This window comes from Natrix helvetica (assembly GCF_964273705.1).
Source record: "Natrix helvetica genome assembly, chromosome: 4".
NCBI classification, from domain to species: Eukaryota; Metazoa; Chordata; class Lepidosauria; order Squamata; family Natricidae; genus Natrix; species Natrix helvetica.
The window spans coordinates 3,319,953-3,390,931 of NC_138550.1; the positions used below are offsets into that span (position 1 = coordinate 3,319,953).

At 45.8% G+C, this 70,979-nt stretch overlaps 3 protein-coding genes and 1 long non-coding RNA gene across 9 annotated transcripts in view; 3 read left to right on the forward strand and 1 right to left on the reverse strand.

Moving 5' to 3' along the window:
* Positions 1-14,126: 14,126 nt before the first annotated feature.
* Positions 14,127-52,786, forward strand: MAP6 (microtubule associated protein 6). 3 transcript variants are annotated; one of them, XM_081952882.1, is made up of 5 exons: positions 14,127-15,668; positions 29,909-30,122; positions 37,922-38,121; positions 51,796-51,865; positions 52,614-52,786. In XM_081952882.1, the coding sequence occupies exons 1-4, from the start codon at positions 14,857-14,859 to the stop codon at positions 51,863-51,865; spliced, it is 1,296 nt and encodes a 431-aa protein (XP_081809008.1). In that variant the 5' UTR covers positions 14,127-14,856; the 3' UTR covers positions 52,614-52,786. The 3 variants fall into 3 exon arrangements, with proteins under 3 accessions (XP_081809008.1, XP_081809007.1, XP_081809009.1); XM_081952881.1 differs by lacking the exon at positions 51,796-51,865; XM_081952883.1 differs by lacking the exon at positions 51,796-51,865 and having other exon boundaries at positions 14,128-15,668; positions 37,922-38,084.
* LOC309392019 lies at positions 38,157-39,187 on the reverse strand. The gene is made up of 2 exons (XR_014175373.1): positions 38,368-39,187; positions 38,157-38,313 (listed from the first exon to the last, which is right to left on the reverse strand). It is a non-coding gene; the product is annotated as an uncharacterized lncRNA (long non-coding RNA).
* An 11,544-nt stretch (positions 52,787-64,330) lies between the features above and the next one.
* On the forward strand, positions 64,331-67,391 carry LOC309391580 (uncharacterized protein). 4 transcript variants are annotated; one of them, XM_081952195.1, is made up of 2 exons: positions 64,331-64,450; positions 66,910-67,391. In XM_081952195.1, exon 2 carries the CDS (start codon positions 67,045-67,047, stop codon positions 67,375-67,377), a length of 333 nt encoding a protein of 110 aa, XP_081808321.1. In that variant the 5' UTR covers positions 64,331-64,450; positions 66,910-67,044; the 3' UTR covers positions 67,378-67,391. The 4 variants fall into 4 exon arrangements, with proteins under 4 accessions (XP_081808321.1, XP_081808322.1, XP_081808320.1 ...); XM_081952196.1 differs by having other exon boundaries at positions 64,387-64,540; XM_081952194.1 differs by lacking the exon at positions 64,331-64,450 and adding an exon at positions 64,544-64,676.
* A 3,099-nt stretch (positions 67,392-70,490) lies between these two features.
* The window catches only part of LOC309392012 (uncharacterized protein), a 3,940-nt gene continuing 3,451 nt past the window's right edge, over positions 70,491-70,979 (forward strand). The window contains exon 1 of the mRNA XM_081952900.1: positions 70,491-70,575. The gene's annotated coding sequence lies outside the window, so the exon portion shown is untranslated. The remainder of the gene's footprint in view (positions 70,576-70,979) is intronic.

Below are 70,979 nucleotides of genomic sequence, written 5' to 3' on the forward strand. Positions count from 1 at the left end.
GATTGTAAAATGGAGCAAATTTCCCTTGGCAAGTGTCTCGCTTAGCAACAGAAATTTTGGGTTCTATTGTGGTCGTAAGTCGAGGACTACCTGTACAGGAGACGGAGCAATCAGATCTTCCAGAGGCAACTTCTCTTCCACTGGATTCCTTGCTCCCACTGTGAGGAAGTTTCTCCTTAGTTCTAGGTTGCTTCTCTCCTTGATTAGTTTCCATCCATTGCTGCTTGTCCTGCCCTCAGGTGCTTTGGAGAATAGCTTGACTCCCTCTTCTTTGGGGCAGCCCCCAAATATTGGAAGATGGTCTCATGTGCCCCTTGGTCCTTCTTTTCATTAAACTTGATATACCCAATTTCTACAACCATTCTTCACGTTTTAACCTCCAGTCTAAAACATAACCTCCAATACAATGAATTTGCACTCAATCAATCAATCAGTCAGAATAGATCTGTAAGAGACCTTGGAGGTCCTCTAGTCCAACCCCCTTCTCAAGCAGCAGACCCTACACCATTTCAGACAAATGGCTCTCCAGTGTCCTTTTGAAAACTTCCAGTGATGAAGCACCCACAGCTTCTGGTGGCAAACTGTTCCACTGGTTAATTGTCCTGTTAGGAAATTTCTCCTTAGTTCTAAGTTGCTTCTCTCCATGGTTAGTTTCCATCCATTGTGTCCTGTCCTGTCCTCAGGAGCTTTGGAGAATAGCTTGACCCCCTCATTTTGATCTACCAGATGTTTGCACCTGGCCCAGGTGTCCCAATTAGAAGCCATCACTGCAATGAGGAACAAGCCCTAATCCGATCAGACATGGAAGCCTGCTGGATAATGTCAAAAATCAAAGAGGAAAAGCTGCTGCTGTTTCCTAGGCTACTGCTCCCATCCGGAAAAGGTTCCAGAGCTTTGAGATAAACATTTCAGGATGTTAAGCCTTGATTTATTTTTGCTACAATTCCATCCTGCGCTCATCCACTTGTTCGGTCTGTGCACTTTAATTAAGACATAAATCCTACTTTTAAAAAGTGCAGCGGATGAATTCATATAATAATGCTTGCATAATTAAACAAAACGAGTTAGGGCTTGGATGCAGTCCCAAATCCCAATCTATTCAGACAAGAAGTGGAGTCGGTTTAGTTGCAAACTTAGCAACGGCTTTTCCACAAATAAAAGTAGATTTGTTTTAACTTGAATTAATTTGCATCCTGCGTGTGCATTTTAGCTGCTCCAATGAGGAAGAAGGGGTCAACTTGTTTTCCACCGGAAGGCCGGACAAGAAACAATGGATGCAAATTAATCAGAGAGAGAAGCGACCTAGAAATAAGGAGAAACTTCCTAACGGTGAGGACAGTTAACCAGTGGAAGCAGAAGTTGTAGGTGCTTTATCACGGGAGGTTTTTAAGAAGAAACCGGAGAGCCATTTGTCTAAAATGGTAGAAGGACTCCTGCTTGAGCAGGGGGTGGACTAGAAGACCTCCAAGGTCCCTTGCAGCTCTATTCTGATTGATTGATTGATTAATTGATTGAGAGTGTGCAAATCCATTATATTGGAGTTTATGATTTCGACTAGACTAAAACATGAATGGTTGCAGGAACTGGAAAAGAAGGACTAGGGGAGACATGATAGCAGTCTTCCAATATCTCAGGGGTTGCCACAAAGAAGAGGGAGTCAAACTATTCTCTAAGGCACCTGAGGACAGAACAAGAAGCAATGGGTGGAAACTAATCAAGGATCAACCTGGAATTAGGGAGAAACTGCCTAACAGTGAGAACAATCAACCAGTGGAACAGAAGTTGCCACCAGAAGTTGTAAATGCTCCATCATTTGAGGTTTTCAAGAAGAGACCGGACAACAATTTGTCTGGAATGGTATAGGATCTCCTGCCTGATCAGGGGTTGGACTAGAAGACCTCCAAGGTCCCTTCCAACTCTATTATTCTGCTAATTAGCTAAATCTTTGGTCACTCAATGGTCCCCTAATCATCTTTGCTGCTGTCTGCCCTCTTTCTAGCACAGGGGTGTCAAAACAGGTAGCACGCACAGGCCACACCCACCCCAACTCCACAAAGGCAAAAAAGCATGTCACGTGATGGGAACGTGATGAGTTTGACACACGTGTTCTGGAGTCTGCATCTTTTCTACATCATGGCAACCAGAACTGAATGCTGTATTCCAAGTGTGGCCTTCCCAAGGCCTTATAAAGTGGTATTAACACTTCACGTGATCTTGATTCTCTCCCTCTGTTGATGCAGCCTAGAACTGTGTTGGCTTTTTTGGCAGCTGCTGCACACGGCTGGCTCCTATTTAAATGGTTGTCCACTCGGACTCCAAGATCCCTTTCACAGTTGCTACTGTTGAGCCAGGTGCCACCTATACTGTACCTGCGCATTTATTTATTGGAATGACAGAAATGCATTAATAATCCCCGCAGGTAGAAACGGAGCTCCTTTTTTCCTTGAGTCACAAGCTTTCTACATGGCTCTCCGGGATCCTGCCCCAAAATGACATCAACTTTTTCATCTTCCGGGCATCTTATATAAGGACAGGGTGTCCGATACCTGTCCCAAGAAAGTCGCAAACGTCAGCGCCGCCTTCTGAAGCACCAAGACTCCATCAGGCACAGCATCACCTTGGAAAACACCAGCCCGACGATTAAACCCACCAGGACCCACGCGCCTCTGGATAAGACGAGGAAGAGGGTCTCCCTTATCGCTTGGGGGTCTAGCTTCAGCTTTTCCTGCACCATCTCCAGCAGCAGGGAGGGGCCCTCCCAGCAGCAGGGATCCGTCTCCGAGTCGTCAAAGGTGAAGGGCTCCAACTGCTCTTCCAGGCACAGGATCTCGTTCTCCTGAACATCACAGATCTGCTGGAGGTGATCCAACGTGCTCCTCAGCTCAGCAGACTGCTGCTTCTGGTCTGCGTAGCGCAGCTCGGCTGTTCCGATCACCCCTTCCAACTGTCCGAAGTAGTCCACAATTTGCTCCACCACTTCCCTCATCCTCAACATGTTCTTCTCCCGGCTAGCTCGGTAATCCTGAAACCGGACGAGGTCGTGGGAGACCGCCTGGATTTCGGAGCGGAGAGCCTTGTTGGTCTCGGCCAAGGTCCAGTTTTGGGTCTCCAGGGCTGCCCGGGTGTCTTCTCGTTCTCGGAGCAGCTCCCCAAGTTCTTTCTCTTCCTTCTCCAAGACCTTCACCATGGTGGTCAAGCAATCGATTCTCTCTTCCAAGTTCTTGTTCTCCTCCTTCATGCTCTCAATGTCCTTCAGGATCTTCTGGTTTTCAGCCTCACGGTTGGCCACGCGTTCTTTTAGGTTGCTGATCTCCCTCTTTAAGCTCTCCTGGGTGGACTGGGGAAGGGTCTCTGCAGCTTTCTCCATGGTGTTGGAGAAAGGGCTCCGATTCGTTCCTGTGAATTCTCTGCCGATGAACAAGCAAAGGGAGAGCAGTAAGCCAGCATCAAATAGCAATAACACTTAGACTTATAGACCGCTTCACAGTGCTGTCCAGCCCTCTCTAAGCAGTTTACAGAGTCAGCCTCTTGCCCCCAACAATCTGGGTCCTCATTTGACCCACCTCGGAAGGACGGAAGGCTGAGTCGACCTGGAGCCTGGTGAGAACTGCCAAATTGCAGGCAGTCAGCAGAAGCAGCCTGCAGTACTGCACTCTAACCACTGCGCCACCATGGCTCATATGATGGATGATATATGATGGATGGATGAAGATAGATAGATAGATGATAGATAGATAGATAGATAGATAGATAGATAGATAGATAGATAGATAGATAGATAGATAGTAGCAATAGCACTTAGACTTATATACCGCTTCACAGTGCTTTCCAGCCCTCTCTAAGCGGTTTACAGAGTCAGCCTCTTTCCTCCAACAATCTGGAAGGAGGGAAGGAAGGAAGGAAGGAAGGAAGGAAGGAAGGAAGGAAGGAAGGAAGGAAGGAAGGAGAAAAGGAATAGCAATAGCCCTACTGCCTTATAATGCTTTACCGGCCACTCTAAGCGACTTACAGAGTCAGCCTCTTGCCGCCCAACAATCTGGGTCCTCATTTGACCCACCTCGGAAGGACGGAAGGCTGAGTCAACATTGAGCCAGTCAGGATCGAACTGCTGGCAGTCTGCAGAGTTAGCTTGCAATATTGCATTGTAACTACTGTGCCACCACAGCTCTTGATTAGATAGATGGATGGATGGATGGATGGATGGATGGATGGATGGATGGATAGATAGATGATAGATATAGATAGATAGATCGATAGATGATCGATAGATGATAGATAGATGATAGATAGATAGATAGATAGATAGATAGATAGATAGATAGATATAGAGATGATTAGATAGATAGATAGATAGATAGATAGATAGATAGATAGATAGATAGATATAGAGATGATTAGATAGATAGATAGATAGATAGATAGATAGATAGATAGATAGATAGATATAGAGATAGATGATTAGATAAATAGATAGATAGATAGATAGATAGATAGATAGATAGATAGATAGATGATAGATGGATGGATGGATAGATAGATAGATTGATAGATGATAGGGTAGGTAGGTAGATGATAGATAGATAGATAGATAGATAGATAGATAGATAGATAGATAGATAGATAGATGATAGATAGATAGATAAGGTAGGTAGGTAGGTAGGTAGATGATAGATAGATAGATAGATAGATAGATAGATAGATAGATAGATAGTAGATAGATAGATAGATAGATAGATAGATAGATAGATAGATAGATAGATAGATGATAGATAGATGATAGGGTAGGTAGGTAGATGATAGATAGATAGATAGATAGATAGATAGATAGATAGATAGATAGATAGATAGATAGTAGATAGATAGATAGATAGATAGATAGATAGATAGATAGATAGATAGATGATAGATAGATGATAGGGTAGGTAGGTAGATGATAGATAGATAGATAGATAGATAGATAGATAGATAGATAGATAGATAGATAGATGATAGATAGATAGATAGATAGATAGATAGTTGGTTGATAGATGGATAATAGATAGATGATAGATAGATAGATAGATAGATAGATAGATAGATAGATAGATAGATGATAGATGATAGATAGATAGATAGATAGATTAGACAGACAGACAGACAGACAGGAATAGCACTTAGCACTACCGCTTCCTAGGGCTTTTACAGCCCTCTCTGAGAGGTTTACAGAGTCAGCCCTTTGCCCCCAACAGTCTGGGTCCTCATTTTATCCACCTTGGAAGGATGGAAGGCTGAGTCAACCTGGAGCCTGGTGAGATTCAAACTTTTAAATTGCAGGCAGCAGAGGTAGCCTACAGTACTGCACTCTAACCATTGTGCCATCGTGGTCATGATATCATCATTTGCTCGGCGTATCCCATCTGTTTTTGGATATTTTCATATGGACAATTCATATGGCAGATGACTGCAGTCTGGCCCAGTTTAATTTATCTCCTTAGATTAGGTTGGTACTGGAGTGGGAGACACTAGGAAATGGGATGGGAGACCACTAGGAAAAAACCTCATCCCAATCATATTTAGTTTGTTCAAGGAAAGTTATAACAGAATAACAGAATTGGAAGGGACCTTGGAGGTCTTCTAGCCCAACCCCTACTCAGGAAGGAAACCCTATACCATTTCAGACAGATGGTTGTTCACTCTCTCCTTAAAAACTTCCACTGTTTGAGCACCCACAACTTCTGGAGGCAAGTCTTTCCACGGCTTAGTGGTTCTGACTCTCAGGAAATTACATCATTACATATTAACCAGGAAATCAACTGATTTACTACTAAACATTCAAAATACCAAAATATTAAAACAAAAGCAAAATAGAAAAAATATTTAAAAACACAAGACATTAAAAAGAAAGAACGTGTTGGAAAAAGAAGCTTTGCACACATACGCGCGTGCACACACACACACACACACACACACACAAGCCTATAACTCAGTGTTGCCCAGGTACTTATTTATTTATAGAGGGAAAATGTCTGGACCAAACATAATTTCTAATGTATTTTTCCTCTTACCAGAGGGCGCCCCCTTGTGGAATACTGTGAAGCCGTTACCATGGCAACTCCACTGCACTGCACAGTAGAAGCCATTTTAAGGCAGTACAGTAGAAGCCGTTTTAAGGCACAACAGGCTGTATCTTAACAGAACACCCCCCCCCCCAAGGGGTGTCTTAACCCCCAGAGTCTTTGTTTCCAGAGAGTAAGTCATCTGTGTACCACGTTTGGTTGAAATTGCTCAAGGCATTCCAGAATTGTGCTGGAATACACACACACACACAAAATATCCTCCCCAGCTGAATGCTTATTAATATAAGACTCATCCCAGCAGGAGAAGACAAATCACGGTATGTATGTCTGTGTCACTGCCAAGAAATGCTTGTAGTATGCGAGAGTGACCTTGGGAGTCTGGAGGTAGAACCTCAAACTAGCCAAGAGACGGGTCTGCGGAAGGAATGGGGTTGTTGCAAATCTCCCAGAAGGGACCCTCCCTAGTTTCTTAGGCTGTAAAGCCGAAGTGTGGGTGGGGGAGGGAGGGGAGGAGATGTCCTTTCAGACTTGCAAGATTTTGTGAATGGAACCGTACCGGAAAGTTACAGCGAGCATTTTGGGGTGTGCTGCTTGTGTGAACTACCTCGCAAGGCTGCCACAGATATATCCTGAGATCCCCTGTATCCCAAATTCATTTAGGATTCTCCCCTTCCTCCCTCAGTTGGACACACGAGTCCTTCCTCTAAAGGGGAGACTTTGCTCCGTCATAACATTTTTAAGTTCGAACTCCCCTTTCTAAGGATGCTCCTCACCTTTGATACTAGGTCATGAATATTCATTTCCTGCGCAACTTCAGCTGATTTTTTTAATGCCCTCCGCAGAGGTCTGTCTTTGGTGTCTGCGTTACTTTATTTGAAGGAGTTATTTTTAATTACTTTCTTTTGCAAAAGGACCATCCCTCTCTCAAAGCCATTTGTCACAGTGAACCTGGAGAGGGCCACCTTGAGAAAGAAGGGAGTTTTGTGCACGGTTTGGGAAAGAAAGGCAGGGAAGAATATTTTCAAAGAAAAGATAATGAATGTGGAGAAAGCTATTGGTCATGAAATCCTCCACCACCACCACCTCCTCCTCCTTCCCTTCCTTCTCCTCCCACTTCCTATCTCTGTCCCTCTTCTCCTTCCTCCCTTCCTCCTCCTCCTCCCTGCATATCCTCTCCGTTCTAGCACTAATTGTTCATTACCCACTACTTGGATAATGAAATGTTTTGAAGAAAACTACCCAGTGCAGAGAGCATAATTCTTCTTCTTCTTCTTCTTCTTCTTCTTCTTCTTCTTCTTCTTCTTCTTCTTCTTCTTCTTCTTCTTCTTCTTCTTCTTCTTCTTCTTCTTCTTCTTCTTCTTCTTCTTCTTCTTCTTCTTCTTCTTCTTCTCCTCCTCCTCCTCCTCCTCCTCCTCCTCCTCCTCCTCCTCCTCCTCCTTCTCCTTTTTCTTCTCCTCCTCCTCCTCCTATTACTACTACTACTATGATGATACCTAGTTAGGTACTGAAACATCTGCAAGAAGACCACCAAGCTCAGAGAGCACCACGGACCCTACAGTCTTCCTCCTCCTCTCCAAAAACCCCATCTCCTCCTAGCCCTGATGATGTATCCTAGTTGGGTAATGAAACGTCTGCAAGAAAACCACTACACTCAGCACCAAGGTCCCCACAGTTCAACCCACTTTGGATATCGAGGGAGGCTCACTTAATAAAGAGTCTAATTTATAAAATCAATAAAGGAGCAACTCCCACCAAAGTTCTCCATCTTCCTTTGAACTACAAGACACACCGTTATCCTTGGGTAATGCAGACTAAAAGATGTTAAATCAATACATTCTTCAGAATCGGGTCACCACATCATCCAAGGTTCCCGATGAGATGCTTGTTTATTGGGGAGGAATCAGAAAAACCATCATGTCTGCTTACTCACCGAAGGATCCTCAATTCCCACGAGAGAAATGGCCTCCCCCAAACAGCCCAGCACCAACCACAGCGGAGGCCAAGCCCAACTGTCAGAAGACGTCTCACAGTTGACATCACAATGCAGGCTCCATGACACAAAGGAGACACCCACACTCACACTCCACTGTTGGCCGAGCACTTCAACACAAAGTCAGTACTTGTTGACAGCCACGCGCGAAAGACTACGCTGGGATACAGTGATTAGTTGATTGAAATTTAGGGGAAAAAAGGGGAGAATGCAGATACAGATTAACAGAGTTGGAAGGGACCTTGGAGGTCATCTAGTCCAGCCCTCTGCCCAAGCAGGAGACCCTACGCCATTTCTGACAGATGGCAGTCCAATCTCTTCTTGAAAGCCTCCAGAGATGAAGCTCCCACAACTTCCGAATGCAACTTCTGTTCCATGGGTCGGTGGTTCTCACTGTCAGAAAAGTCCTCCTTATTTCCAGGTTGAATCTCTCCTTGTTCTATTTCCATCCATTATTCCTTCTCTGGCCTTCTTCAGGGGATTTGGAAAATAGCTTGGCCCCCTCCTCTCTGTGGCAGCCCCTCGAATATTGAAAGATGCTCTCCTGTCTCCCCTGGTCCTTCTCTTCACTAGACTAGCCAGGCCCAGTTCCTGAAACCGTCCATTGTATGTTTGAGCCTCCAGTCCCCTCATCACCCTGGTTGCTCTTCTCTGCACTCAACCAAAATTTTGGGCTCAATTGTGGTCATAAGTTCTCTTCCTTTTTCTTTCTTTATCTCTCTCACTTTCTTTTTCTCTCTTTCTCTTTTTCTTTCTCTCTCTCTCTCTCTCTGTATCTGTCTGTCAGTCTCTCTGTGTGTCTGTCTCTCCTCCCTCCCCCATCTCTGTCACTCTGTGTGTGTGTGTTTGTCTCTCACTCACTCTCTGTCTGTCTCTGTCTCTCTCCCTCTCTCTCTCTGTCTCCCCTCCCTTCCTTTCTCTCTGTCACTGTGTGTGTGTTTGTCTGTCTGTCTGTCACTCATTCACCTACTCACTCTGTGTGTCTCTCTCTCTGTCTCTCCCTCCCTCCCCCTCTCTGCCTCTCTCTGTGTGTCTGTCAGTCTCTCTCTGATTCCCTCCCTCCCTCTCTCTCTGTCTCTCTTTGTGCCTCTCTCTGTCTGTATGTCTGTGTCTGTATGTCTGTCACACACACACACACACACACACACACACACACACACACACACATACTGTGATCACCTTGTTCCAATCACATTTGAAATACTCAACAACTGGCCTGCATTTATGGTTTTTTGCAGCATTCTGCAGTTATAGGACCAAAATATATGGTTAAAAGTACCTGGCAGCGGCATTTTTCCCTGGGGGGGCTCCACAGAACATCCCAAGACTTCGGAGGGAAGCTTACAGCCCAGATCAGGACCAAAGCCCCTCTCGCAACTGGCCCTTCCTCCCTCGGAGGGCTTCGGAGGGAAGCTTCTGCAGAAGCCCGGGCGAGTGAGAACAAGTTCCTGCCGTTACGAAGTCTCGCGTCTATGTTTTCCACGGCGTGGAGCAGCGGCAAGGCTCTGCGCAGCTGGCAATGACTCCGGACGTCCCCCTTGTGTTCCTCATTTTCCCGGATGGCCTCCGGAGTCATCGCCGGCTGCGCAGAGCCTCGCCGCTGCTCCACGCCGTGGAAAACATTGGCGCGTTTGCACAGCTCATACAATTACAGAAAGAAAAAGAAAGAGAACTTATGACCACAATTGAGCCCAAAATTTTGGTTGCTAAGCAACAGTGTCGTTAAGTGAGCCTCGCTCTCACAGAGAGGGACTCCTCCAGGTGCCGTCCACTAAGCAATGCCAGAGGGTGGTGCCGAGGGGAAGGGCCTTCTCTGTGATGGGCCCAGCCCTCTGGAATGACCTCCCCCCCCGACTTTAGGACAGTAACCGATCTCCGCTCCTTCCGCACAAAACTTAAGACCCACCTGTTCCAACTAGCTGGCCTGGCTTGAATTACAACTACATTTTCTAATCCCCCCTGGACAATTTTAAATTTAAACTAACTGTTTTTTGGGTATTTTAATTGTTTTAAATTTTATTGTGTTGTTTTTAACTTATGATTATTTATTTATGAATTGTACAATGTTTTGATTACCTCCTCCTTGTCATTTATTTGTATATTGAGTTGTACGCTGCCCTGAGTCCCTTTGTGGAGAGGGTGTGGCCTATAAATTGAATAAATAAATAAATAAATAAATAAATAAATAAATAAATAAATAAATAAATAATAAGTGAGTTTCACCACATTTTCCAAATTGGCCATGCCCACCTGGTCACATGACTGCCGAGCCACTCCTACAAAACAGGCCACACCACCTTTTGGCTCTCAAAAAAAATTTCAATCGTCCTGTTGATATTTGGCTCTGTTGACTAATGAGTTTGCCGACCACTGCCCTAGACAGAGAGAGAGAAGTTGTCTTTTTGTCTAGAAGTCTCGGAGTGTGAATCGCTTGTATTTGTGTGGCAGGATTGCATCCCCCCCTACCCGCCCCCCTGTAATTTATAATAGCTTCTCCTTTGTTAAGATAATAGCATTTTCTCAGTGTGTCTCTTTGTCTGCCCTGAGAAAGAAAGAGATATAAATTTTTAATATGGCTACATTTCCCCATTCAGGGGAAACAGACACCAGTCCCAGCTCTTAAAGTTGGAACGTTTATTTTTAATAACACCAGTATATCAAAAGATGATAATCCCCCTCCCAAGTTTCTAAATGGATATACCGGAAGCATGAATTAATTCATTTATTTTCTCGTTGCTGTTCTTTTGCATTCTGTATCTGTATTTCAGAGTGTTTAGAGCAGTGTTTAAGGCATATTAATTGAATGAAGGAACAAACCAATGAACAAATATACATACAGACATTCATACATAGGTAAAGGTTCCCCTCGCACATATGTGCTAGTCGTTCCCGACTCTAGGGGGCGGTGCTCATCTCCGTTTCAAAGCCGAAGAGCCAGCGCTGTCCGAAGACGTCTCCGTGGTCAGGTGGCTGGCATGACTCAGTGCCAAAGGCGCACGGAACTCTGTTCCCTTCCCACCAAAGGTGGTTCCTATTTTTCTACTTGCATTTTTTAATGTGCTTTCAAACTGCTAGGTTGGCAGAAGCTGGGACAAGTAACAGGAGCTCCCTCCGCTAGGGATTCGAACCACACACCTACCAACCTTTCTGATTGACAAGCTCAGGGTCTTAGCCACTGAGCCACTGCGTCCCATAACATACATACGTACGTACGTACATAAATATTCTCAACCTTGGCTACTTTCATATGTGTGAACTACAACTCCCACAATTCCTCAGCCAGCAGGGATGGCCTTCAACTCCCAGAATTCCCTCACCAGCATGTTGAACTGGGGAATTCTGGGAGTTGAAGTCCACACATCTTAAAGTGGTCGAGGTTGAGAAACAGCAGAATGTCTGGTTGACTTGCCTGGCCTACAAAACTAATTGGAAAGGAGACCACTAAGAAACCTTGAAGACTGTAGAACTGAAAGGAAGACGGCCAGAAAACAACAAATGGATCCCATTGTAAACCCTCAAGTTCTTTTTTTATTTTTATTTTATTTTTTTACTATATCCGTTACTGGGGGATCTGTCCAAAGTTTTCTAGTCCTGAACAGAAAGAGGGAATGGTATCCAGGGTGCTGTCCAGCATTGTTCAGAAAATAATGTACATGACAAGGAATTACAGAAAAATGTAAATTCTGCTTGAAAACGGAAGGTTTAATTCCACGGAACTGACAAATGATGTGTGAATGTGGACTAAACTTGGGAGGAAAAAATCTCAATCCCTCTGCTCTGAAATTGGCCAAAATAGAGGATAGTAGGAAAAATTAATGTCGCTGCCGCAACCGAATTCTTGCATGAAATTTTAATGCCCTTCTAAATGCAGAATGTGGGTTAGAGTCCTCACCCAGCATGCCTTAACCTGATTGTGAGTTCATGCGTTGCCTCTTGGGTCACAGTGAATTCACACACAAAGCCCATGCTGGAAACAAAGACACAAATAAAACCAAAGTTAAAAAAAATAAAGCAACTCAATTTTCTTTTATTTATATTTCACATTTTTCCGTCAAGCTTGGTCTATAGTGTGAATGGGTTATGTTTGTTGTCCGAATTTGGGAGTGGGGGTGGGTTTAATGTCGGAGAATTGCAACTATGACAAGCCTACATTTTGTGCGTGAAAAAAATCCTTCCTTCACCCAGAAGGAAGTGGGAGTTTAAGGTGTGTATTTTGTGAAAACAGACACTTTGGCTTTGGGATTGCATGGTATGGCTTAATGCACAGGTGTCAAACTCAATTTCATTGAAGGCTGCATGTGGTTGACCTTGTGAAGGGGGGGCAGATGGGTGTGTCTGACTGGGTGGGCATGGCCGACTGGGTGGGCGTGGCCATCTTGACACCACTCCCCAAATTGCTGGCATGTTTCCTCTTCACACTGGATAGAATGGGCCGGTCGACAGCAAGGTGGAAAAACCCGAAGTCTAAAGATGTCCTAAGTAAGGGCGATATTAGAGCAATTTCCTGCCCCTTGGGCACTTGGAAGATGGGTGGACTTCAACTCCCAGAATTCCCCAGCCAGCCTGGCATGGACAATTATAACAAAAGAGGGGCATCAATTTCGGAAACTTTTGCATATAACTCCATAGACATATATACAACAAATAGATATGAATAGACATATACAAGTAGAAAGACAGATAATATATAGAAAGATGATAGAGATGGATGGATGGAAGGAAGGAAGCAAGGAAGGATGGATGGATAGAAAGATAGATGATAAACAGATATAGATATATGATAGATAGATGATAAATAGATCGATGATAGATGATTCGATAGATAGATGGCTAGGTAGATGATAAACATGGATGGATGGGTGGGTGGGTGGGTGGGTGGGTGGATGGATGGATGGATGGATAGATAGACAGATAATGATACATAGAAAATGATAGATAGAAAATGGATGGATGGATAGATGATAGAAGATAGCTAGATATAGATGAGAAATAGATAATAGAAAGATAGATTGATAGATAGACAGGCAGCTGATGATAGGAATGTAGAAAGATATAGATCATCATACGAATACAGTAGATATATACTAGTAGAAAGATGATAGAGATATGGATGGGTAGATGGATGCTAAATGGGAATAAGGAGAAAGATATGGATAGATATGAATAGATGAGGAGAGACAGACAGAAAGTGACAGAGGGACAGATAGATTTTACATTTTCTTTTCTTTTTCTTTTTTCTGTCCTGTTCCCTTACATAAAACCAGGGGATGTATGTATCTATATCTATATCTATACCTACAATACAATACAATACAATACAATACAATACACACACACAATCTATCATCTATCTATCTATCATCTATCTATCATCTATCTATTTATCATCTATCATCTATCTATCTATCATCTATATATCTATCAGTGAGGACCAACTTATAGACAATTTCTCGCAGTCCGGCATGTTGTGAGTCTGACTGCGATTTGATGGAAGTTGCCGCCGTGACTCGGCAACCCTGAGACTGCAGAACGAGCCGCCGAGAGCCAAGTGACGCCCAACTGAGGGCTCCATATACTAAGCCCCCACCCCCTCCCATCTAGCCTCCTCTATTTTACCCTCTTCACCGACCAGCCCCGCCCCCCGCCCCAACCCAAAGGGAATCGCGAGCCTCCCTGCACCTCGGACCAGCCGGTTGCATGGAAAGGGCTCTTTCTGTAGCACAAGAGGGACTAGCACCTTGAGTGAGAAGGAAGAGCCGTTCCTCCCTCCCAATCCCCAGCCTTCCAGAATGGTACACTCCATCGTTCTCCCCCCCCCCCCCAGTGCAGATGCAAAGTGTGACGGTCCTCTGCCAGCCTTCCTCCCAGCCACCCACCCCCCTCCAACTAACTGGAATGGTACGACCCGATCTGCACAGACAGCCCCCCCCATCTGTCTCATGAGTGGACCGACCAACCCACCCCTCCCTTTTTTTCCCTCCCGGGGGAAGGGAGGGGAGCCGGTCTCGCCTTGCCCTGCAGAGCCTAGTCTCCCCACTCTGAGGACTGCCGCCTTGCAAAAGCCCAAGCCGGACCATCAGCCAGCCGGGACTACCCGGGACCAGCATCCCCACAGCCGAACGCGGAGAGAACATCCTTCCAACCGGCGGGCAGGGAAGGGTTAAAGCCAGCCGCTTGAAAATCTAGCCCCCTCCATTCCCTCCCTCCCCTCCCCTGTTGCGCGCCTGCGCACTGGCGGCAGCAGGTGCTCGCTCACTCCCCCTCCCCTTCGGCATCCCGGCTGGGTGGGGCCGCTTTCACTGCCGCAGCCCCCACCTCCCGCCGCCGCCGCCGCCGCCCAGACTGGCTTTGGACTCGCTGGGTTGAGCATCGGCGTTATTCTGGGGAGTGGGCTACCTATCTATAGATATAGTGCTTCCCTTGCAGGGTTTAGAGAGGGAAGGGGGCGTCTGACTTGCTTGCCTGCCCCTCCCTCCTCCCTTAACCTGATGCAAGGGGCGTCCTGTTAATTGAGGAGGGGGTCTTTAGCTTATTGCCCCCCCTTTCTTCCTTTCTGCAGCATCCTCCAGGGCTGAATTTGGGGAGGGGGCATTGGAGCTTGGGAAAGAAAAGGGAGGGGCTGTTGGGCTTGCCCAGCTAGGGGTCTTGGGTACCAGCGGAGGAGGAAGAGGAGGAGGAGGAGGAGGGGGTCTTTGGAGGGAAAGTCTCCAGAGAGGGTGGGGAGGGGGCTTCATTGTCTGTCTCCGAAGGGGGTGGGGAGTGAAGGCTTGGACCGTGGCGGGGGAGCGAGGGCAGGACCCCACGGCCGAGATGGCTTGGCCGTGTATCAGCCGGGCGTGTTGCATCGCCCGTTTCTGGAACCAACTGGACAAAGCCGACATCGCGGTGCCTTTGGTGTTCACCAAGTACTCCGAAGCCACCGAGCTGCCCAGCACCCAGGTGGTCTTCCAGCAGCAGCCGCCCCGCCCGTTGCCCACGGCCATCAACACCCAACCGGCGGCAGGCCTCAGCAGCGACTACCATGGCGACCTCGCCAGGGCCGCCTTGGCTGTGGAACATGGGCCGCCCGCCCCGGGTCCCTCGTCCCGAGCGGCGGGGGGCTCCTCCCAGCCCAAAGAAGCCACCGCCGTGGACTCGGTGATGCGAGAAGATTTCAGAGCCTGGAAATTCCAGCGGCCGGAGCCGAGCTGCAAGCCCAAGAGCGAGTACCAGCCCTCGGACCAACCGTTTGAGAAGCAGAGCCAGTACCAGAAGGACTTCCGTCCTTGGCCCATCCCCAAGCGTGGGGACCACCCTTGGATCCCCAAACAGATGGCCATCCCGGCCGTAGAGCAAGACAAAGGGACCAAGGAACGATCCAGCAGCTGGGAGAGAAGAGGCCGGTCCCACATAGGCCTGGACCTGTTGGAGCAAATGAAGGAGGAGGCCAAGCCTGCCCCAGAAGAAAGGTCCACCAAGTCCAAAAAGAAAGCCCAGCGACCTGAAGACCAGGCGCGGCCTCCCCCCCAGCAGCCGGGACCTTCGGGGACCCAGGAAGGCGGGAAAGGACGAGCGGTGGTCGATGCCCTCAACCGGCAGATCAAGGAGGAGGTTACAGCCAGGGTGAACACCTCCTCTTACAGGTGAGGCCTCCAGAATTGCATGGTGGGGGGGGAGGGGAGGTCAAGGGATGGCTTGGGTTTCACCCCCCCCAAGGGAGAAGTCTGTCTCCCTCTCTGTCTCCCTCTCTCTCCCCCCCTCTCCCTATCTCCCTATCTCTCTCCCCCCCTCTCTCTCCCTCCCTCCCTCTCTCTCCCCCTCTATCTCTCCCTCTATCTCTCCCTCCCTCCCTCTCTCTATCCCTCTCTCTCCCTATCTCCCTCTCTCTCCCTCCCTCTCTCTCTCCCTCTCTCTCCCTCTCTCCCTATCTCTCTCCCCCCCCTCTCCCTCCCTCCCTCTCTCTCCCCCTCTCTTTCCCTCTATCTCTCCCTCTATCTCTCCCTCCCTCCCTCTCTCTCTCCCTCTCTCCCTCTCTCTCCCTCCCTCTCTCTCTCCCTCTCTCTCTCTATATCTCTCTCTCTTCCTCTCTCTCTCCCCCATATCTCCCTCTCTCTCTTTTTCTCCCTCCCCCCTTCCATACACACACACCCACACCCACACAAATATATATACACCCACACATATACATATGCATACACACACACACACACACACACACACACACACACACACAATCCTGGACTTACAACCACTGGTTTATCCCAAAGTGTTTTTTTCAAGAGGCAACTGGACTTGTTTTTTCTTTTGAAGACGTTTCTCTTCTCATCCCAGAAGCTTCTTCAGCTCCGACTGGATGGCGGGGAAGGGAAGGACTTATATTCCTTGCAGACAGCTGGTCATTTGCATCCTTTTTAGAGGGTCTTTGAGGCCACTTGGAGGTTTTATCTGTGTCCTTGTGTTGTGGAGCTCCAAGTGGCCTCAACGACCCTCTAAAAAAGATGCAAACGACCAGCTGTCTGCAAGGAGTATCAATCTTTCCATCCTTCAACATCCAGTCAGAGCTGACGAAGCTTCTTGGATGAGAAGCAAAATGTCTTCAAAGAAAAAAACCAGAAAGTCCAGGCGCCTCTTGAACAAAAAACGGCATCTTTGGGACAACCGTGTCCTGGACGACGGAGAATCTCCATAGAAACACTTTGTTGAGTGGCCATTCGAACTTGCAACCGCACTGAAAATATAGTTATGTCCACGTGATTGTTGCAACAGCCCCATGGCCACGTGATCAAAATTGAGACACTTGGCAACTAACTCGTATTTATGACGACCGTCTGATGAAGCCAAGTCCGCAGGGAAATCAGATTCACTTAACGACGGTGAGAAAGGTGGTGGTGCAATGGGGCCGGATTCATTTCACAAATATCCCGCTTAGTTAGCGACAGAAGCACTGGGCTCGATTTGGGTCGTAAGTCGAGGACTAACTGAACCTTCATCTGATTGTCCGGGGGTGATAGGCAGGTGTCACCTCAACTTCAAATGCTAAAGCAGCCACAGTCGTTTAGCTACTTGGGCTGGAGAGCTCTGGATTTCCAGAAGACGGAAAACTGTTAGGAATTTGATGCAAATTTAGTTTACTTGGGATAGGGCAGGGGTGTCCAAACTTGGGAAGCTTAAGACTTGTGGACTTCTGGGAATTGAAGTCCACAAGTCTTAAAGTTCCCAAGTTTGGACACCCCTGGGATAGGGGGGAAAATTGTAGATATGGGTTGAAAAAGGAGATTGGAGTGCAGGCTTTTTTGACCACTGTAATACAATAACAACTTGAAAGCTTTTGCAGAATTGCAAGATTTCTTAATAGATATGAAAACGTGCATCCCTTTCCCTTTTTTCTTTTTACGCTGGCTGTTTTGATTTGATTTGGAGCATATTCAGCAAACACAGAAGATAATCTCAAATGTGTAGGTGCACCTGACTCCTCCCCCCCAAAAAACCCCACCAAACTTTCTGATTTTAACCATGTCAGAGTGACTTGTAAAACTTTTTAAAGTTGCCCTGTTGAAAAAGGTTTTTCATTAGATTTAGACTTAGAATAACTTTATTGTCACTTTAAATGTACACTAATTGGCAAGGTGGCTCAGTGACACTGAGCTTGTCGATCGGAAAAGTCAGCAGTTCGAATCCCTAGCGCCGCGTAACGGAGTGAGCTCCCGTGACTTGTCCCAGCTTCTGCCAACCTAGCAGTTCGAAAGCACGTAAAAAATGCAAGTAGAAAAATAGGAACCACCTTTGGTGGGAAGGGAACAGCGTTCCGTGCGCCTTCGGCATTAAGCCATGCCGGCCACATGACCACGGAGACGTCTTCGGACAGCGCTGGCTCTCTGGCTGTGAAACGGAGATGAGCACCGCCCCCTAGAGTCGGGAACGAATAGGACATATGTGCGAGGGGAACCTTTACCTTTACCTTTAATTGACATACATTAAAATGAAATTTCCCTGCATGCAGCTTTGAAAGAGTCGCCATGTCCAATATATACACTACATAAACATGGCAAAAAATACATACATATATACATGCATGCATGCATGCATGCATGCATGCATAAATATGCATATACCCACATAGGATGACCATGCAAGCAAACTTTCCATAAAAATGTAGTTGAGTTTTCCAAATTCAGCCATTAGAAATCTTCACCTTTTTGCAAGCGCTGAATATGAATTTTTCAAATTGTTATATGTTCATCCCAGATTCTTCCTACCTTTTTATTCTGCTACTGAGTTCCATTCACAATAAAAACAAAAAAAAGCCTAATTAAACTCAATCAATTAACTATATATTTTTTATTTTTGGTTGGTTTTCGAATCCCATCATACGACCCCAGCCCACTTAGACCTCAGGTAAAGTACAATATAAGCAAGAATTAAACCAACCCATTTTCCAAAGGTGGTTTGTAAGTTCTTCCATTAGCTTCAGCTTTGTAAATCGGTGGCTATGGAATCTGTGGGATTGTTGTGAGCATGAATGTTAACTTAGAATGCCTATGTTGTGGCCCGCCAGCAGCCAGTGGAGCTCTCAGGAGATTCGGACAGTGAGGAGGTTGGGGAGGAAGATGGGCCAGTCCTGGAGTCTGGGGAAGGCTCTGATGAGGGCTCTGTGTTGGAGGCAGAGATGGGACCAGGGCCGTATGCCAGTTATCAGCTGCCTTCAGAGTCAGACATCAGTGAGGCAGAGGAATAACTGGAGCCTGTTCCCAATGTGCGCATGTGCAGAGTTGCCAGACGAAGGGAAGAGCTAAAGAACAGGGGTCGACTTGGGAGGAAGGCCACAGGTGGACAATGAATGGCCCCTTCCAGAGGAAATAAAAGAGGGAGCATCAGGGGAGTGGAGTTTGCAGGAGGCCATTAGTTCGCTTCATTGGTTCGTAACTCTCCGAGACTCCTTGCCAAATTCTGCAGATCTCGGCCTGGCAGCTCTCCAAGCCAGAGAAGGTCTGTGACTGTAAATCCTCCCTTGAAAGATTTTGCTGGAGGTGAAGGAGCAGAATTCACAGCAAATTAATAAAAGGGTTTTTGTCGGGACAACAGGGAGTTGGCTTCAGGCTCTTGGGAAGCTTCGGTCAGAACAGCCTAAAACCAATAATTCAACCCAACCCCAAGATGTCTGGATGCTACTTTTTAGGAAAAGGTGAGAATTAGATTTCCGTGAAATTCCATCATGCAATATTTGCTTTTCCAGGCAGTGAGCTCTGCAGAGTAAGCAGATGAATGGGCTAGAGCTGTGTAAGGAGATCCATCCAGAACGTGTCATTGTAATTGGGCTCTAATTTCAGAATTATTTCCTATACCGGCTGGAGGAAGCTGCTAGTTTGCACATCGAGACAGTGAAAAGGCCTTCGGTTTAACTCGCAAAGCTGCGTGAAAACCAGGAGTGAAGTTAAAAAGTTCACTTGGGAACTTTAATTTTGATGTCGGACTTCGGGCAGGAAATGCTGGAGTTGGAACACAAGCCCACTGGGGTCTTGGGCGGCTTGACATTCACATCCGGAAATTGAAATGGAGACCATTTGGATAAAATTTGCAAAGGTGAGGAAATTGGCCTTTTGCTGGCTGTGTTTGGGCCAGTCGCGCTCTCTCTCAGTCCAATCCACCTCACAGGGTTATTGTTGCTATGGGGAAAATAGGAGGAGGGAATTGGGTTGGATAGGTCTGCCTTTATTATTTGTAAAGATAATAAAGGAGAGATACAAATGAGAGATAGAGATGCTGGCTGGGGAATTCTGGGAATTGAAGTCCACAAGTCTTAAAGTTCTCAAGTTTGGACACCCCTGTTATAATATAATAAGACATTGACTTAGTCAGAAAAAAAACTGTAGAAAGAAGAGAATTCTCCTATGCCTCATATTACAGAATAAAGGTATCTTTGACCTGTAACCACAATTTCCATTGCTAAGCAAGATGGTTGTTAAGCGAGCTGCGCCTGATTTTAGGACCTTTTGGCCAATGTTGTTACACAAATCATTTGCAGTTGTTAAATGAATCACAAGGTGGTTAAGTGAATCCGGCTCCCCCTTATGGCTTTGCCTGTTAGAAGGTCACAAAGGGGATCACCGGACATTTGAAACTCATAAATTCATGAGGGAGCAGATGGACAGATATAGATGGATAGATATAGATCGATTACACACACACAAACACACGTATACATGTATGTATAAATATCTATGTATGTATCAGGGACGTGCGGGCAGGGGAGGCAGGGGAGGCAGAGCCTCACCTCTCTTCATGAAATAATAGTATATAATATTATATACTATATATATATATATACATATATAATATTATAATATTATATACATCCATCCGGCCGCGCCCGGGAGCTGCGGAGACAGAAATGTTGTCGGCGCTCCCGGATGACGAAGGCACGAAAGCGACAGTCGCGCCCGGACGGAGGTAGCCAGAATGGCGCCGAGGCAGTCCGGCAGGCGAGCGACCGAGGATCAGGATGCCTCGCTCGCTCTTTCGTCCGCCCGGACTGCCTCAGCGTTGCTGTGGCTACATCCGGCCGGCCGTGCTCGGGAGCTCCGGAGGGCAGAGGCAGAAATGTTGTTGGCGCTGCCGGATGCGAAGGGACGAAAGCGACTGGGGAACGACGAGAACCTTCCTGCCTCTGCTGGATTTCGCGTGCTCCTCGCGACTGCAATATGCAGTCACGAGCTGCGCGCAAAGTCCAGCAGAGGCAGGAAGGTTCTCATCGTTCCCCAGTCGCTTTCGAGGACTGCGGAGCGCGAGCCGGTGGAGCACGCTCAGGAAGGCGGGGAATGGGATCACGTGTGCTGGAGGCTGAGGCAGCCTGAGCCTCCAGCACATGTCCCATTCCCCGCCTTCCTGATGACGTCACCAGCCTCACCAGCCATAAACCTCACCGCACGTCACTGGTATGTATGACAAAGAGATACACAGACAGATGGATAGACAGATATAGGTAGATACATATATAGATAGATGATAAAGAGAAGGATAGATAGATATAGTAGATAGATACAAACAGTAACATCGACAGCATAGATTGATGATAGGTAGATAGTTAGATACAGACATAATAGATAGATGATAGATAGATGATAGATAGATAGATAGATAGATAGATAGATAGATAGATGATAGATAGATAGATAGATAGATAGATAGATAGATAGATAGATAGATAGATGATAGATAGATACAGATAGATAGACAGACAGACAGACAGATAAGAGATGATGAATAGACAGACAGCGATATAGACAGACATAGATTGATGATAGGTAGATAGAGTTAGACAGATAGACGTAATAGATAGATGATATACGATAGATAGATAGATAGATAGATAGATGATAGATAGATAGATAGATAGATAGATAGATGATAGATACATAGGAGATGATACATAGACAGACCTAGTAGATAGAGAAGTAGATAGAGAGGTATATAGTTAGACGGACATGATAGATGGATAGATAGATAGATAGATAGATAGATAGATAGATAGATAGATAGATAGATAGATAGATGATAGATAGATAGATAGAAACAGTTATAGATGGATGGATAGATTATATATATAGAGAGAAAGGATAGATGATCGATAAAATAAATATATAGATGGATGGATTTTAGATGGATGGATAGATGGATGTTAAATGGATGGATGTTAGATGGATGTTAGATGGATGGATGTTGGATGGATGGATGGATCCATTGATTGATAGTTTCTGTAACCAGATATGGATCAATGTGGAATCCAACAATCCTGATGTATATTTGTGACACCTTCAAACAGGGCTAGACATTTTGATTCAGAGCTGACCTTTACAGTCTTGTGGCTCTCCAAAAAGGAAAGGGAAAGAGAACAACTCCAAAAGTTGATTTTATTTTATGTAATCGGAACTGGAGAAGCATTACGGGATTTTATGTAAGTGGCAAGAAGTCCCGCTAAGCCGGGTGTGCTTGTCCTTAACACTTGGGGTCATGTGAATCTCAGCTTCATAGCTTAGTGGAATGGCGCTTCCCCATTTAACTCTTCCATCCGCCTGGCTCTATTTCTCAACTTTGGCGACTTTGAAGGCCTGTGGACTTCAACTCCCAGAATTCCCCAGCCCATGCATGCATGGGCTGGGGAATTCTGGGAATTGAAGTCCACATATCTTAAAATTCCCACGGTTGAAAAACACAATTATAGCTTGTTCTTCGCACGTGAAAAAAAAAGTTGCAACTCATAAAACATATGCCCAGTGGTGGGATTCAAACAATTTAACAACCGGTTCCATGACTGGCTGGGTAGGTGTGGCCGGGTGGTCATGTGACTGGGTGGGTGTGGCCAACTCAACATCACTCATCACAATCAGCCCCGCCTCCCGGCCACTGGCCTCAAAGGCTTCAACAAGGTTCAATTTACCTGTCTATTTATTTTCTACTACTGAACCTCCAAAAACAGTTTGAAAAAGGCCAGAAAAATGGCTGAAAATGGGCCGAAAAACAGGCAGGGGGCAGGGCCAGCCAGTGGTGGGATTAGTCAGTTTGCTGAACTAGACAGAATTTTAACAACTGGTTTGCAGAAACCGGTTCGAACCGGCTGAATTCCACCTCTGCATATGCCTTAGAACAGTGATGGCTAACCTTTTCCAGACCGAGCGTCCACAGCCTGCGTCCGAACCCCCAAAATGCAATGCGTGTATGCGCCCTGCACATGCATGCACCCCATCACATGTACCACGGGCCATGCCCCTGCACATGCGTGTGTGCCCCCCCGCACACAGCATGCACCCCGCCCCGTGTGCATGCATGGCAGAGATCCAAAGACCAGCTGGCTGGTGAGAAGCGCATGCGCATGGATGGTGGAGCTGAACTGGGGCCACGGCTTGCCATAGGTTCACCCTCACGGCCTTAGAGCACAGATTTCCAAATGTTGGTTCCATGGACCGGCAGCAGGGTGGCAACGGTGGCGGTGGGAGGATGTGGGTGGTTTCACGCACACAACTTCATTCCACGCGTGTGCAAACGGAGATTCCCACACTCGCCAGGCGCTTGTGCTGCCCAGTTCCCAACAGGTTTGCAGACCAGTAGTGGACCGAGGGTTGGGGATCCCTGCCGTAGATTAAACAATTATTACTCTGGAAAAAAATACGACCAAGTTCCTGATTTTTGGTCAAGGTTAACCCAACGCTCCTCCTCTAATTTGGGTGGAATTGCACACTTTTTGTCTGTGTGTTCACTTCCTTCTTTGTTTTGCATTAAGAGGTTTTGTGCAATGAGAAAAAAAGTAGCACAGCTGCCAGAAACAGTTGGAATCGATTCAGTATTTGGGCTGCAGCTTTGTATCTGTACAGGAAGTCCTCGTTTAGTGACCGGTGGCTTAGCGATGTCTCTGATTTTGAAGTTACGACGGCTGCAGACACTTCCACACGATCTCATTTTCGGTGCTTGGCAACTGGCTCAAGTTTCTGGCTGTTTGTTGCATCCTGCAATCGTGACCGTGATTTTGAAGGTTCTTTTTGCTGGTTTTCGGCATTTATTTCCAGTTTCCAGCAAAAAAGAGCCAGTTTGATCGAGTGGTTAAGGCATCAGGCTAGAAAGTGTGAAATCTTGAGTTCAAGTCCTGCTCTAGGTATAAAAGCCAGCTGGGCGACTTTGGGCCAATCACCAGGGGACGGTGAGTTCTAGTCCTGCCTTAGGCATGAAAGCCGGCTGGGTGACTTTGGGCCAATCACCAGGAGACTGTGAGTTCTAGTCCCGCCTTAGGCATGAAAGCAGCTGGGTGACTTTGGGCCAATCACCAGGAGACTGTGAGTTCTAGTCCCGCCTTAGGCATGAAAGCAGCTGGGTGACTTTGGGCCAATCACCAGGAGACGGGGAGTTCTAGTCCCGCCTTAGGCATGAAAGCAGCTGGGTGACTTTGGGCCAGTCATTTTCTCTCAGCTCAACCCACCTCCCAGGATTGTTCTTGTGAGGAAAATAGGAGGAGAGAGATCTGCTTGGAAATGTTTGCCACCTTGAATCATTTGTAAAAATAATGAAGGGAGGACACAAACAAACAAGCAAGCAAATAAAACCACCTGTTGGGTATAAGAGGAAATAAATGAATTAATGAATGAATTTAAATAAATGAATGAATTTAAATAAATAAATAAATTTAAGTAAATAAATAAAAAGCACCTGTTGAGTATAAGAATGAAAGAATAAATGAATGAATAAACAAGCAAGCAAACAAACCCCTTGGGCATAATGGATTCATTTAAGGGCCACCCTATTTTCTTAACGACCGTCATCTTCGCTTAACGCCCTCTGCCAAAAGGTCATAAAATCAGGCGTGGTCCCTTGGTGACACACTTAAGGACAGCCACCCCTTAACGCCCTTCATCCCAAGCTCAATGACGGTGCTACATCACCATGTAGAACAGGGGTGTCCAAACTTGGGAACTTTAAGACTGCTGGCTGGGGAATTCTGGGAGTTGAAGTCCACAAGTCTTAAAGTTCCCAAGTTTGGACACCCCTGCTGTAGAAGAAGGACTCCTAAAGAGACATGTTCATGCTATAAATTGGAGTCTATCCGGGGAGGGGGGGGAAATGAGGAGAAAAATATGTTTGAAGCACAATGCAACACGCCCCCCCCCTCCCGGGGGAATTGTCGCCTGATGCAACGGAGCTGCAAAATTAACGCTGGTAAATGGGAGGAGAATTATGGAGACGAGACTCGGTCAGATGTAAAACCAAGATTAAAATACAAATACAACATTTCTTTTTAATTTTTTATTATAAACAATTATACACATTGACAAAAACATACACAACACTTACAAGCAACATCGGAACTTCCCTTTCCTCCTTACAACAGATATCTATCGGTGCATCTTTGCAAACATTTCCCCCCCCCCTCAATCCATCTCTATATATTTTTACGCTTATCATCCTATTATTTCTTACGCTTTTTGCTTATCAGTCTCTATTTGGTTATTTGTATCAGACAGTCTTTATTGCTCTTCTACTAATAAGTAACTTTTTCTACTTCTGCAAATCCTACTTTTCCTACCTTCTTATCACTAATTCCTACTTCTTCTATAATACAAACTATATATTTTTTAGATTCTTATTCCCTGTTTCCATCATCTAGCCATTTGTACCATTTTCCCCAAATTAAATAGTGCTCAGTTTCCTCCTTTCCTTGAATTTCCTTGGTCAATTTGTCCATCTCTGCGCATTCTAAGATCTTCCGTATTATCCCATCCTCGTTCGGTATTGTGTTATTCATTCCATTTCTGCGCATATGCTATTCTAGCCGCTGTGATGATATGTAGAATTAGGTATAGAGTCTTGTTGTTGTATTTTGTTGTGGTTAGGACAAAGGCTGCTTCTAAAGTGGAAGAAACTTTCAAGATCAGTCGCAAGGCTCTCTTCTCTGGTTGGGGAAAGAATAAAAAACACCGAACTTAGAACATTTTTTAGGCGCCTGTGATTTCAAGTTAGCTATCTCTTATTTGGGGGTAGTATCAAATCGAATGGTGATTTTAATATAGATCTTATCTGTCACGTAGTTATTTCATTACCCAACTAGGTAACGTCATCAGTGCTACAAGGGCTTGCTCTCTGTTTATATACAAGTAGCTTATTTGAAGAATGCAAACATCTCTCCCTTCTAGCACTGATGATGTTCTCTAGCTGGGCCATGAAACGTCTGCAAGAAAACGTTTGAGCTATGTGATTATTATTTTTTTTGCCCTAAGTAAAATAATTAGCATTTGTATCAGCCCCATGTAATTAATTTAAGAACTTCAGTGATTCACGTAACAAATGTGGCAAGAAAGGGTGTAAAACTCATGTGACAAATTTCTCGCTGGACTCAATTGGGGTTGTAAATCAAGGACTACCTATGTAAGCATCCATATCAGACCGAGCTGTTTAAATATAGGAACAGCATTTTCTGGTGATTGGACATTTGGACACCCAGTTAAATAGGAGCCAGCCGTGTGCGGCAACAGCCAAAAAAGCCAATGCAATCCTAAATTGCATTAAGAGAGGGATGCAATCAAGATTATGGGAGGTACTAATACCACTCTATAAAGCCCTAGTAAGACCACACCTAGAGTACTGCATCCAGTTTTGGTCACCACACTATAGAAAAGATGTTGAGACTCTAGAAAGAGTGCAGAGAAGAGCAACCAGGATGATGAGGGGACTGGAGGCCAAAACATATCACGAATGGTTGCAGGAACTGGGCATGGCTAGTTTAGTGAAGAGAAGGACCAGGAGAGACAGGAGATCAGCCTTGCAATGTTTGAGGGGCTGCCACAAAGAAGAGGGGGTCAAGCTATTCTCCAAAGCACCTGAAGGCCAGAGAAGGAACAATGGATGGAAACTGATCAAGGAGAGATTCAACCTGGAAATAAGGAGGAATTTCCTGACAGTGAGAACCATCAACCCATGGAACAGAAGTTTTCTTCAGAAGTTGTAGGAGCTTCATCTCTGGAAGTTTTCAAGTAGAGACTGGACTGCCATCTGTCAGAAATGGTGCAGGGTCTCCTGCTTGGGCGGGGGTGGGGTTGGACTAGATGACCTACAAGATCCCTTCCAACTCTGTTAATCTGTAATATGAAGAACGGTTGCAGGAACTGGGCCTGGCTAGTCTAGTGAAGAGAAGGACCAGGGGAGACAGGATAGCATCTTCCAATATTTGAGGGGCTACCACAGAGAGGAGGGGATCAAGCTATTCTCCAAAGCATCTGAAGGCCAGACAAGGAATAATGGATAGAAACTGACCAGGGAGAGATTCAACCTGGAAATAAGGAGGAATTTCCTGACAGTGAGAACAATCAACCCATGGAAGAGAAGTTTCCTTCAGAAGTTGTGGGAGCTTCATCTCTGGAGGCTTTTAAGAAGAGAAATGGTATAGGGTTTCCTGCTTGGGCGGAGGGCTGGACTAGATGGCCTACGAGGTCTCTTCCAACTCTGTTAATCTGTTCATTTTATTTATTTTTTGCTTTTCTGCAAGATGCTTTCCAATCAGTAGAGCTTTTTACTCTACTGGGCCAGCATAATTAAACCATTCATTTCTTCCAGTTCAGAGACATAGCAAATTCTCCCTCAGAGAAGACCTTCTGTATTTCTGAATTAGTTCTCACTCTCCTCTCATTGAACAGGCCTGCTCGGATTACTTACGCATGCGAAGACAGAGGCGACTGTCTCCCATTGGATGAATAGGCATATTTTAAACAGAATAGAAGAGGTGGCAGGAATTGTTGAGAGGTCTTCTAGTCCAACCCCCTGCTCAGGCAGGAAACCCTATGCCGTTGAAATTTTTAAAAGTTATTTATTACATTTATCTGCTGCCTATCTCATAGAATAATATAAATATCAAGCTGAAGGGAACTTGGAGGTCTTCTAGTCCAACCGTCTGCTCAGGCAGGAAACCCTACACCCCTTCAGACAAATGGTTATCCAATCTCTTCTTGAAAACCTCCAGTGTTGGAGCATCCACAACTTCTGGTGGCAAGCAGTTCCACTGGTTAATTGTTCTCACTGTCGGGAACCTTCTCCTTCGTTCCAGGTTGCTTCTCTCCTTGATTAGTTTCCACCTGTTGCTTCTTCTCCTGCCCTCAGGTGCTTTGGAGAATAGGTTAGAATATAGAATAGAATGGCAGAGTTGGAAGGGACCTTAGAGGTCTTCTAGTCCACCCCCCCTGCTCAGGCAGGAGACCCTGCCCCTAACTTCTGAAGGCAAGCTGTTCCACTGGTCATAAGTCACTTTTGAGCAGTCACTAAATGAACTGTCGGAAGTCGAGAACCACCTATAAATAGCCGAAAGGGTTAGATCACGGGAGCTCACTGCCCTAGTGCATCTTCAAAAGTCAAATTGGTTGGGTACCACCAAGAGATCACAAAGTTGAGGAAACTATCTGGAAGCTGATCAGGGAAAATTGGGTTTTGTTTTTTGGCCACGAAAAGAAAGCACAGATGCCAACAAATCTCCTTTAACTTTGAAACACAATTTAACTGCAGCAATTCCTGACATTATAGGTAGTCCTCAACCTATGGCGCCAAGGGAGCAAAAAAATTACCATTGCTAAGCAGGAGAGCTGTTAAGTGAGGTTTGCCCCGTGTTATGACCAATTTTTTTTGCTACCGTTGTTAAGCAAATCGCCACAGTTGTTAAGTGAGTCATGAGGCCATTAAACAAACCAGGCTTCCCCCATGGACTTTGCTTGTCGGAAGGCCAGCTGGGAAGGTTGCAAAAGGGGATCCCCGGGACTCTGCAACCGTCATAAGTACATGACAGTGGCCAGTGTTGATCATATGACCATGGGAATGCTGCCATAAGTGTGAAAACTCTTCATCCGTGACTTTTTTCAGTTCTGCTGTAACTTCGGTCACTAAAGAAATGGTTGTTAAGTCAAACATAGTTGTTTTTTCCCCAAGAAGCAACTGGACTTTCTTGTTTTTTCTTTGAAGACGTTTCTCTTCTCATCCAAGAAGCTTCTTCAGCTCCGACTGGATGGTGGGAAAGGGAAAGATTGATACTCCTTGCAGAGAAAGCTGGTCATTTGCATCCTTTTAGAGGGTCCCTGAGGCCACTTGGAGGTTTCTCTGTGTCCTCGGGGTCCCCTGAGTGGTGCAAATGGTTTCTGTAGTCTGCAATTTTTCCCTCTGGAAATCCATTCCTGCTCCCACCCCATTCCAAGGGCCTTCACCCCAAATTTTATAGCTAAAAAGTCTGTAGAGATTCTCCATCATCCAGGTCACGGTTGTCCCAAAGATGCTTTTTTTATCAGGAGACAACTGGACTTTCTGGTTTTTCTTTGAAGACATTTTGCTTCTCATCCAAGAAGCTTCTTCAGCTCTGACTGGATAGCGAGGAATAGAAGGATTGATATTCCTTGCAGACAGCTGGTCATTTGCATCCATTGAGTGGGTCCTTGAGGCCACTTGGAGCTTTACCTGTGTCCTTAAGGTCCCCCAAGTGGTGCAAATGGTTCCTGCAGTCTGCAATTTTTCCCTCTGGAAATCCATTCCTACTCCCACTCCATTCCAAGGGTCTTCACCCCAAATTGTATAGCTAAAAGTCTGTATAAATTCAGACTACAGGAACCATTTGCCCCACTCAGGGGACCCTGAGGACACAGAGAAACCTCCAAGTGGCCTCAAGGACCCTCTAAAAAGATGCAAAGAACCAGCTGTCTGCAAGGAGAATCAATCCTTCCCTTGCCCCCCATCCAAGTCAGAGCTGAAGAAGCTTCTCGGATAAGAAGCGAAACATCTTCAAAAGAAAAAAAACCCAGAAAGTCCAGTTGCTTCCTGAAAAATCACCTTTGGGACAACCCTCACCTGGATGACTGAGAATCTCTACAGACTTTTTAGCTATAAAATTTGGGATGAAAACCCTTGGAATGGTTGTGGGAGAAGGAATGGATTTTTAAAGGGGAAAAAATTGCAGACTACAGGAATCATTTGCACCACTCAGGGGATCCTGAGGACACAGATAAAGCCTCCAAGTGGCCTCAACGACCCTCTAAGAGGATGCAAATGACCAGCTTTCTCTGCAAGGAGTATCAATCCTTCCATTCCCTCACCATCCAGTCAGAGCTGAAGAAGCTTCTGGGATGAGTAGCAAAACATCTTCAAAAGAAAACAAACAAACAAGAAAGTCCAGTTGCCTCCTGAAAAAAAAGCTCCTTTGGGGCTAACAGGTAGAGTTTCTCATGGACTTGAAAAGATCTGAAACTTAATCCTCAACTTGCGACTTTAGCCCAACTGTGACCTGGAGGACGGAGAATCTCTACAGAACTCAAGGACTCCCTTATGTGGTGCTGGAGGTTATGCTTTTCCCCCTTCTCTTTCTACTTTTCTGCTCCCCCAGAAATGAATTTCGACCATGGACGGACATCCGGCCGGTGAGAGCTATCAAAGCCAAGTCCCAATACGAACCACCGGATGAGAAAATAAGTCACCAGACAAGCTACAGTACCCAGTTCACGGCTGAAGGTGCGAAGCCCGGCCCGCAAGATAACAAACACATGGAACGCCGAAGGATACGCACCCTCTATAAGGAGCCACTGAAAGAATCTCCAAAGGTAAGGATAAGGATGGGGGGGCACGGGCACCATCATCGGCACTCAACCGTCCGCAGGAGACTATAGCTTGCTTTCAGAGCCATGTGCCGGGGCTGCTCCTTTGGGCACATGGCATCACAGCACGCATGCCAAAGAAGCAAAGCAAGCATTGCGCCACAGTGAAGTAGGGGTTGTTTTCTCTCCCCTCCTGTCTGCCCCCCTTCTCTCCCCCCCCCCAGTGGCCCACAGAGGAGAATTACAAAGCTGATCCAGCTAGTGGTGAAATTCAATTTTTTTTACTACCGGTTCTATGGGCATGGCTTGGGGGGTGTGGCAGGGGAAGCAGTAGTGGGTTGCAGGCGGTACGCCCCGGTATGGGTGTACCGGAGCCTCCCCGGAGCACTGGATGCCGTTCCGGTACAATGCTTCAGAGGGCCCACCCGCCCACCCGAGCTTTAAGCCTTTGGCGTGTCCGTGCACACGCATGATGCATATAGAGCGCCTGCGCGACGCTCCGCCAAGCAGCCGGAGCATCACGGAGGCTTGCGGAAGCATCTCGGGCAAGTATGATACATGCACGCACTGCACGCATCCATGTAGGTGACGCCGGCGCCATTCCAACCGTACTGGTTGGAACGGAATACGGAATCCATCACTGAGGGGAAGGATACTGCAAAATCTCCACTACCTTCCCACTCAGGGGCCAGTCAGAGGTGGTATTTGCCAGTTCTCCGAACTACTCAAAATTTGCACTTCCAGTTCTCCGAACTACTCAAAATTTCCGCTTCCGGTTCTTCGAACTACTCAAGATTTCCTCTTCCAGTTCTCTAAACTACTCAAAATTTCCACTTCCGGTTCTCTGAACTACTCAAAATTTCCTCTTCCAGTTCTCTGAACTACTCAAAATTTCCGCTTCCGGTTCTTCGAAGTACTCAAAATTTCCACTTCCGGTTCTCCGAACTACTCAAGATTTCCGCTACTGGTTCTCTGAACTACTCAAAATTTCCGCTTCCGGTTCTTCGAACTACTCAAAATTTCCGCTACTGGTTCTTCAAACTACTCACAATTTCTGCTACCGGAGGATGAGAGCCAGACGTCGCGACGGCACAACGTGCAGTCTCGACAGTCTGAGACCGCCGTTGATTCTTTTACCTGCTGCACAGTCCATATGGACCTAAACCGTCCCGAAGAGATGGTGACAGGGAGACAAATCCTTGCTGGTCTCAGGGACACCGCAAAGTCCCTGATCGACCCAAGGGAAGTTTTCCAAGCCAGCGGTAAACAGACAGCCCCCAGGCTGACAAAGTCAGAGACGGCTGCGGAAAGAAGGCAGTGAAAGTGAGTCCAGCTGGTGAGATTTTTTCTTTGAGAATGATTGCCCAAAGAATTTTTTTTAAAAAAAGATAAATTAGTCCTTTAAGCAAAAGAATAAAACGGCGAAATTTATCTTTATTGGACTGCCTTAGAAAGTTTTTTTTTCCTTTTCTATGTAACATCATTTTGTGGATTGAAGTGATTGGAACGCTTCCCGTTTCTCCTCTTAAGTGAATGAATTGATTTTTCCCCCCTATTCTTTGCTACTTTATTTTTTGGTTGATCTAAAACTTTTTCTTTACTTTAATAATCCTTCCTCTTACTGTTTATTAAATTTTTATTAAAGACACTTAGAGATTTTTGCTTTCCTTAAGTCTGATACGAATAAGAGAAAGTTGAATCTGCCATTCGGAAGCCAGAACTTGGTCTTTTTTTTTAAACAATGTATCCTTTGCTCTATTTTCTTTGATTCTGTTGACGTTGTAACAAGGGGGTTTGCAGTTTATCTGTAGAGACTGATAATGACTCAAGGACACGGACTGTTCCCTTGCAGGTGTCTTTGTGGAATATTTTGAACAAGGGAAGGGAAAGAAAAGAAAAGATAGAACCCTCACTTTGTTTGAAAAAATTAAAAGAATCTTATGTTTAAGCAAATTCAAAACAAAAATATTTTTATACATAAAAGAGACATTGAAGGCGAGAGTGGCAGTGGATTTTAATTTTTTTTCTTCTCTTCTGGGAAATATGTATTCATATACAGATGAAAAAATCCTAAGTTACCAGGATTTTTTGGATGGAATTCTAAATATATTGGAAGGATTTGAGAGATTTGATAAGAAGTTGGATAGACTATTGTCTGGCACAATAAAAGATGAAGGGACTGGAGCCTCAAAAATTAAAGAAGAGAGTGAAGACATAGAAGATAAAGATAACAGATGAACATAATAATGGAGCACCTATGAGTGAAAGTGGAAAGAAGGGAACATGGAAAAATGAACCTGATTATTATTATATACTTGATGATCTGGAACTCTATCCCTGCTGTCAAGATATGGATTTGATGATGGAATTAAGAAGAGAAACAGCTTTAGAAAGACATCTGATAATGAAAGACATGTTAATTTTAATACCAGTTCAAGGGCAACGAGACTATATGAGAGATCTTTCAAGCAAAAAAGTGCAGAGAGAAGTTTTTAAAAACTTTATAAAGAAGTTTATAAGAGAATTGACGCAACAACTGGCTAAAGAGATACGATTATTTTGTTACTGGAAAGACACAGGTTGATAATGAAGGTTGATAATCCAAAATGTAGTTAACCTTTGGTGACTAATAAGTAGGATTTTATAGACACTTTTAGAATGTTTTCTTTAAAATGTTTATTCGTTAATTAATAACTCATTATGATAATAATAATAATGAAATAATAATCTTAATTAGTAAAAACAATTTGGATATAAACTGTAAATCGGGACCTGGGAAAAAGATTTATCAATTTCACCAATACATTTTTGCTTAGATTTTGTTATAAAGATGTAATTTCTCTTGGGTACTTATAAACTTACTAACAAACTTTTGTTTAGATTTTATTATAAAGATGTAATTTCTCTTGGGTCGGAGGAGAGGAGATGTGATATAAATGGTATTTTTTTTTCTTTAGATAACTACAATAATAATAAGGAAATGTTAATGGATAATATTTAATGATATTTACGTGTGTTGGCATTGGTAAAAGCAATCAGATATAAGCCTTAAATAGTGAGTTGGGGGAGAATTATTATTATTATTATTCATATTTATAGACCGCCCCCTCTCCCGAAAGGGACTCGGGGCGGTGTACAGTCACTAAAATACGTTATAAAATACATACAAAACAGTTAAATAATTAAATACGTAGGTGGAGGAGGTTGCAAGACTGTACATAGAATAATAAATATTAAATATAGTATATAGTGTATTAAAAACTTTTTAAAACCCCAAACCCAATTAAAATGAATAAATCCCCGGGAGGTAGAACTAAGAAAGTGCCAGGCCAGCTGATTGAAATAGGTGAGTCTTTAACTTTTGCCGGAAGGAACGGAGGTCGGTGGTAGTTCGAATGTCAGGGGGGAGGTCATTCCAGAGGGTTGGGCCCATCACAGAGAAGGATCTACTCCTAGGTGTCGCCCGCTGGCATTGACTAGCAGACGGCACCAGGAGGAGCCCCTCTCTGTGTGAGCGGATAGGTCGCAGGGACGTGTGTGGTAGGATGCGATCCTGCAGGTAACTAGGTCCACTGCCATGGAGCGCTTTAAAGATGGTGATCAATACCTTGAAACGCACCCGAAAGGCCACAGGTAGCCAGTGCAGCTCGCGCAGGAGAGGTGTTACGTGGGAGTAACGTGTACTTCCCATAATAACCCGCGCGGCTGCGTTCTGAACTAGCTGCAGTCTCCGGACGCGTCCCAAGGGAAGCCCCATGTAGAGAGCATTGCAGTAGTCCAGGCGAGACGTCACCAGCGCATGAGTGACCGTGCGCAGGGCACTCCGGTCCAGTAGGGGGCGCAATTGGCGCACCAGGCGAACCTGGTGGAACGCCCCCCTTGCCACGGCTGCCACATGGTCCTCCATTGACAGCCGGGCATCAAGGAGGACGCCCAAATTGCGCGCCCGCTCCACAGGGGACAATTGTTCGCCCCCTATGGCCAGCGATGGAGTCAGCTGGCTGAACCGAGGCGCCGGTAACCACAGCCACTCGGTCTTGGAGGGGTTGAGTTTAAGTCTGTTGTCCCCCATCCAGACCCCGACGGCTTCCAAACACCGGGACATCACTTCGACAGCCTCGTTGGGGTGGTTTGGGGTTGAAATATACAGCTGAGTATCATCAGCGTAAAGATGGTACTCAACCCCAAAACCACGGATGATCTCACCCAGCGGCTTCACATATGCGTTGAACAGGAGAGGCGAGAGGACCGACCCCTGTGGCACCCCACAAGTGAGTGGCCTCAGGGACGATCTCTGCCCCCCTGTCAACACACATTGCTTCCGGTCGGAGAGGTAGGAGCCGAACCACCGCAAAACGGTGCCTCCGACTCCCATCCCCTCCAACCGGCGCAATAGGATACCATGGTCGATGGTATCAAAAGCCGCCGAGAGGTCTAATAGGACCAGGATAGAGGAGCAACCCCTATCTCTGGCCCTCCAGAGATCATCGACCAACGCGACCAAGGCTGTCTCAGTGCTGTGCCCGGGTCGGAAGCCGGACTGGCGTGGGTCTAGATAGTCGGATTCGTCTAGGTGTCGCGGGAGCTGCTGCGCCACCACATTCTCGACAACCTTCGCCAGAAAGGGGAGGTTGGAGACTGGACGATAGTTAGCTAGCTCCATTGGGTCGAGCGCAGGCCTCTTGAGCAAGGGTCTCACCACCGCCTCTTTCAAGGCGGTTGGTAAGTATCCCTCACTCAGTGAGGCGCTCACCAGGCCCAGGAGCCAGCCTCGTGTCACCTCCCAGGCTGCCAGTACCAGCCAGGAGGGGCACGGGTCCGTTAAACAAGTGGTGGGTCGCAGCCGTCCACGCAGCCTGTCCAAATCCTCGGGGGCAACAGAGTCAAACTCCTCCCAGAATGGTCCCTCAAGACTCGCTGTTGGCGGCTCGTCTGGTCCACTGACGGAGGTCCACCCGCTCCGGATCTGATCGATTTTGTCCTGAAGATATTCCCCAAACTCCTCTGCTCTACCCTGTAAGGGTGTCTCCCGCGCCCCCTGCGATAAGAGGGAGCGAGTCACCCTAAACAGGGCGGCAGGGCGGTTATCCGCGGACGCAATAAGAGCAGCACAATGTCTACGTTTGGCCGCTCTTATTGCCACAAGGTAAGTCCGCAAATAGGCTCTTACCTGTGTTCGGTCAGATTCGGAGCGCGAGGATCTCCACCTGCTCTCTAGACGTCTCCTGTGGCGCTTCATCACCCTGAGCTCCTCAGTGAACCAAGGAGCCCGGGTGGGTCGATGCCGCAGGAGAGGTCGCAACGGCGCAACCCGGTCCAAGGCCCCAGTCGTCGCCCTATTCCAGGCAGTCACTAGGTCCTCGGAACGGGAGCGGGACAAGGCTACAGGAATTGGCCCAAGCTCCGTCAGGAATCTATCAGATTCCATCAGGTGCCTGGGGCGGTACCAGTTTATAGAGTCTGGTTCCGCCTCCTCGCGGTGGGGGATAGCGCCAGGGAAGTCCAGCCGGAGGGATGAGTGGTCTGACCATGACAGGGGCGTGATAACTAAATCCCCTATTCCCAGATCACTCGTCCACTGTTCAGATACAAAAATGAGGTCCAGTGTGTGGCCCCCTTCGTGAGTGGGGCCCTGCACTAATTGGGTCAGGTCCATGGCCGTCATGGAAGCCATGAACTCCCGAGCCACCTCGGAAGCCGCTCCCGTTGACGGCAAGTTGAAGTCCCCCATGACCAGAAGTCTGGGAGTCTCAACTGCCGTCGCTGAGATTAGCTCGAGGAGCTCGGGCAGGGCTGCTGATGCATAGCGAGGAGCCAAGTATACAATCAGCAAGCCCCACTGCCTCCCTGGGCCCCAACTCACACCAAGGGACTCACACCCGGGTATCTGAGGAACAGTGAACTCCCTCGGCTCTAAACATTCCCGCATAACCACCGCCACCCCAAAAAGGGAATATGCTATAAAAGGGTAATTATTGGAGGTTTATAGGAATAGCTAATGAATGCCACTAGGTGGTTGTGTCTTTAAATACAAATGATTCCAGATAAAAGCACGTTTAAATAATTATAGCTAAATGAGAATGATGGTACATTGATGGCAAAATACATAAAGATTTTCGATTTAAAATGTAAATCAAAAATATGAAGGATGTATAAAGAATGATTGTGGTAGTAAAGCACGAAATTTATTTGTAACCAATCGACATGCTTTCTACAAGATGTAATGAAGAATGATTCTTTTTTTGTGTGTTTTTGTTTAATTAAAACAAAAAAAAATTCCAAAAAAAAATTCTGCTACCAGTTCTCCGAACTATTCAAAATTTCCGCTACTGATTCTCCAAACTACTCAAAATTTCCATTATCGGTTCTCCAGAACCTGTCAGAACCTGCTGGATTTCACCCCTGGACCCAGCCCTCAAAGAAATCCAGTTTGACACCCCTGGCCTAGGGGGTCTCCTGCTTAAGCAGAAGGTTGGACTAGAAGACCTCCAAAGGCCCTTCCAATACTATTATTCTGATGGTGTAATGGAGCGTTCAGAAGTTAAGCCGAATCGAAATCTAAAACCCGAGCTACACTAGTATTTCATAATTATTCTGGATCTACAGTATGTTTTAGAGCAGGGGTGTCCAAACTTGGGAACTTTAAGACTTGTTGACTTCAACTCCCAGAATTCCTGGCTGGGGAATTCTGGGAGTTGAAGTCCACAAGTCTTAAAGTTCCCAAGTTTGGACACCCCTGTTTTAGAGTATAAGATGCACCTTTTCCCCCCCAAAAAGAGGGTGAAAATCTGGGTGCGTCTTATACACTGAATACAGCATTTTTGGCTTCCCGAAAGCCTGCCCTGCGCGTCCCGTTTTTCGCAAAAACGCGAAAAAGGCTTTGGGAGGCTTGTAGAGTGCTCCTGGGGGCTGGGGAGGCAAAAACGAGTAAAAGGGGCAATTTTTTGCTCGTTTTTGCCCTCCCCAGCCCCCAGGAGCACTCTACAAGCCTCCCAAAGCCTCTGCACACCCTGTTTTTTTGCGAAAAACGGGCCTGTTTTCACAAAAAATGGGCCGTTTTTGTTCAATTTTGCCCTCCCCAGGCCCTAGGAGCACTCTACAAGCCTCCCAAAGCCTCTGCACGCCCTGTTTTTTTTTGCAAAAAGCGGGCCTGTTTCAATGGAAAACTGGCCGTTTTTGCTCGATTTTGCCCTCCCCGGCTCTCAGGAGCACTTTGCAGGCCTCTCAAACTCTCTGCATGCTGCTTTCTCAGTTAAAAACGGCCTTCAGAGAGTTTGGGAGGCTTGCAGGGTGCTCCTAGGGGCCGGGGAGGGCAAAAACTTTTTTTAAAAAAATTTACCTCTGCAAAATCTTGGTGCGTCTTATACTCCGTTGCATCTTACAGCTCGAAAAATATGGTAAATTGAGAAAGGCACTTCCAAGCCCAGGGGGACAAAGTTAACTGTTCTCTGAAGCTCTTTAAAGTAGCTGCATCTCCTTCTAGCGCAGCCAAAGGAGTCAGACGGGGCTGAACCTGGGGAAAAGATGCAGCTGCTTTAAAGAGTTGCAGGCAAGGTGATGTTTTTGTGTTCTCAAAAAAAAAAAAACCGTTTTTGGGCACCGAAGCATTCCAGCATCTTGTTGAGCCTGGGGGTGTAGGCATCATGGGGGTATCTGGATAATGCCCTGGCGTTTCCCGTCTTCTCCGGGCAATTTGGTTGGCTCTTAACATGCAATTCTCTCTCTCTCAATTCCTTTTTTCCCTCCCTTCCCCTGTGTCTGTCTTGTCCGTCCTTCGCCCTGATGGTTTCGTTGGTTCCAACTAGGTGGAGAAGCCAAGCCCGCAGCCTTCTAAGCCAAAAAAGACCACCCCAAGCCATAAATCTGTGAAAAAGCCCAAAGATAAGCAGGTGGCATCCAGCAGGGCATCGAAGAAGAAGAGCACAGAGACTCCCACCAGAACAACCACGGCCGAGGAGAAGGAGAAAAGTAAAGAAATTAACAATAAGTTGGCCGAAGCTAAAGAGTAATTGACTGCAGTTACTTGCTTTTTTTCCCCCTGTGTCTCTGTTTATTTCTCCTTCCTTCCTTCCTTCCTTCCCTTGCCCTCCCTCCCTCCTTCCTTTCTTCCTTCTCCACACTCTTCCTTCCCTTCCTTTCCCCTCCTCTCACTCTTCTTCCTTCCTTCTCTCCCCACACTCTTCATTCCCTTCCTTCCCTCTCCTCTCACTCTTCTACTTTCCTTCTCTCTCCACACTCTTCCTTCCCTGACTTCCTTTCTTTTCCTCTCCTTCCTTCCTTTTCCCTCCCCTTCCTCTCTTCTGCACACTCTCTTCCCTTCTTCCTTCCCCTCCTTCCTTTCCTCTCTCCTTCCTTCATTCTTCCTTCCCTTTCTTCTCCTCTCCTCTCCTTCCTTCCTTCCCCCTTCTCTTCACGTCCCCTCCCTTTCTTCTCCATGCTCTCTTCCCTTCTTCCCTCTCTTCCTTCCCTTCCTTTCTCCCTTCCTTCCCTCCTTCCTTCCTTCCTTCCTTCCTTCCTCCCTTGCCACAAAATTAATTAGAGACTTCTAATCAGCTTATGCTCTGACTGTATTAGAAGCTCATTCCGTGTTGGGTTTTTAAAGAGATTAAAAGTCTCCTTTAGCATGCGATAAGGGTTAGCGCACTTCTCTAAATGCGCAGGAGGATTTTAGCAGAAGGACGGGAGCAGAGCTGGAGGTGTCTTCACCTTAAAATTATGAAACGTGGGTGGCATCTTTGCTTCTAAAACTGGGAAGCTCGTTGGGTTATAGGCAGGAAGGGTTGGGGGGAAGAGGCAGGTGTCTTTCAAATGCAAGCAAAATTGGGGCATTTCCAATTCTCTTAAAAGCAAATCAGAGCCCCCAAGGTTGGGGAAACTTGACCCTACAGGTCCCTGAATGACAATCCTTAGCAATTATTATTATTATTATATACTTAATTCATTAAATATGAAACTTGGCCAACTGAACATTCAAAAACGCATCACAAATACCATTGACTGGTGCTAATGGTTGATACGGGTTGCTGCCAGCATCCTAGGTATCAACCAAAGTACCTTCTTAAAATATACGATGTTCCAAGCAACACGGTTTTTTTGCAGTTCCGCTGGTGTTATTGCAGGAAGCTGCAATTTCTTGATGTATTTTATAAAATTCTTGGACCTGGTGCCAAGTGCCCCGATGACAATGGGTACCACTCTTACATGCTTCATCCATAATTGCATAGTTTCGATGGCCAGGTCGATGATGATGATGATGATGATGATGATGATGACTATTCAGAGACCTGGCCATCGAAACTATTATTATTATTATTATTATTATTATTATTATTATTATTATTATTATTATTATTATTATTATTATTATTATCATCATCATCATCATCATCATCATCATCATCATCATCTCTTTTATTCATTAAACATGAAATTCGGTCAACTGAACATTCAAAAAGGTATCACAAATATTATTAACTGGTGTTAATGGTTGATACGGGTTGCTGCCAGCATCCTAAGAATTAACCAAGTATCTTCTTAAAATACTTAGTATAATTATTATTATTATGGATGAAACATGTCACAGGGATACCCATTGTCATCGGTGCACTTGGTACCATGTCCAAGAATTTTACAAGATACATCAAGAAATTGCAGCTTCCTGCAATAACACCAGCGGAACTGCAAAAAACTGGGCTACTCGGAGCATCTTGTATTTTAAGAAGGTCCTTGGTTGATCCCTAGGACGCTGGCAGCAAACCGTATCAACCATTAGCACCAGTCCATGTTACTTGTGACACATTTTTGAATGTCCAGTTGGCTGAGTTTCATGTTTAATAATAATTATTATTATTTGAAATGGTATGGTGCAGACTCTTTGCTTGACAGTAGCATACCCAATATAATAACCTACCACACAAAATGGGAAATGCAGACAGTCCTTGAGATACGGCTACCATTTCTGTGGCTGAAGTGAGTTTGCTAAGTGAGCCTTGCCCCCTTTTTACGACTTTCGTGCCACCGTTCTTAAGTCAACCCCTGCCGTTGTTCAGAGAGGCCCACGGTTGTTAAGTGAATCGGGCTTCCCCGTTGGCCTGGCTTGTCCGACGGTTGCAAAAGGGGATCACGGAACACCCCGGGACACTGCGGCCGTCTTAAATATGAATCTGTTGACAAGCGTCCCGATATTTTGATCACACAACGGTAGGGAGGCTGCAGCAGCTGTAAGTATGAAAAATAAAGTCCCCGGCGACCTTTCTCGGTGCCGTTGTTACTCTGAACGGTTGCTAAATGAAGTCGAGGGCGACCTCCCTTCACAAAACTGCAAAATTAATAAATAATATCAAAGTCAATCAATCAATAAAAGTATAAGAATGACTGGCCCCTAGCCAGCTCACCATTTCCACCACCCCCCAGTTTAAACAAACCAGATACTCAATTCTTGCTAGGGATTGAACAAACATTTTCAGTCCTGATCTTGCTTGTGCAAATACAATACAATACAATAGCAGAGTTGGAAGGGACCTTGGAGGTCTTCTAGTCCATCCCCCTGCCTAGGCAGGAAACCCTATACCGTTCCAGACAAATGGCTATCCAACATCTTCTTAAAGACTTCCAGTGTTGGGGCATTCACAACTTCTGGAGGCAAGGAGTTCCACTGATTAATTGTCCTAGCTGTCAGGAAATTTCTCCTCAGTTCTAAGTTGCTTCTCTCCTTGATTAGTTTCCACTAAATGCCCCTCACACTCTCCCAACCCCGTGTAACCTCAACCCTTTTCAAATTAAACGCTGGGTCAATTTTGCGAGAACAGATGGAAGCATCGGGTACTTTCCAGATGTGCCGAGACCCGCGTCACAAAAGCTTTTAAGAAGAGATTGGACAGCCCTTTGTCTGAAATGCTAGAGGGTCTCCTGCTTGAGGAGGGGGTTGGACTAGATGACCTCCAAGGTCCCTTCCAACTTCACTATTCTGTTAATTCACCCATGGAGTGACTTGCCTCCAAAAATTGTGGGAGCTCCAGCTCAGGAAGTTTTTAAAGAAAATATTGGACAACCATTTGTCTGAAATGCTAGAGGGTCTCCTGCTTGAGGAGGGGGATGGACCAGAAGACCTCCAAGGTCCCTGCCAAGTCTGCTATTCTGTTATTCCTTTTTTTTTGTCTCATGCGTATGCCTTCGAGATGAATAGATCCATCAAAAGGATCCTTTTAGTTGTTCTGATTGATCCATTTCCCCAATTCAACCAGCTCCCCCCCCCAAAAAGGACATCATATCTGAGGAAATATTCATTTTCCATCCATTTTTTCTGCTCTTGGCATTGTGTAATCCAGTCCAGAGTCTTTTATTGAGAACAAATCAAATAGAAAGCTGACATTAGGCCTCATAACTCTCCGTTCTTGCAAACTAGCCTAGATTGAGTGATACTATCCATCGGGCAGCCATTTTGCCAGTCGGTAACTTTCCCCGGCACCCATTTTGTGGTGGCGCTCACGGGCGGCTTTCAGAAGCCCAGATGGGGCAGGGAGCCACAGGCTGCTTATAGAAAAATTCTTGACCTGAGCAGAAGGTGCTTTAACAGATTAACAGAGTTGCAAGGGGACCTTACAGGTCATCTAGTCCAACCCCCTGCCCAAGCAGGAGGCCTTACACCTGCCTTTACCTAGGATTGAACTCACAACCTCCTGATGGTGAGGCGAGAGCTCCACCTCTAGGCCACCGCAGGAGGTGCATCTCAGACCTATCTGCTCTAAAGCTAAATATTGCAAGTGCCGTATTGCAGGGATTTTAAAAGTCACCCATCCTGGCAGGGCAGAGACTGTTTAAAAAGTCCTGACTTTCACCCCCCCCCCCTTATTATTTGCATCCATGCGTGATAATCTATTATCAGTTATGTGCACATCGTCATTTAACATGCACAGATTTATCGAATCTCTTTTGGAGAGGGGAAAAGTTGTGAAGCCTGCCACCCTGACTTACTAAAAAACGGAGAAAAATTGGACTTTTAAAAATATTAGGCAGTTCATTTCCCTTGCCCGTTTCAATTTTTTTAAAAAAAGATAAATGCAAATAGTACAGAAAAAAGTATTTTCCCCGTTTCCTCCTTTGCAAAGCAAAAGCTGACACATTTTTCTGGTTCTTTTCTGGGGGGTAAAGTTTGAAACGGTTCTTTGGCAGAATAAAACAGCCGTTTCCTTGTTTCTTGGCCCCAAATCGCCAATTAGATTTGGCAATCAGACCCACCCGAGGAAAAAGAAGATTGGGAAGGAAGGAAAGGCTAATGCTCCAGAGATATTATTTCCAGGGGATATTTAAGGAAAGACCCTCGAGTAATTATAAGGATTATTTCTAGAGCATGAGATGATTTGTTTAAAAAAAAAGCACCCATGTGTGAAAAGTAAGTAGAAATATTGGATAGGAACGTTGGGGAAATAAGCAAAAAATAACATTTGCTAGAATGCCAGGCGAGGAGACGTTATTTAAATGGGGAGTGGGAGCACCTGGGATGGGGTGGGGGCTGGCAAGGTAGCGGGGAGGGGGCTGAGTTGTACGATACATGGGTTTTAACCCACATGGTTGGCTTGATTCCTGCAACGGATACGCCAAAAAAATAATAATAATCGTAGCGTCTTTTGTGCGTGATGTCTCTGCTACAGCTTGTGCTGGAATGCTTTCCACTTATAAAGTACGTGTCACGATTTCTCTTAACAATGTTATTTCTACGCCTAGTTGTGCTAGAAATGTAGAGTGTGAAGTGAATTAGCCAAGAATTGTGTGTATGTCCGAAAAAAAAAAGGGGGGGGGGCGTGGGAGGGTGAGGTTTTTTTTGAAACTTTAAAAAGAAAGAAAAATCTCTCCAAAAACCAGTTGGACCTTAAAAATAATAATAATAATAATAATTTTGCCGGTATGATGACGGTTGTTGCATATAAAAGGCAAATAATTATTTTGTGCCCCTGTATATAATCCAGCAATTTCGCATTGGGGACATGGAGGTTGAAATAATATCTACAGGTAGTCCTCGTCGTACGACCACGACAGGGCCCAAAATTTCCGTGGTTAAGCGAGATGGTTGTTAAGTAAGCTTTGCCCCATTTTCACCAGCTTTCTCACCACCGTTGTGAAGTGGATCACCGCCGTTCTTAAGTCAAGAACGCGTTGTTAAGTGAATCCGGCTTCCCAGTGGACTTTGCTTGTCAGACAGTCGCGAAAGGGGATCGCGTGACCCCCTGCGACCGTCATAAGTACGAGTCAGCTGCCTGAATTTCGATCACGTGACCGGTTGTTAAGTGTGAACCACAGTCATAACTCGTGTTTTTCAGTGCCGTTGTAGCTTTAAGCGGTCACTAAATGGAGTGTAACTCGAGGACTGCCTGAATTGATGTGGAAATAATCTTTTCAAATCCTGGAACAAAAAAAGGAAAAAATATTTGTTTGTTTGCTCCATCACACTTATTTGCCATTTGGCCAGGAATGAGGTTGGGAAAATCAGGATGGGAAAAGTGCTTGATTGACACCTTGGAAAAAGTTGGTCCAGAATGTAACTTTCAAACCCAAATATTTTCTTCGGAAAAGTCAGGGATGCAAAGGAATTTGGCAAAAAAAAGGAAAAATGGCTGCAGCAGAAACCGTCGGAAATTGGCACGGGATTCCCACGTACTGGGTCATTTGTACGGAAATAAAGATCTTTACCAAATGGTAGTTGGTAAGGTTTTTGGGTTAGGAGGCAGACATGGGGATTTGGGGGGGGGTTAAATATGTGAGCATTCTCAGATCGCACCCCTTAAAACACTCCGCAAGATTTGTGAGTGCCTTCCATAACTGCAACACAATCCGGAGGAATTTTCCTTGTAGCTGGAGCAGCTGAGGAAATTCCTCTCCGCAAAGACATTTACAGGTTTCAGGAGGGGAAGCAGCTGTCCATCAAGGCAAGACTGTGGAAGGGGGAAATAAATCAATAAATGAATGCCTCTCCACTTGGAGTTATTTGTTAAATGTTATTTGTTCTTGGTGTTCTCTGAGCTTGTTTGTTTTCTTGCAGACGTTTCGTTACCCAGCTAGGTAACATCATCAGTGCTAGAAGGGAATGGGGGTTTGCTCTCCATTTATAAACCTGTTCTGACCTAGGCTTCCTGAGACAGTAAAAAAATCACACGCTTAGTCCCCAAAACCCCCTTTTTATTCAAATGGCTGTGAATTATGTTCATTCATAGTCCATAATGAGTCACAAACGTTTGTGAAGAGTCCAACAGAAGTCTGCCAAAGTCTTTTGGGATAAGGCTGATAAACACCCACCTTTCTCTCCCTTGAAACGCTGCCAAAGACCTAACTGCCAATTAGTTTTGCAAGGCCAAATGGAGCACAGAGTCAAATGGAGCTTCAGAATTAAAACCGACCAGAACGAACAAATGTTGCTTCCTGCAAAGGCTCACGTCCGTTTGCTCCTCTTTTATGTCTTATGGGAGGGGCCAATCATCTCTAAGCCTTACTTCTGAGTTGCCCCTTTTGTCTTAACTGTTCTTGCCTTCTGGCAGCTCTGCACATGCGCACACTGGGAACAGGCTCCAGCTGTTCTTCTGCCTCACTGATGTTTGACTCCGAAGGCAGCTGATAACTGGCATATGGCCCTGGCCCCCTCTCTGCTTCCGACACAGAGGCCTCATCCGAGCCTTCCCCAGACTCCAGGACTGGCCCATCTTCCTCCCCAACCTCCTCAGTGTCCAAATCTGCTGTCAGCTCCGCAGGCTGCCAGCAGACCACAACAAAACCCCACTCCCTTCTAGCACTGATGATGTTACCTAGCTCGGTAAAGAAACGTCTGCAAGAAAACAACCCAAGTTCAGCGAGCATCAAGCACCGCGCCATTCAATCCTAAAAATATTCTGTCAAAATGAGTTAAATGAAATATAAACATTTCTTGATTCCTGAAAAATCTGCACAATAATAAAATAAAAAGGCCGCTTCCCTTTTTGTGGATACAGAAGAAGCAACAGTCATCTACGAGCGTTTTCACTTTGCTGGTTAACACCCAAGTGTCTCTTTTAATTCCGGGCATAAAATGTCTGGATTTTATGTTCTATGCCGCCAATATTATTCTCTTTAGAGCGGTGTTTCTCAAACTTGGTTATTTAAAGACATGTGGACTTCAACTCCCAGAATCCTCCAGCCTGCCTGACTGGCTGGGAGATGCTGTGAATTGAAGTCCACCCATGCTGGCTGGGGAATTCTGGGAGTTGAAGTCCGCATATCTTAAAGTGGCCAAATCTGAAAACTACCGCTTTAAAGCATCCTTTCCAAATTGGTGCCCTGGAGATGTGCCAGTCCCAAAAGTCCATTCATAGTTGCAATGCAAATTTATTCAAGTTAGCTGCTGCTTTTTTTTTTTTTTTTGCAAATCTTGCAAAAGTTCATTTTTGGAAGGAAAAAAAAATTACAAAAAAGAGAAAATGTTCCTCACAATTGCGCTTGCTACCTGTTGCTCCAAATATATATTATATCATGTACCTCAACACATGTTGTGTACATTAATTTCACGAACGTCCGCAATTTTTTCTCGGTCACTACACAGTTTCAACAACGCAACCTATTGAGAACTGCAATATAAAAAAAAGGACGAGTTTTATTTCCCCTCCTGATTGCAAAAAATGTTGAAATGCATTCTTCCCCCATTCTAGTTTTGGCTTGACTGTTTGGGCACCAGTGGGAAACGGTTGCTGTCAATCAACTGGTTTTTCCTTTTTCCTTCTTTCTGTAAAAAGAAGATTCTTGTCTTGTAATTCCTTTGCATTCCTTCTATAAAAATCTGGCTTTTCATGTCCTTTGTTCCGCCTTTCGTTGCTTCCCTGGTTACATCATCGCTGTATTCTGTTCTCGTACTGTATTGAATGTTCCACACACCCCCTCCCCACTTTCGCGAGATGGTGCTAAAAAAAAACCTTCCCACGGCTTTTTTAGATATTCCATACTCTTTGACTCTGTGCAAAGAAAGAGATTGAAATAAATGCCACAATCGCCTGCTTTGCTCACATCTGCAGTATTTGTGTTAAAGAAACGGGGCCGGGGGGGGGCAAGATGGGCACTCCATTAACCATCTGGGGCCATAACACCGGGAGACGGATCCAGAAGGGTCTCTAGCGGTGAAATGGGAAGCTGTATTTATTGATTAGATTTTTTTTATCCTGCCTTTATTACTTTGTAAGTAACCCAAGGTGGAAAACATACACAATGCTCCTTCCTCCTCCCGCCCGATTTCTCCGCACAACAGCCCTGTGAGGTGGGTTTGGATGAGAGAGAGAGAAAGGGAAGGGATTGGCCCAAAGTCACCCAGCTGGCTTTCATGCCCAAGGCAGAACTAGAATTCACAGTCTCCTGGTGGTTGGCCCAAAGTCATCCAGTGGCTTTCATACCCAAGGTAGAACTAGAATTCACCATCTCCTGGTGATTGACCCAGAGTAACTCAGCTGTCTTTCATGCTCAAAACAACTAGAATTCATAGTCTCCTGGTGATTGACCCAGAGTCACCCAGCTGGCTTTCATGCCTAAGGCGGGACTAGAACTCACCACCTCTTGGTTTCTAGCCTGCTGTCTTAACCCCTAGACCAAACTTTTAATTCAGTATTTGCAAAGCTGAAAACAAAAATTCTATGTGTTCAAGATTTCCTACTTGAATTCCCTTTTCAGACAGTCAGTCATGGTGGATTAGAAGGAGCTACTACAACATTACTCACTTCCCGGGCAGTTTTTTCCCCCCTCAACTTTGGTAACTTGGAAGATGGATGGACTTCAACTTTAGAATTGTGAGACACTTGGTTCAGTTGGAAAGCTATAAAAATTGAATGAATGAATGAATGAGTGAGTGAGTGAGTGAGTGAATGAATGAACTCCCAGTCTGCCTGGGGAATTCTGGGAGTTGAAGTCCACCCATCTTCCAAGTTGCCAAGGTTGGAAACACTGATTGACCTGATCAATTTTCAGGCTGCATAAAACGAAAAAGATTGCTGAATGAACAGGTGGTTGATTTTGGACACGCATGGAAGGAAACCAGTCTCATATTCAGAAACATAAACATAAAAATATCCTTCTCTGTGTTGGATTCTTATAATATACACCTTGAAATTCAAAGAAATGTTCGACCGTAGAAACCTTTCCTTCAGCTAGTTTTGAAATGTATGAGCCGGGTTCACACATTTTGTGGTTAAAATTTCTATTAAGGATTTTTTTAAACAGATATATAAAAACTATAAAATAGTCTAGATATATTATTATACAATAATACAATACAATAGTAGAGTTGGAAGGGACCTTGGAGGCCTTCTAGTCCAACCCCCTGCCTAGGCAGGAAACCCTATACCGTTTCAGGCAAATGGCTATCCAACATTATATATTTTATCTAAATACAAAACCTGAAGTGAGAGGAAAAAAGAGGAATCAAAAAGGCAACTAAAAACACAAGAAAGGAAAAATAATAAAAGAACGATAGAAAAGAATAAAAAAATAATTAAAAGTTTCTGATTTTCTTTACACCAATTATAAATAAAGGTATAAATTTAGCTCTTACACTAGGGTTACTACCACCTAACTCTCTTCTTTCTATAATCTACTAGCTGATAACCTGGAGTTGCCCGGGTATTTATTTATAGGGGGAAAATATCCGGGCCAAACGTAATTTCTAATGTTGGAGCTTCCCCCTTACCAGAGGGAGCCCCCTGGTGGAGTACTGCGAAGCCGTTACCATGGCAACTCCACTGCGCTGTATAGCAGAAGCCATTTTACGGAGGTACAGTGGAAGCCATTTTAAGGCACAACAGGCTGTATCTTAACAGAACACATATCCCGAGGCACGTTAGAGATGTCTTACCCTCACAAGTATTTTTTTTTCCAGAGAGTAAGTCATCTGTGTATCAAGTTTGGTTGAAAATGCTCGAGGCGTTTCAGAGTTAGGCTGGGACACACAGACACACACATATAATAGATTCTGTCTAATCATCAATAAACCAGTTGTTTGTAAAAATAATAAAGGCGGGATATGAATAAATAAATACGTTCACACAACATCCTTAGCTGCAAAATCTTCTGGCAACATTCGTGCAACCCGCTAAGCATTTATTTTTGGATTTGATTTGATATGACTTGATTTGACTTTTATAGCTGCCCATGTCAACAAGGGATTTCATCCGTGTACAGCATAAAACGTAAAAGCAACGGAAACATTACAAAATAAACCTATGGCACCAAGAAAATAGCCATGGCACTTACCGATATACCGCTTCACAATGCTTTCCAGCCCTCTCTACGCGGTTTACTGAGTCAGCCTATTCCCCTCCAAACAATCTGGGTCCTCATTTTACCCGCCTCGGAAGGACAGAAGGCTGAGTCAACCTTGAGCCGGTCAGAATCGAACTGCTGGCAGTGGGCAGAGATAACTTGCAACTCTGCATTGTAACAACTGCACCACTATGCCTGCCTTCCTGCTTGCCTTCCTTCCTTTTTTCCTTCCTTCCTTCCTTCCTTCCTTCCTTCCTTCCTTCCTTCCTTCCTTCCTTCCTTCCTTCCTTCCTTCCTTCTCAAGCAATAACCGACATATACCACTTCACAGTGCTTTCCAGCTCTAAGTGGTCTATAGTCAGCATATTTCCTCCCTGCATTGTAACAACTGCACCACTATGCCTTCCTGTCTGTCTTCCTTCCTTCCTTCCTTCCTTCCTTCCTTCCTTCCTTCCTTCCTTCCTTCCTTTCTTCCAAAGCAATAACCAACTTATATACCGCTTCACGGTGCTTTCCAGCTCTCTCTAAGTGGTTTACAGGGTCAGCATATTCCCCCCTAACAATCTGGGTCCTCATTTTACCGACCACGGAAGGATGGAAGGCTGAGTCAACATTGAGCCGGTCAGAATCGAACTGCTGGCAGTGGGCAGAATTAGCCTGTAATACCACATTCTCACCATTGCACCACCACAGCTCTGTTACTATGGATGTTAATGAGGGCCTTAACATACTTGGAACATCAGGGACACATGTCTTCATAATCTAAAGGCCCACAGGTTTGGCAGTCATCATATCTGAAGAAAGATTATTCCAGAAGGCAACGGGCCACTACAGAAAAGGCCTGGTTGCTACCAGCTGACATACTTTGATTGACACACCATATCCAGCATATTTGACTGAACCAAACAAGTAGAAGCAACTAGAAAAAGACGGTCCCTAAGATTAGCTCGAGGGACGTGGTGGCTCAGGGGCTAAGACGCTGAGCTTGTTGATCAGAAAGGTCAGCAGTTTGGCGGTTCGAATCCCGAGCACCGCGTAGGAGGGAGCTCCTGCTCCTTGTCTCAGCTTCTGCCAACCTAGCAGCTCGAAAGCATGTAAAAATGCAAGTAGAAAAATAGGAACCACCTTTGGTGGGAAGGGAACAGCGTTCCGTGCGCCTTCGGCATTGAGTCATGCCGGCCACATGACCATGGAGACGTCTTCGGACAGCGCTGGCTCTTCGGCTTTGAAACGGAGATGAGCACTGCCCCCTAGAGTCGGGAACGACTAGCACATATGTGCGAGGGGAATCTTTACCTTTAAGATTAGCTTATGGTTGGCTTTTTTAGTAAGCATGTAGCACCAACTGAGCCTGTTCAGATCATTCACTAAAAATCAAGAAACAGGTTAACAACATTCCCAAGTTAAGTGAGTTGAGTGGTTGGCTGGGAGTTGAAGTCCAGACATCTACAAATGGTTAAGGCTCAGGACTTCTGACTACAACTGAGCTCAAAACATCCACTGCGAATCAAGATGGTTGCTAGGTGATTTTTTTTAGCCTCATTTTACAACCTTTCTGGCCAGCGCTGTTAAGTGAATCTCTGCCGTTGTTACATTAGTAACATGGTGGTTTAAGCGAATCTGGCTTTCCCATAGAGCTTGCTTGTCAGAAGGTCGCAAAAGGGGATCCCACGACATTGGGACACAGCAACGATCCTAAATATGAGCCAGCTGACTTTTGATCATGGGGCCGCAAGGATGCTACAAGAGTCGTAAGTATTAAAAAAACGGTCATAAGTCACTTTTATCCAGGGCTGCTGTAACTTCAAATGGTCGCTAAATGAATTGTTGTAAATTGAGAACTACCTGTACAGGATTTTTCAACCGGAGCAACGTTTAAGATGTGCGGAGGTTGCTGGCTGGGGAATTCTGGGAGCTGAAGTCCGCACATCTTAAAAGTTACTATGGTTGAGAAACTCCGTATTAGAAGCTGAAGTCCAGCTGTGTAACGCAGAGGTCAGCAGCCTGCAGCTCTGGAGCCCCATGTGGACTCTTTCATCCCTCTGCTGCGGCTCCCTGTCACCGGTTGTCTCCACAATTGATAGAGCTTTCGGTTAGGACAGGTAGAGCAGGGGTGTCCAAAGTTGGCAACTTTAAGACTTGTGGACTTCAACTCCCAGAATTCCCCAGCCAGCAGAGCTGGCTGGGGAATTCTGGGAGTTGAAGTCCACAAGTCTTAAAGTTGCCAACTTTGGACACCCCTGAGGTAGAGGAAAAAGGGCGCCATGCTAGGAGTAGACTCTATGGTGCAGGAACCGGACTTCCAGTTGGCTCTAGAACGGAAGGGGAGGGGTCTTTTGATCAGGATCTTTTTTAAAAAAATAAAGTTTTATTGCTATTTTCTTTTTCCCCATCATACATACTTTTATGGACAGAGTGTTGACTGGGTCACATTTTACACATCTCACTTATAATCATAATTTCTGTATCTTCTAATTTCCCCACTTCCATTAATATTCATCTCTTTTATATAATCTTTTCTTCCCCCCCCCCATTAATTCATTTAAGCTTACGTATCATTACTGATCTTTACAAATTAATCATTTTTAACCATAGTTTTGCCATGCCAACTTCAATCACATTATTCTCTTTACCTATTTATCTTTTCTCATTTAATTTTTATACAGAGTTAACATCACTTTATGTCCTATATTTCAGCTTTTTTTTTTTTTACAATTTTTCCGTATGTTTACCTTATTTCTTCTCCTCCCCCAAAAAATCTCACTAATTCCCCTTTCCCAATCGTTAATATTTTTAAATTCCCAACGTTGTTTAAATTACATTGAAAATTAGTAATATTATCAAATTATCTACTTTCGCATTTCCATCTGCTGATCTAACTCTTTATATATCTATACTAGCATTTACCCTATAATTATACCTTTCTTCTACTAACATTTTCCTTCTTATCCATCGCTTCTTACTCTTTAAGACCTTTCTGGCTCTTTTGAGTGTTTAAGGTTGCCGATTTCTGGTGTAACCGATCAGAATTGCTTTGAAAAGTTGCAAAACGGGATCGCATGACACCACACCCCCTACCCCCCCGGAAGACTGCAACCATCTTAAGTACCTGCCAGTTGCCAAGCTCTTGAACTTTTGATCACCTGACCATGGGGATGCTAGGACGGTCATAAGTGTGAAAAGGGCCATGAGTCCCTTTTTTTGCTGCGCCGTTGTAACTCTGAACGGTCACTAAATGAACCATTGCAGGTCAAGGACTACCTGGAGTTCCACCATATGCTCCAACTCTAATAAGAAAGAACCCAACGCATAAAACTGCAGACAAGAGTTATAGTAACATTACATTTTTATTTTTTTAGAAAAAGCTTGTAGAATAATAATTAACCAAACGCATTTGAATCCTGGTTTTTTTTTTTGGCAGCCAACATGCTAAAGTGGTCCGGTGGCCTGGAGGTGGAGCGCTCGCCTCACAATCAGGAGTTCGATCCTAGGTAGAGGCAAATATTTCTGTCTCTGGGCATGTTGAGAATATATCTCCTGAATATAATTCTGCATTGGCGACAGGAAGGGCATCCGGCCAGTAAATATCCAGCTCCATTCAGTTGTCCAGACTCCACCCCGCGAGGGATTATGGGGTCATTAAAAGAGGGTGTTGGTGATGATGATCCATCCAACATGCTAAATTTAATCCAGGTGGTTGTTTTTCCCCATTAAGGGACTATCATCTTGACTAGGTGGCTCAGTGGCTAAGACCTTGAGCGTGTCGATCAGAAAGGTCGGCAGTTTGGCGGTTCGAATCCCCTAGTACATGAGCAGGGGGTTGGACTAGATGACCTCCAAGGTCCCCTTCCAACTCTGTTACTGTTGACAATCCCAGCTCATTGGATTGCTTGTGCAAATTGTGTTTTTTTTAAAAAAGAACAGCCACAAGCAAAGTGTGTGGTTTGGGGGAATCCAAGCAAACGTAGCCAAGTACCACTGAAAACAGATTTTTGTTCTTATTTCGAGAAAATAAGTGCCCACAACTTGCACAAGTCAACATAATAGTGTTTTTTTTAAATAACTGAATTCCACATTAGGGCAAAAATGGAATTGCACAGTGGCTGTAGCTGATTGCCAAATAACAGGTGTTTTTTTTCTACTCAGCTCCTGGGGGAAGGCAGCCTCTATTGTACTTTTCTATTATTATTATTATTTTTTCTTTCTTCACCTCATTTTTAAAAAATCTCTTACTTTCAGAGTCCCCGATAAAACCATTGGAGATACAGCTAAAGAATCCGAGTACTTTACAACAGGAATATCCTACGGCAACTCAGACCTGAGCAGGGACTAAAAAAAAAAACACCTTCTGGCCTGTTGGCGAAAGATATTTGAATTTTTTTCCCCCCTAAATCAATAAATGGTTGCTGAGATATTTGGTGGTCTTGGTCATCATTCCTGAAGGGAGATTGAGATGCATACGTCAAACTCCTTTCGTCCCGTTTGAATATGAGCCAGCGGTGAGCAGCAGCTGCCAAAAAAGCCAATACAATCCTAGGTTGTATAAACAGAGGCATTGAATCAAAATCAAGTGAAGTATTAGTACCACTTTATAAAGCCTTAGGTGGCTCAGTGGCTAAAACGCTAAGCTTGTCGATCAGAAAGGTCAGCAGTTTGGCAGTTCGAATCCCTAGCGTCGTGTAAGGGAGGGAGCTCCCTGTCACGATGTTAAAAAGTTTGCTAGGCATGAACTGACACTCAAGAGTTAAACTAAGAAAGAGTTATTGCGCAGGTCATAAAAGTTCTTATCTGAAAGTGATTTATTGCGCATGCGTTTACACATTCCAAAAATTCCTTTCTTCTTTGTTCGGCTGCCAACTTGGCAACCGGAGATTTTTATTATCAAAATGTAACCAATTAGTTATTTTCTGTTTCATTTACTTTTATTATTTTCGTATTAAAGTTTGTTTATTAATTAGAATATACTTGTTAAAGACTTATTTCTTTTCTTAATATCTCAAAAGATATGCGGAAGGGAATCAGCCTCGGTCCATTGATCTCAGATTTCCCCAGGGCGTTTTTCCCCTGACAACTTGGTATGCAGAGGTTGGTCGACAACTTACCAGCTGAGATGGCTACAATTTACGGCTGTTTTTTCCCTTCACGCTATCTAAAGATAACCGACTACGCTAATTAGCAATGTCGGAGAAAAAGAAAAAAGAAGAAAAATGGAAAGAGCTTTTTCTGACAAGGAGGCCCCCTCGGACACAGAGAAGCAAGATCAAAATGTGCTTCAGGAACAACAAATTCCTTCAGGTGCCGAGCCAGATGTGGGGGAAGGAGCTACAGGACGCGACATCTACGAAACGAGGTCAGTGGTTCCTCCTTCTAAAATATCTCCAGGAGATTATGAATTTTTGGGGGCCAAGCCAAAACTTCCCACTCTGCCAGAGCCACTCCATTCCCAGACCCTCGCAGATTATCAAACGATTGATGAATGGCAACTGCCGGCAGAAAAAAAATCCTCCCACGCAGAAAGCAGATTTTATGAATTCCCCCCAGATGTTGATGAAGAAATGCAAAGCTATCTTGATCAAATAGAACGTTTCGAAAAATATGCTAGGGACGCGAGAATGTGCTTTGAGGAGATAAAGCGAAGTAGGAGGAGCTCCCCCACTCCCAAAATGTCTGAGGATGCCATCTTGTCTTCAAAACAACAGCCTAAGACACACCCCACAGAGTTCATTGGTCAATTAGAACAAAGAGACATGTACACGTCACCGAGGTCACGTGGTCCCTTTGAGTCAACTGAACTTCCGCATACGTATAGACGACTGCAGCCAAAAAGTGAGGCTGCACTGCCATCTGCTGGCGGAGAAAAATTATTACAGCAAAAGATGATGCAGCTTCGTGACAGTTTTAAAGAATTGGCTATGAGTCCTTTAGAAGCCAAAACTTTGCCTCCAAAGGTTAAGTCTTCAACATCCCCTGGTGGTGTCGAATCCTCCCTAGATGGAAAAAGGCAAAGCCAAAGGCGAATTCGAGGAAGCCAATTTGATGTTGCCACGCAAAGGCCAATGATGCAACCCCAGCATCCCCTGGTTCAACAACCAGCTTTGCAACCAGATCAACAAATTGTTCCAATGCACATTCCTCAGCAGGTATTCATAGTCACCCCCTTGACTGGTGAGTCCAAATTAAAGGAGTCAGGAGAGAATTATAAAGCCTGGGTCAGTGAAATTGCGCTCTTGCTTCGAAGAGAAGGCACACATTCCATGGTTTTTAATCCTCCTCCTCAACCCTGGACACCTGCAATGAGAGACCTCGGAAACAGAGCAATCACGACTTTGCTCATGTCAATGGAAATTGAGATCCAAGGTATCTTTCCACCTGATGCAACTGCCCAAGAAATTTGGGCTATTTTGGAAGATTGCTACAGGCCCGTTTCAATTGAATCTTCATGTTTGCTCATGTCTGAGTTCCATGGTTCGAAGTTGAAACCTGGTGAACGAATTGGTGGACATTTGACCAAACTGAAAAGAATGAGAAGTGAATTGAGACAAAATGGCCATGTAATCGATGATATCCAAATGATTAGCATCATCATTAACTCATTGAATTATGAATGGAAAGATGCTGTTGCAAAGATTAACTACGTGCCTATTGCTCAACGCACAGTTAACCACGTTTGCAGACTTTTAGTGGAAGACGAAGCTATCAGGTTAGCTACACCACATCTGCAACGACCTCCAGCATCAAAGGCTCCAGCCAGATGTCCCTTCCGAGGAAGAGGCTACGCTCCAAGGATGCCAAAATGCTACACCTGCAACCGTGTGGGACATGACACCCGGGATTGTCCCCAACGAGTTCCAGCTCCCGCCATGTACCAGCCCAGAGGAACAGATTCCAGAGGCAGAGGTAGAGGCGGAAGACAAGGCCGTCGTGGTCCAAGGCGTGATTCACAAGCTCCACTTGTGACACTGGCCATAACCAACGTTCCACAACCTGATCCAAAGTTCGACAGACGTCTTTTGTGGACTTTAGATAGTGGAGCAGCTGTGCACGTTACCCACAGAAGGGAACTTTTCACAGAGATGGGCGAACCAGAGCCCGAGTATCGAGAACTGTATTCCTTCACCAACCACACTTGCAAGGTTATGGGAAAAGGAACTGTTTACATTGAAGAGCTCGATACACACATCCCTGATGTTTATTACATACCTTCAGCAACCAGTAATTTGCTTAGTCAAAGTCACTTGTCTAGAGATTTAAAGTTCCAGGTTCATCACCTCGAAAAAGCAAGTTACTTAGTTAAAGATGGAGATATTGTTGCTGAAACCATGCTGATTGGTGGTGTTTATTACTTAAAGCCAAAGCCTAAAGGGCAAGCACAGGCAAGTATGCAAACTCCAAAAGGCACAACGCAGACCCAGAGAGAGTTGACCCAGAGAGAGAAAGCATTACTGTGCCAAAGGCTCCTAAAGCCAACAAACAGAGAAAACAGAAACAGGTTGCTCAAAGCAAGCCTGAGGGTCCTCATGAAACTGTTAATGTTGAGAATTCACTAACTGGTAAACCTTTACATTCCAGGTGTATTCACAAGTGGCACAGAAGATTGGGACATGCCAGTTTCCGTGTTCTTAGAAAGATGCCGGAGTTCGCAAAAGGTTTGGATCTAAAGGGGTGTAAGGTGTTTTTGGATTGTGCGGTTTGCAAAAAGGCTAAATCCAAGGCGGCTGCAATTCCCAAACACGCTATACGCCTGTCAACACGCATTTTTGATTTGGTACACACTGACATAGTGGGTCCTTTCCCACCAACACTTGGTGGCAGAAAGTATTTTTTAACAATTGTAGATAATCATTCTAGATATGGATTTGTATATCCTATGAGAGAGAAATCTGAGACCTTTCAGATCTTTAAAGACTTTGCAGCTTTTGTTTCTACACAATACCAAGTTCGCATCGCCAGAATCCAGAGTGACCGTGGTGCAGAATTCATGTCTCAGCGTTTCCAGGACTGGATGCGTAAGAATGGAATTCTTCATCAGACATCTGCTCCATATACACCGGCTCATAACGGAGTCGTAGAAAGAAGACAAGGGGTTCTACAAACCATGATGCGTTGTCTTCTAGAAGATGCCAATCTCAGTAACGCATACTGGGGTGAAGCAATCAAATATGCAAATTACATTGTCAACCGTACTTGGAGCAGTGTAATCAATCAAACTCCTTTCTACATGCTGTATGGCTACAAGCCTGATCTCAAGAACCTCCATATTTTTGGTTCATATGCTATGGTGAACACTCCCTTAAGTCAAAGAAGAAAGGGAGGTACAGTAGCAAAGAGACTGAGATTTATGGGTATTGATGATAATTCAAAATGGTACAAATTCATTGATACTAAACATGTGATTGTCATTTCACAATCTGCTAATTTTGAGGAAGATATTGACTGGTCCAGGATTCATTCCAATGATCCTGAAGTTTATTTTCCTAGAGATGGTGTTCCAGATGCCACGCAGCCTGATGGCAAGTCGCAGGCAGATATTCCTTCTACCAGTTCTTCACAACCTGATGTTCCGTCTTCGCAAGCCGTGGATGCTGATGCTAGCGACGAACGTGAGGACGAGGATGATGATGAAGAAGAAGAAGAAGACTGGTCTGTTGCTCCTAGACGCTCCAAGAGGGCCACAAAAGGAATCCCTCCACAACGTTATTCATGGCAACTCACAAAATCACCATTACCTTTGATTTGCAACGTTACTCTTCCTCCTGAGACATTCACACAAATCAAACAGCTTCCTGATTCAGAACAAGACAAGTGGTATGATGCAATGCAGGATGAAATGGACAGTTTAAAGAAACTCAATGTATTCACACCTGCAAAACCTCCAGCAAACCAGAAAGTCATTGGCACCCGATGGGTCTACAGAATCAAGAAGAAACCAAATGGTGAGTCTTTATACAAAGCCAGACTTGTAGCTCAGGGTTTCGCTCAACGTTATCCTGAGGACTACACAAACACTTACTCACCAACAGTCAGAACTGAAAGTGTAAAAATTGCCTTAACCACTGCAACTATTCTTGGTTTAGAAGTTTTTCAATTTGATGTGGACACAGCTTATCTACATGCAGACCTAGATGAAGAGATCTACGTGAGAAGCCCTCCAGGATTCCGAAAGCAAGAAGGGGATACCTGGTTCCTGAACAAAAGTCTTTATGGTCTGAAACAGTCAGGTTTAATGTGGTATTTATGTCTTACTGACAAACTAAATTCAATGGGCTTTATTAAGTCCGAAACTGATGAATGCGTGTTCACAAAAAGATCTAACAATGCATATGAGATAATTCTTGTTTATGTTGATGATATTGTTTATATTGGTCCAAATAAGAAAATGAGTGAGATTTTTGCTAAAAGTTTGCAGAGATACTTCACACTAAAATCTTTAGGACACATTAGCACTTATTTAGGTGTTCAAATTGAAAAGACACAGAAGGGGTTTAGTCTTTCACAAGAAGAGAAAATTGACCACATTCTACATCATTGCAACATGAAAGATGCTAGCACAACAAAGACACCCATGCAAACAGATTTTCACAACTTAACACATGAACCAAGTCCTGAGTTCGAGGATCAAACACTTTATCGTTCAGTCATTGGTTCACTATTATATATTAGTAGTTGGACCAGACCTGACATAGCACTTAGTGTTAATCTTTTATCACGACACGTAGGTAAAGCAACACAATTTCATTGGTCATGCATTAAGAAGTTGTTGAAATACCTAAAACACACTAAACACATGAAGTTATTGCTAGAACCAACACACACTGATCAACCAAAGTTGATTTGTTTTTCTGATTCCGACTGGGCGAGCGACAAGAAGTCACGCAAAAGCACTTCTGGTTACATGATGTTCCTAAATGGTTGTCCTGTTTATTGGCAAGTGAGAAAACAGAGTTTTGTTTCATGTTCATCTACTGAAGCTGAATATGCTTGTGTTTCAGATGCTTGTAATTCTCTAACGTGGTTTGATGCTTTGATCACAGATATCTGGACACGTCCGATTCGACCAATCACCGTGATGGAAGATAATGTATTTGTTGTCTATATTTCTGAGTCACATTTTACAGGTTCTAGGTCCAGACACATTGACATTCGTTATCAAAACACAAAGCAATTAGTTAAGCAAGGTTTTGTTAAATTGCAATATGTTTCTACACATGATCAGATCGCAGACATGCTTAACAAACCACTTGCCGCAAATCAACACGAGTATCTGCGAAAGAAGATGTGCCTTAATTGATGATTTGATGACTAGCAAAAGAAGGGGTGTCACGATGTTAAAAAGTTTGCTAGGCCTGAACTGACACTCAAGAGTTAAACTAAGAAAGAGTTATTGCGCAGGTCATAAAAGTTCTTATCTGAAAGTGATTTATTGCGCATGCGTTTACACATTCCAAAAATTCCTTTCTTCTTTGTTCGGCTGCCAACTTGGCAACCGGATATTTTTATTATCAAAATGTAACCAATTAGTTATTTTCTGTTTCATTTACTTTTATTATTTTCGTATTAAAGTTTGTTTATTAATTAGAATATACTTGTTAAAGACTTATTTCTTTTCTTAATATCTCAAAAGATATGCGGAAGGGAATCAGCCTCGGTCCATTGATCTCAGATTTCCCCAGGGCGTTTTTCCCCTGACACTCCCGTGACTTGTCCCAGGTTCTGCCAACTTAGCAGTTTGCAAGCACGTAAAAAATGCAAGTAGAAAAACAGGGACCACCTTTGGTGGGAAGGAAACAATGTTCCGTGCGCCTTCGGCGTTTAGTCCTGCCGGCCACATGACCACGGAGACGTCTTCGGACAGCGCTGGCTCTTTGGCTTTGAAACGGAGATGAGCACCGCCCCCTAGAGTTGGGAATGACTAGCACAGATGTGCGAGGGGAACCTTTACCTTTACCTATAACACCCTAGTAAGGCCACACCTGGAATACTGCAACCAATTTTGGTCACCGCAGTACAAAAAAGATGTTGAGACTTTGGGAAAAAGTTCAGAGAAGAGCAACTAAGAGGCTAAAACATATGAAGAATGGCTGCAGGATTTGGGTTTGGCTAGTCTAAAGAAAAGAAGGACCGGGGGGGGGGGACAGGATAGAGGCCTTCCAATATTTGAGGGGCTGCCACAATGAAGAGGGGGTCAAATTATTCTCCAAAGCACCAGAAGGCAGGACAAGAAACAATGGATGGAAACTAATCAAGGAAGAGAAGCAACCTGGAATTAAGGAGAAACTTCCTGACAGTGTGGGCAATTAACCAAGGGAATAGAAGTTGCCTCCAGAAATTGTGGGCACTCCATCACTGGAGGTTTTTAAGAAGAGTCTAGATAACCACTTATCTGGAATAGTATAGTTTCTCCTACTTGAGCTGGGGGCTGGACTAGAAGACCTCTAAGGTCCCTTCCAGCTCATTCATTCTATTCATTAGGGGAGTGCAATAAAGACAGTGGTGGGTTTCAAAATTTTTTGGAACCTACTCTGTGGGTGTGGCCTGCTTTGTGGGAGTGGCTTGCCTGCCATGTGAGCAGGTGGGAGTGGCTTGCCAGCCATGTGACCGGGTGGGAGTGGCTTGCTGGCCGTGTGACCGGGTGGGAGTGGGATGTTAGAAGATCCCAAATGAAGTTAGAAAGGCTGGGTCCCAAACCCAGCTGGCTTAACTGGGATAGGGTGAATAGGGGGTAGAGGTTCACAAATCACCAAGGACCCTCCTCTCCTTTCCCCCCAAAAGCAGAGGGCGTCAGTATTTAGAGGGAAGTCCCCCAACTTCCCCCCTTGGTGTGTCACTCTTTCTCTCTCTCTCTTCCCCCCCCCCCCGTTTCTCTCCCCCCTTTCCTTCCTCCTCCTTTTCCTCTGTTCCCCCCAGTTTTTCAAGCTGAGCCATTGGGGGAGGTCAGAGGGAGAGAGAGACGGATTGAAGGGTGCAAAGAGATGGGCTTCCCATTTTGAGAAGCCTCCCTTAGCAAAAGATCGCTGACAGGAGGAAAGGGAGGATTCCCCACCCCACTTTTCCCTTCCCTTTCCACCTCTCAGCGATCTTTTGGGAAGGGAAAAGTGGGGTGGGGAATCCTCCCTTTCCTCCTCTCAGCGATCATTTGGGAAGGGAAAAGTGGGGTGGGGAATCCTCAGATCGCTGAGAGGAGGAAAGGGAGGATTCCCCACCCCACTTTTCCCTTCCCAAAAGATCGCTGAGAGGAGGAATGGGAGGATTCCCCACCCCACTTTTCCCTTCCCAAATGATCGCTGAGAGGAGGAAAGGGAGGATTCCCCACCCCACTTTTCCCTTCCCTTTCCACCTCTCAGCGATCTTTTGGGAAGGGAAAAGTGGGGTGGGGAATCCTCCCTTTCCTCCTCTCAGCGATCTGAGGATTCCCCACCCCACTTTTCCCTTCCCAAATGATCGCTGAGAGGAGGAATGGGAGGATTCCCCACCCCACTTTTCCCTTCCCTTTCCACCTCTCAGCGATCTTTTGGGAAGGGAAAAGTGGGGTGGGGAATCCTCCCTTTCCTCCTCTCAGCGATCTTTTGGGAAGGGAAAAGTGGGGTGGGGAATCCTCCCATTCCTCCTCTCAGCCATCTTTTGGGAAGGGAAAAGTGGGGTGGGGAATCCTCAGATCGCTGAGAGGGGGAAAGGGAGGATTCCCCACCCCACTTTTCCCTTCCCAAAAGATCGCTGAGAGGAGGAATGGGAGGATTCCCCACCCCACTTTTCCCTTCCCTTTCCTCCTCTCAGCGATCTTTTGGGAAGGGAAAAGTGGGGTGGGGAATCCTCCCTTTCCTCCTCTCAGCCATCTTTTGGGAAGGGAAAAGTGGGGTGGGGAATCCTCAGATCGCTGAGAGGAGGAAAGGGAGGATTCCCCACCCCACTTTTCCCTTCCCAAAAGATCGCTGAGAGGAGGAATGGGAGGATTCCCCACCCCACTTTTCCCTTCCCTTTCCTCCTCTCAGCGATCTTTTGGGAAGGGAAAAGTGGGGTGGGGAATCCTCCCTTTCCTCCTCTCAGCCATCTTTTGGGAAGGGAAAAGTGGGGTGGGGAATCCTCAGATCGCTGAGAGGGGGAAAGGGAGGATTCCCCACCCCACTTTTCCCTTCCCAAAAGATCGCTGAGAGGAGGAATGGGAGGATTCCCCACCCCACTTTTCCCTTCCCTTTCCTCCTCTCAGCGATCTTTTGGGAAGGGAAAAGTGGGGTGGGGAATCCTCCCTTTCCTCCTCTCAGCGATCATTTGGGAAGGGAAAAGTGGGGTGGGGAATCCTCAGATCGCTGAGAGGAGGAAAGGGAGGATTCCCCACCCCACTTTTCCCTTCCCAAAAGATGGCTGAGAGGAGGAATGGGAGGATTCCCCACCCCACTTTTCCCTTCCCAAAAGATCGCTGAGAGGAGGAAAGGGAGGATTCCCCACCCCACTTTTCCCTTCCCAAAAGATCGCTGAGAGGAGGAAAGGGAAGGGAAAAGGGGGGTGGGGAATCCTCCCATTCCTCCTCTCAGCGATCTTTTGGAAGGGAAAAGTGGGGTGGGGAATCCTCCCATTCCTCCTCTCAGCCATCTTTTGGGAAGGGAAAAGTGGGGTGGGGAATCCTCAGATCGCTGAGAGGGGGAAAGGGAGGATTCCCCACCCCACTTTTCCCTTCCCAAAAGATCACTGAGAGGAGGAAAGGGAGGATTCCCCACCCCACTTTTCCCTTCCCATTCCTCCTCTCAGCCATCTTTTGGGAAGGGAAAAGTGGGGTGGGGAATCCTCCCTTTCCTCCTCTCAGCGATCTTTTGGGAAGGGAAAAGTGGGGTGGGGAATCCTCAGATCGCTGAGAGGAGGAACGGGAGAAAGGGGGGTGAGCGAGCAATGGAGTGGCTTCTGAACCGGCAGGGGTGAGCAAGTGAGTGATAGGGGCGGGGCAGGAACTTACTTCCGGGTTCATTGTCCAACAGGTTCGCCAGAACCGGTGCGAACCGGTAGAAACCCACCACTGATTTAAAGATGACTAGGAAAGTTGTGGGACATCAACCAACCATCACATTAATTTCCCATGCCTGCCGGATTTGGAAAACCTGCAGTCCAGGTTCAAGAACCAAGCACCATGCAACAGGGGTGAGTTCCTGTCCTCGTTGTAGCTTCTGGCTAGCAGTTCGAAAGCATGCAAAATGCGAGTAGGTTAATAGGTACCACTTTGGTGGGAAGGTAACAGCGTCCTGTGATGTCATACTGGCCATCTGACCCCAGAAATGTCTTCAGAAATGACTCAATGGCCTTGAATTGGAGATAAACGCTGCACTCTATAGTTAGCTACAACCCATGGAGTAAAATCCCCGAGGAGTCCTTTACCACACGTAAAAGTCCCATTAGCTGCAATAAAAGGAAATCAAGAATAGATTGCTTTGGCTTCTTTTAATATAAAGGTTTAAGGGCGTATAATAATACTTGGTATTATTGCTCCAGTATAATGTTTCCCAACCTTGGCAACTTGAAGACATATGGCAGGACTAGAACTCCCAGTCTCCTGGCAATTGGTCCAAATCCACCCAAATGAGTTTCACATCTGAGACAGGACTAGAACTCCCAGTCTCCTGGCAATTGGTCCAAAGCCACTCAAATGGCTTTCACATCTGAAGCAGGACTAGAACTCCCAGTCTCCTGGCGATTGGCCCAAATCCACCCAAATAGCTTTCACATCTGAGGCAGGATTAGAACTCCCAGTCTCCTGGCAATTGACCCAGAACCACCCAGAGGCTTTCACATTTGAGGCAGGACTAGAACTCCCAGTCTCCTGGTGATTGGCCCAAAGCCACCCAAATGGCTTTCACATCTGAAGCAGGACTAGAACTCCCAGTCTCCTGGCGATTGGCCCAAAGCCACCCAAATGGCTTTCACATCTGAAGCAGGACTAGAACTCCCAGTCTCCTGGCGATTGGCCCAAAGCCACCCAAATGGCTTTCACATCTGAAGCAGGACTAGAACTCCCAGTCTCCTGGCGATTGGCCCAAATCCACCCAAATAGCTTTCACATCTGAGGCAGGATTAGAACTCCCAGTCTCCTGGCAATTGACCCAGAACCACCCAGAGGCTTTCACATTTGAGGCAGGACTAGAACTCCCAGTCTCCTGGTGATTGGCCCAAAGCCACCCAAATGGCTTTCACATCTGAAGCAGGACTAGAACTCCCAGTCTCCTGGCGATTGGCCCAAAGCCACCCAAATGGCTTTCACATCTGAAGCAGGACTAGAACTCCCAGTCTCCTGGCGATTGGCCCAAAGCCACCCAAATGGCTTTCACATCTGAAGCAGGACTAGAACTCCCAGTCTCCTGGCGATTGGCCCAAATCCACCCAAATAGCTTTCACATCTGAGGCAGGATTAGAACTCCCAGTCTCCTGGCAATTGACCCAGAACCACCCAGAGGCTTTCACATTTGAGGCAGGACTAGAACTCCCAGTCTCCTGGTGATTGGCCCAAAGCCACCCAAATGGCTTTCACATCTGAAGCAGGACTAGAACTCCCAGTCTCCTGGCGATTGGCCCAAAGCCACCCAAATGGCTTTCACATCTGAAGCAGGACTAGAACTCCCAGTCTCCTGGCGATTGGCCCAAAGCCACCCAAATGGCTTTCACATCTGAAGCAGGACTAGAACTCCCAGTCTCCTGGCGATTGGCCCAAAGCCACCCAAATGGCTTTCACATCTGAAGCAGGACTAGAACTCCCAGTCTCCTGGCGATTGGCCCAAAGCCACCCAAATGGCTTTCACATCTGAAGCAGGACTAGAACTCCCAGTCTCCTGGTGATTGGCCCAAAGCCACCCAAATGGCTTTCACATCTGAAGCAGGACTAGAACTCCCAGTCTCCTGGCGATTGGCCCAGAGCCACCCAGATGTCTTTCACTCTCCTAGTGAATTGGCCCGAGGTCACTCAACCAGCTGTCATACCTAGTGCAGGACTAGAACTCACCGTCTCCTGGTCATTGGCCCAAGGACATCCGGCCAGCTTTCCTCCGAAGGCGGGACTAGAACTCACGGTCTCCTGGTTTGAAGGCCAGCACCTTCCCCACCAGGCCAGCCTGGCTCTTTGTGCCTTTGTTGCATCACTCTCCCTCCTGCTCATCCCATTGGCCATTTCCATGGCAAGGGGGATCAGAAAGGATGCAGGTGGCATCTCCCCCTCCTCTATATCTCTCTCTCCTTGCCTGAATGTATCAGCTCTGAGGGGGGGAGAGAACATAATTTAAAATAGCTGCAGAAGAATTGACGGCAGCAACAGACCACAGAGAAGAAAACTAGGTTGGGGGGGTCTCACTTTCCCCTCCCTGAAAGAAGTCTGTATTTGAATTCATGGCGGGGAGGGGGTGCGGGGAGAGGAAGGGAGCAAATAAGGGGTATTTGGGAAGCTTCGAACAGGAGACTCGTTCATTCCGGGGGTGTTAAAGAAGCTAGTGGCTCGTTTTGTTGGACACACCAAGTTTGTGTTTCCATGATAGTTTATGACCAAACCAAGATTAATTGGATTGGATCACAAGCTTGCTTAACTTCCACTTTGGCTTCTTGGTTAGGATGAACAGGTGTCTTCCCAACAGCTGGAGAAGAAGTTTGGGCATTTCTTGACAAGCTTTAAGAACCAGAGGTTGGGGAGGGGAAATAAACATCTCTTGGATTTTTTTCAAGCCAGATGTGGACATGTCAAGAAAAGTCAGAAACATGGTTATAGTACGGGGTAGACGCCATCTTAACTTCCTTTACCTCTTCTGCAGATACTTGTTTCTCCCACAAGCTAAGTTCTGATAGAGGAGGAGGAGGAGGTGGAGGAGGAGGACTGTGAGATCCTTGGTGATCATGGAGAGGAGGAGGAGGAGGAGGAGGAGGAGGAGGAGGAGGAGGAGGAGGAGGAGGAGGAGGAGGAGGAGGAGGAGGAGGAGGAGGAGGAGGAGGAGGAGGAAGGAGGAGGAGGAGGGGGGAGGAGGAGGAGGAGGAGGAGGAGGAGGAGGAGGAGGAGGAGGAGGAGGAGGAGGAGTTTTCTTGCAGACATTTCATGACCCAGCTAGGGAATATCATCAGTGCTAGAAGGGAGGAGTGTTTGTAGAGAGGAGGGGGCGGAGGAAGAAGAAGAAGAAGAAGAGGAAGAGGAGGGGGGGAGGAAGCAGAGGAGGAGAACTGTGCGGTCCTTGATGCTCTTTAAGCCTGGTTGTTTTCTTGCAGACGTTTCATGACCCAACTAGGTAACATCATCAGTGCTAGAAGAGAATAGGGTTTATGGAAGAGGAGGAGGAGGAGGAAGGAGAGGAGGAGGAAGGGGGGTGGAGGAGAAAAGGAAGAGGAGGAGGAAGAGGAGGAGGAAGACTGTGGGGCCCTTGGTGCTCTCTGAGCTGGGTGGTTTTCTTGCAGACGTTTCATGACCCAGCTAGGGAACATCACCAGTGCTAGAAGGGAGAGGGGTTAGCTCCCTCTTTATATACAGTAGTTGCCTTGACAATGTTGATCAGAGTGCAGTTTTCTCCCTGATAGTTCCCCTGATTAGGCTGGACCAGAAGACCTCCTCTGCAGTTTATCTCCTAGATAAGCAGGGATTAACACCAGACAAACAAGCAGAAAACAATACCCTAACCAAAGAATTGGAGAACACCACACTCCATCAACACTGGCAAAGCAAGCTTCTCTATATAAACAGAGAGCTAACCCCACTCCCCTCCAGCACTGATGCTGTTACCTAGCTGGTTCATGAAACGAAACATCTGCAAGAAAACAACCGAGGGCAAAGAGCACCAAGGACCCCACCTGCTAGGCACTGCTGCTTTTAAGCTTGGGGAATATGTTTATCATTGACTGATTTATTGATTTAAATGTAGTGGCTGCCCAACTCCAGTTTTTAAAATTAAACCCCAGAGTTTAGCAGCTTAAGGGTTGGCCCAAACCAAGACAAAATGTCTTGGGTAACCTTAGGAAAAGGGACACGGTGGCTCAGTGGCTGACACCGAGCTTGTCGATCCGAAAGGTGGGCAATTCGGCAGTTCGAATCCCTAGTGCTGCGTAACGGAGTGAGCTCCCGTGACTTGTCCCAGCTTCTGCCAACCTAGTAGTTTGAAAGCAGGTAAAAAATGCAAGTAGGAAAAATAGGAACCACCTTTGGTGGGAAGGGAACAGCGTTCTGCGCGCCTTCGTCGTTGAGTCATGTTGGCCACATGACCAGGGAGACGTCTTCGGACAGCGCTGGCTCTTCGGCTTTGAAACAGAGATGATCACCGCCCCCTAGAGTCGGGAATGACTAGCAGATATGTGCGAGGGGAACCTTTACCTCATTGCTGAAAAGCTTATGTACAGGAATCTTCTCAACTAACAGCACCTGCTTGGATTTAGATAAGGGTGAAAGGAATTGGTCTGCTTGTGACTACGAAGGGATTCTAGACTGATCCCTCTTTTCACTCTGCCCTCAGATTCTGCAGATTTGTGTAGCTCAGTAGCAGTAGATTCCATGTCTGTCTCTGTGTGTGTGTGTCAATGTCCTATTTGTGTCCCCCTGCAGCTTGTCAGCAGCATCTATAAATTGCCTCTCCAAAACCCCTACTGCTCTTAGGAGCTCTCCAGAAGAAGAAGAAAAAAGTAAGATAATTTCTAGCCAAGTTGAGTCCGAAAACGGAGCCCAGACCACATCCCGACCATGAGCCAGAGTTTGCAGGACACGGTCGAAAACTTCAAGAGTGCCATGGAGGAAATGCAAGGCAAAGTCAAAGCGATGCGGGAACGGGCCGAAGAGGCCTACCAGAAGCTCAACCAGTTGGAGGTCCTGAAGTTCGCTTTGATCGACTCCAACAACCAACTCAACAAGGAGTTGCGGAAACTGTCCCAGGAGGTGGCTCTCTTTGAGGACCAGAATGCCTTGGAGAAAGGCCACCAGCCGCGCCCAAAGAAAGCCCCTTCCGCCACCAGGAAAACGGGGAAGAAGAAAGAGGGGGAGGCCCCACGAGAAGTCAGCTCCAAGGAAAAGCAATAATAAAAAGAAGGCAAATTGTGTTGGAGGTCTCTGCCCTTCTCCCCTTTCTCCACAGAAATGGTTTGGGGGGGTCCCTCTTTGGGGTTGCAGCTTCAGGGGAGACCCCCACTCCTTGCAGGGCTGGCTAAGGCAAAGACTAAGATGGCCGCCGGCTGTTGGCGGGATTGGGCCTTTTCTTGAGTAGCACAATGGTGATTGGGGTGCGTGCTTGCAGGACAGGAGGTGCACCATGGGCCTTCGCTACCAGGATTGCCTGAGGTGGCTGCCTGCTGTGCTTCATCTCACACAGTACACGCTAAGCTAAACCGGGTTTGCCCACCAGGATTGCAAGCAGTTATCCAGGGTTAGGTGAAATCTCCGAAGCCTGCTATATTTGCTTGTGGATCTCAGGCCACTTTCTATTATTCTGCTATGCATTTTCTGTTGTGGGAAAATGGGAGGGGGGGGATTGTACGGAGTTAGATGATAGGTAGCCATAACAACATTCTTTCTAGAAAGCCAAGGTCATCCTTTGTCTTTGCACCTCTGCACCTGACCGGAACTGGATGGGTGGAAGCTGCCAGCGTGGCAGTGGAAGATTGGACCATGGGAGGGACTTCTGGGTTTGGGGATGCAAGATCTTGAATTTTCAACTGGGTGGGGAAAACCTGGAAGCCTTCCGATTTGGGTTTTCCCAGATGTGCCAACACGGCTCTCTTCATAAGATGGAGCTTTGAGCAATTCTTTGCCGTGGACTCTTGATTTAATTTTGGATGCTATTTGGAACCCTGTCATTAACCCGAATCAATCCCCCTTCCCATTTTCCCACAGTAGAAAATGCATAGTAGAATAATAGAAAGTGTGGCAGGCCTAAGATCCAAAAAAAAAAGATGGCTGCAGGCCTGACAACAGGTTTGCTTCGATACCGGTTCGCTTCCCGCACACATGCACTCCAAACATGTGCTTTCTGCACATGCGCACCAGATTAAGAAGCCCTTTCTGGGTCTGCAAAGGTTAAATAGAACAGTGAGGGGGGGGGAACAGCTGTGCTGCGCGATTTAGGTTCACTGGAAAGCAGGATCTCCTGCTTTCCGTAATATAAATCATGCAGCACCGCTGATTGTTACACAGCTGATCATCAGGTTAAAAAATGCTTTTAAAAATAAAAAAAAAAAGCTTCCAAAAATTAGCTGTTCAACAATGAGCTGTGCCACGTGATTTCTAGCATTTTTTTTACTACCGGTTTGGGCAAACCGGCCTGAACCGGTCGCGTTTCACCCCTGGTTTAGGGTCAGTGTTGTGGATATACTAACTCAGCAAACCGTGGTCCTGTTTGCAAAAGCAGACTACGTTTGAAATGGGTTTGAATATTAGCAGGTTGGTAGTTAGGCTGTTGGTTTGAGCTCCGAGCGGGGCAATTTGCTTGCAAACATTTTGTCACCGTTTGAGGAGGCGTCGTCAGCGCGTTTTGAATTGGGCTCCTTAACGAAACGTTTGCAATCAAGTTGCCAAGCTCGGAGCTCAAACCAACAGCTTAGCAGACTATGTTTCTTTCAGCAAAGATGGGGGGGGGGGAGGAAAATAGCAGTCATTGGAGACCCCACCCCCATCCCATCTAACGGGGGGCATCAGGGAGAGTCAAAAAAGCCAAGATAACCGCCACTCCTGCATAGTTGAAGTCGAAAACTCTTTTACATGTGACGGGCATGAAAAAGAGACAGAATTTCCATGCCTGGTTTGAAAAGGTAAAAGTTTCCCCTGCCCAGTTGGGTCTGACTCTTGGGGGTAGATTCCTCTCCATTTCTTAGCCAAAGGAGCCAGCATTGTCCAAAGAAACTTCTGTGGTTATGTGGTGCACATGGCTATATCCCAAAGCGGCACAGAACACTGGTTCCTTCCCTGTATGGGTGACTTTGGATCAATCACAAGGTGACAGTGAGTTCTAGTTCCGTCTTAAGCACAAAAACTGGCTAGGTGACTTTGGGCCAACCACAAGGTGATGGTGAGTTCTAGTTGCTCCTTAGGCATGAAAGCTGGCTGGGTGACTTTGAGCCAATCACCAGGAGATGGGGAGTTCTAGCCCTGCCTTAGGCATGAAAGTCAGCTGAGTGACTTTGGGCCAATCACCAGGAGACGGGGAGTTCTAGTCCTGCCTTAGGCATGAAAGCCAGCTGGGTGACTTTGAGCCAATCACCAGGAGACAGTGAATTCTAGTCCCGCCTTAGGCATGAAAGCCAGCTGGGTGACTTTGAGCCAATCACCAGGAGACAGGGAGTTCTAGTCCTGCCTTAGGCATGAAAGCCAGCTGGGTGACTTTGGGCCAATCACCAGGAGACGGGGAGTTCTAGTCCTGCCTTAGGCATGAAAGCCAGCTGGGTGACTTTGGGCCAATCACCAGGAGACGGGGAGTTCTAGTCCTGCCTTAGGCATGAAAGCCAGCTGAGTGACTTTGGGCCAATCACCAGGAGACGGGGAATTCTAGTCCTGCCTTAGCCATGAAAGCTGGCTGGGTGCTTTGGGACCAGTATTTCTCTCTCAGTTCAACTCCCCTCCCCTCATCTTTTCCCATTGTTGTTGTTGGGAACATAAGAGGAAGAAGAAGTATTAGGTACATTCACCACTTTGGGTTACTTATAAAATAATAAAGGAGGGTTTTTAAAGAAAAAAAATCTAATAAATGCTGGACGTTTTCTGGAGTGTGTGGTTCTTTTAATTTTGGCTCAACGTTACGGAATCTCCTCTTACATTTTCAATTTGTAAGCCACCTTTCCATGTCTCCAAATGTCAATCAATCAATCACTCCACCCCGTGTAGCCTTTAGCCATGTGACTTCTGATTTATTACAGACTTCGCACTAAAAGGCTCCCTTCCGCTGCCTGAGTGTAAGTGCATTAACAGATGAACACAGTTGGAAGGGACCTGGCAGGTCATCTAGTCCAACCCCCCCCTCCTGCCCAAGCAGGAGGCCCTACATCTGCCTCTACCTAGGATTGAACTCACAACCTCTTGAGGGTGAGGCGAGAGCTCCACCTCTAGGAAACACTGCGATAGAGCCTCTGGGAAGGATGCCTCCCATGAAAGGTCCTGATTGGCTGGAGATTTTGTGAATTGTGACATCAGCAGCAAGGCAGTTGGGCTTGCCTTGGACTCAGCTGTGGTGGATGCTGGGCTGTTTGATGGGAGAGGCCATTTCTCTCGTGGGAATTGGGGGATCCTTCGGTGAGTAAGCCAAATGATGGTTTCTCTAATCTCCCAATAAACAAGCATCCTCATCTCACCTCACCCAGAACGTTGGACGGTGCTTTGACCCCGTAAGGTTTTTTTGAGTTCAGCTCAGAATCTGAACACCAGGCTTTGGATAACCAGTTTTTATCTTCTGCGGGAAGCAAAAGCTTGATGGCGTTTTTGTCTCCCACCTTAACAAACAAACAAACAAACAAAAGACTCGCACCTCACCGTCGTGGTCGCCGTGGAAAAAGAAAAACTTTTGGTCAAACATCTTCTAGTCTTACGCAGCTTGCACAAATCGTCCTAGTGTTAGAAACATTATTTCATGTTATGCCAGGGGTGTCCAAACTTGGGAACTTTAAGACTTGTGGACTTCAACTCCCAGAATTCCCCAG

What these genes read in the sequence shown, in the direction of transcription:
- MAP6 (XM_081952881.1), top strand. Translation starts at nt 14,857, where the DNA reads ATGGCTTGGCCGTGTATCAGCCGGGCGTGTTGCATCGCCCGTTTCTGG. An exon ending in CACTGAAAGAATCTCCAAAG is followed by an intron (nt 30,123 to 37,921) that starts GTAAGGATAAGG and finishes GGTTCCAACTAG; the next exon opens with GTGGAGAAGCCAAGCCCGCA. An exon ending in AAGTTGGCCGAAGCTAAAGA is followed by an intron (nt 38,122 to 52,613) that starts GTAATTGACTGC and finishes TCTTACTTTCAG; the next exon opens with AGTCCCCGATAAAACCATTG.
- LOC309391580 (XM_081952195.1), top strand. Translation starts at nt 67,045, where the DNA reads ATGAGCCAGAGTTTGCAGGACACGGTCGAAAACTTCAAGAGTGCCATG.